The sequence below is a fragment of the Vulpes vulpes genome, chromosome 12 (genome assembly GCF_048418805.1).
Source record: "Vulpes vulpes isolate BD-2025 chromosome 12, VulVul3, whole genome shotgun sequence".
In the NCBI taxonomy this organism is placed as follows: Eukaryota; Metazoa; Chordata; class Mammalia; order Carnivora; family Canidae; genus Vulpes; species Vulpes vulpes.
The window spans coordinates 142,498,312-142,559,978 of NC_132791.1; the positions used below are offsets into that span (position 1 = coordinate 142,498,312).

General features: G+C 42.8%; 1 protein-coding gene and 1 long non-coding RNA gene across 5 annotated transcripts; one reads left to right on the forward strand and one right to left on the reverse strand.

Moving 5' to 3' along the window:
- Positions 1–540: 540 nt before the first annotated feature.
- PRPSAP2 (phosphoribosyl pyrophosphate synthetase associated protein 2) lies at positions 541–50,154 on the reverse strand. 4 transcript variants are annotated; one of them, XM_072730516.1, is made up of 12 exons: positions 49,940–50,154; positions 44,434–44,529; positions 44,034–44,184; positions 42,935–42,987; positions 39,330–39,396; positions 35,295–35,467; positions 32,752–32,867; positions 23,523–23,578; positions 15,945–16,093; positions 8,459–8,529; positions 4,712–4,858; positions 541–1,282 (listed from the first exon to the last, which is right to left on the reverse strand). In XM_072730516.1, the coding sequence occupies exons 3-12, from the start codon at positions 44,150–44,152 to the stop codon at positions 1,124–1,126; spliced, it is 1,110 nt and encodes a 369-aa protein (XP_072586617.1). In that variant the 5' UTR covers positions 44,153–44,184; positions 44,434–44,529; positions 49,940–50,154; the 3' UTR covers positions 541–1,123. The 4 variants fall into 4 exon arrangements, with proteins under 4 accessions (XP_072586617.1, XP_025861391.1, XP_025861392.1 ...); XM_026005606.2 differs by having other exon boundaries at positions 50,003–50,151; XM_026005607.2 differs by lacking the exon at positions 44,434–44,529 and having other exon boundaries at positions 50,003–50,145.
- A 138-nt stretch (positions 50,155–50,292) lies between these two features.
- LOC140594737 (uncharacterized) lies at positions 50,293–51,777 on the forward strand. Its single transcript, XR_011995953.1, has 2 exons — positions 50,293–50,903; positions 51,025–51,777. It is a non-coding gene; the product is annotated as an uncharacterized lncRNA (long non-coding RNA).
- Positions 51,778–61,667: the final 9,890 nt, after the last annotated feature.

Genomic DNA, 61,667 nt, shown 5'->3' on the forward strand with positions numbered 1-61,667 from the left:
AGGATGTCTTAATTTTTTCCTCCATGCATTTGATGGGATTGCCATTACATGACCTTAGCAGGAGAGCATGCTGGCTTAACTCATTGGGACCCCCGTGTTCCAGAGCCTGGTAAAACTCTAATGTACAAGTTTTGAGTTCTGCACTCTGACCTGCAGGGCAGACAGTACTTAGAAGCCTGTCATTAACAAGGTCGTATCACTTGCCCTCTGTGGCCACCCCCCAGCATCTCATCTTCCAGGCCATGCAGGGGTGCATTTTGTTCAGAGAATGGCTGTGCTGTTACACGGGGAGCAGAACAAAGCCATGCCAAGATGCAGGTGGCAGCTCACGCCAACTCGCTGACCTGCCCCCCGTGGCTCACGGCCTGGGACTCGAATTCCTCTCCTGCCACAGCCAAGTGATTGTGCATCAGAAATGTGCAGGTCCTGGACAAACAGAACAGGAAACGTTACGTTCCTGAGAGGCTACTGAGTCACCATGACAAGCTGCAGAGGAGAAGACTCAACAAGCAGACGAACATTTCAACATCCACAGCCACGTATATTCAGCTTTCATTTTATTTTAGTTATAAAACGATTGCCAAAACACAAAGTTTAAAAAAAACACACACAACGTAAGTTTTTATTCCTTCTTTTGTTGCAGAAAATAAATAATGGTTGTGTAATAATCATTCACATATGCTTGTCTATAAAAGCATTTCTAAAAACATCATTTGCTGGGATTCAACACTATAATCTTTTTTGGCTTTTCAATCATAGGTATTACACAGTATAGACCACTTGATTTCATTAACTTTTTAAGCACTTGGGCGCCATCAAGTTTGGAAAAAGGCAGGGTCTGTGAGCTTAAAAATGTTATTCCAGGTTATTGGTGAAATAAACTACAAACCAGGTTGTTAATTCATTTAGGAAGAGAATATAGTTTTTCTTTTATAAAAATCGCCCCCAAAACTCACAAACACTTAAACCGACATAAAAAGTTGGTCTATCTTTGTAGGAATTAACAAAAAGGAAGGAACAAAGCACAAACGGCCCCTGGGAAGTACATCACGTCAGGCGTGACCCCTCACAGTACTCTCTGCTTCCAGTTTGGCCCTCAGGAGTTTTAAGAAAAGAAAGCTGTTCAGTCATCTAAACCTATGTTTCTGAAGAGGTAGGACATGGACTCCCCATTGTGAATCCGACGGATGGCTTCTGAAAGGATCATGCTAATATCCACGGTTTTAATTTTGGGGCACTGGAGCTTCTGGATTTCATGTGGAATCGTATTGGTAACCACCACCTGCAAGTCAAGAAGAAAAAACACCAAGAGCATCAGGAAAGCAGGAAGCTCCCTGGCTGGATCTGAAAATCCCACATGTTCTCAAATCTCTGCAGTTCTACCTGGCAGGACAAGTCTACTATCATCCCTTCAACGATGTTTTCAATCAATGTGAACACTACCTGTGTTTCTTTTTTAAAGATTTACTTTATCTGAGAGAGAAAGAGAGAGTGTGCGCACAGAGGGAAGAGGCAGGGGGAGGGGGGAAAGAGTCTTAAGCAGACTCTGCTGACTGTGGAGCCCGATTTGGGCTCGACCTCAGGACCCAAGCTGAAAGCAAGAGCCAGATGCTTAACCGACTACACCACCCAGGTGTCCCCATACTTGTGTCTCTTAGGTCAAGTTCTGATATCCTGAGACCCACAAAGCCAACTACAGGCAAAAAAGACAGAGAGTCAGAACTACTGGTAAGGATGTGGGGAAACTGGAACCCTCATACGCTGCTGGTGGGGGTGTAACATGGTTTGGTTACTTTGGGGAGCAGTCTGGAAGTTCCTCAAAAGATTAGACAGAATTGCCATAGGACCCAAGAGAAACGAAAACACATCTCTGTTCCGAAACTTGTACGTAAATGTTTATGACACCATTATTTACAAGAGTCAAAACGTGGAAACCACTCAAATCTCCATAACCTTATGAATGAAAAGACAAAATGTGGTATCTCCACTGGATGAAATACTCAACAAACAGGAATGAAGTGTACTGATACCCTGCTCTGGCACGGATTAACTTGCAAACCACACACTAAGTGAAAGAAGCCAGACCCGAAAGGTCACAACATCATGTGATTTCATTTATATGAATTGCCCAGGGGCACCTGGGTGGCTCCATCAGAAAAGTGTCTGCCTTTGGCTCAGGTCATGATCTCAGGGTCCTAGGATTAAGCTTGACATTGGGCTCTGTGCTCAGCGGGGAGTCTGTTTCTGTCAATCCTGCTCTCTCTGCTCCTCCTCATGCTAATGTTCTCGCTCTCAAATAACTAAAAATCTTAAAAAAAAAATGCCCAGATTCGGTAAATCTATAGAGACAGGAAGAAGGTTAGTAGATGCCTAAAGCTGAGTAGATAGAGAAGAAATATGAGGGGTGGCTGCTAATGAGAATTGGGGCTTCTTTCTGGGCAGATGAGAATGGGGGCTGCACAATTTTGTGACTACACTAAAAACCAGCAAATATATTTTAAATAGGTGAACTGCATGATATGTAAATTGTATCTCAATAAAGTTGTTTTTCTTAAAATTAAGATTTGATAAAAATCAAAGACAAGCACTTTTTTCAACAGCTACAAATGGAAAAAAAAAATAACCCTCAGCCTTCTTTAAAAAAAACAGGAGATAGGATGATTTTTAAATTATATTTATAATCTATACTCCCTATTTCTGAAATAAGCCTCAAGACCGCTCATAATAAAGATGCACACACACAATGAGATTGTTGAAATAGAGACGGACAGTCAGGGATAATTCAGAACCAGCACCAAGGGCATGAAAAGCTACCTCATCTGATTCTTGCTGACTCCTCATTTTGAATCTGATATTCCTGGCAACTGAGGCAAAAAATGGAAACACAAGGAGTCATAAAAGTACCATCACTGGAACCAAACACAGACCAGTCTGCACCTCTCACACAGTAGTGCTGCTGTGCCTGCACACCCTGCATGGTGCTCCTTTGTGGGCCTCAGCCCCTCACCAGTTACCACCCTCACTGGGGAATAGATCCTCCAAATTTATTTGAACCACTTTTCGCCAGTACCAGTTTTACTGAGATAATTCATGTACCATCCCATCAGCCCTGTGAAGTGTACATTCACTGGTTTTCGCGACACTCACAGTTGGGTTTCTTATGTCTCCCAGAAACAAACCCTGCACGCCCTCGCTGTCAGTCCTCACCTCACCATTTCCCAAAGGCCTGGTGACCACTAATCTACTGTCTCTAGGGATGCCTACTCTGGACATTTCATTCAACTCTTTTAACTAAAACAAAGAAAACCACCTCAAATCTTGGTTTATCAACCCCAAGCAGGGTCTACTGGCTCCTGCTCCAAAAGATGAGGATGGCAGCCTCTCTCTCCAGCTCCTGACTTATGGATTCCGTCATCAATCTTGCACTGTTTATAATCTACTGTACGACCATGCTTTGTCTGGAAGTTTACACGAAAAACCTGAACTTCCCACCCCGTTCCTAACCTCGGAACCTGACTGAGCCACTAGCTACTGGCCTGACTCCCCCGTACCGGGCATGGGTGCCAAAGACCCCTCTCAGGACACAAGGGCGCCCATCAGCAGAGGCAGCCTCTCCCTCAAGACTCCTGCACCTGACTCAGGTGTACTTGTGTCCACTTCTGCTGCTTTTATGCCTCCTCTCCAAAGTCTGGTCTGCTCTAGGAGGCCTGGCCCCCACACTCCTCTGGCTTGCTCTTTCAAATGTGCCACATGCAGCACCCGTGGGAACCACGTGGTTGGACCGTGGCAGCTGAGGCCTGCCAGAGGCCTGAAGTCTTCTCAGTCTATGTAATATGTGAAGTCCGTGTTGGATTTGTCCTTTCATGTATTCTTGAGCCCTAGGGTGTCTGTCCAGCTGAGTAAGGAGGCTGGATCTGATCCAAGCCACACCAGCCTGGCCTCTAACTGTGCAGAGGCACCTAGAACCCATCAACACAGAGCCAGGCTCAGGAAGGTGTACTGCCAAAGAGTAAAAGTGTGGGATTCAGACAAGTAAAAGGAGTTTGACCAATGTAAGATTCATTTCCCAGGAATCTACAGGGCAAAACACCTCCATTTCTTAAAAGAATAAAAATGCAATTTATGCAGTGAAAGCAGACAAGGAGACAAGCCAGGGGACCTCGGGGGGGGGGGGGGGGTGGTGAACAAAGCAGGGGCAGTAAGCCATGACAGCCTCGCTTCAGCCTTATAGGAGCCACAGGTAGCCTGGGACAACAGCCCTGTTTGCCTTCCTCCCCCAATTTCATACCACAGGTGTCCATACCAGCAAGACAGCTGGGCTTTGGCAGCATGCAAGTTAAGGTCTGATCATAAATGCTCAGCCTACTAACTGTGTGACCTTAAGAAGTTACTTAACCTTTCCGATGCATGGCTTGTCTCTATAACAGGGATACCGACAGGGACCATGCAGGGCTGTGATGGGAGTTCAGGGGACGGAGTAGGGGGACTGTGCACAGCACCACACACTGCATGCTCCACTTATGAGTCAGTAAACTTATTAACTACTACTGTGGGCAGAAGAGCAAGGCTTTGGATCCATGAAATGCAAACACAACCCACATTGTGAATCCATTCTTAACCAGAGAATAACACCCTCGTCACCAACTCTCTATAACCAGGACCCGGAGGTACACAGGTGCCAGGGCATGCTGCCCAGAGTGCTGGCAGTTACCTCGTCGATGGCAGATTCTTCAATCAGCCGGGGAGCATCTGAGGACAACAAGCCGTGAGTGGCCATCACAAAGATCTTATACGCGCCCCTTTCCTTCAGGGTCTCAGCTGCAGCGAGGAAGCTGTCCACATCATCGATTATGTCATCCTGTCAAGTCACAGAGGGAGCATAGGGTATGTGAACATGGGCGCAAAGGTGGGTTTACACAATCAGGAAAAAGAAAGGGTGTGGACATGTCTGGGTGGCATGGTGAACTGGCCGCCGTGCCCCCACTGCATTCCCTGTACACTCCTGGGCCACACCCGAGGCTCCACATCATCCCTAGTGGGTCGGGAACTGCGCCCTCAGCTTGCAGGGGCTCTAGCAATGTTTGCTGAAGGGTTTTTGTTTTTTTGAAATGCAGAATAAAACTGGAGGTGCTTCACTCTAGCTAGCCCTTTCTTCCTTTCCTGTTGGTTTTTCTTATTTTCCATATTTTCTCCACTGGGCACAAGGGAAGTATGCTTTCTATGTATGTTTTTATAATGGGAAAGACAGTAATAGTGTTTTAACAAAATACGCAGTCCATGGTTTCCTACCTATGCACCACAGGCTCCCAGTGTGATGGGGTAGAAAATATATAGAGGGGTCTCTGCCCCCAGTTTCTGGCACAGAGTTCCAAAAACCCTTGGAAATTCCTAAGTGATGAGAGCACCAGAAGCATCTTCTATTCTAAAGAGGTGAACCTCAGCAGGCTCCTGAATGGGGGCTGGTCACCAGAGAAACCATGCCATGAGAAGCCTGGGATTCCCAGCCGTCCATTCTCCAGAGAGTGGAGAGGGGCTGGAAATGGAGTTAATCCATCGTGCCTACGTGATGAAACCTCCATAACAATCTCAAAAGTGTAGGGTTTGGAGAGCTTCCAGATTGGTGAGTACACCCACACACTAGGAGGGTGAAGTACTCCCAACTCCACAGGGCTCTGTGCTCTGGACCCTCCCAGGTCTTACCCTATGTATCCCTTCATCGGTATCCTTTATGACATCCTTTAATAAACTGGCCAATATTAATGTTTCCCTGAGTTCTGTGAGCCACTTTAGCAAATTAATCCAATTTGATAAGGGGTCACAGGAGCCTCTAATTTGTGGCCAGATTGTACAGAAGCTTGGGCAACCCAGGGCTGTACTTGCAATACTTGCAAACAGCATCTGAAGTAGGGTGGGGGCAGATTTGTGGGGCTGACCCTTCACCCATGGGGCTCTGACGCTAGCTCTGGTAGAAACCATCAGAACGGAGTTAAACTGGGGTGCCCAGGTGGCTCAGTCGGTTAAACACCTGCCTTCATCTCAGGTCATGATCTCGGGGGGTCCTGGGATCAAGCCCCATGTTGGGCTCCCTGCTCAGCAGGGAGCCTGCTTCTCCTTCTCCCTCTGCCTTTCCCCCTGCTCCAACTTGTGCACTCTCTCTCAAATTTTTTAAAAAATCAAATAAATGAATAAATAAATAAATCACAGCATTTCTGCCTTAAAAAAAAAAATCCTATATTTGCAATCACAATGCAACCCACCAATTGTACTTTCAAACATCTATCCCACAAGTAGAACTCAGTTCACACAAAAACTCATATACAAATGTTCATGGCAATTTTATTTCTAATAGCAGAAAAATGGCAACAATCCACATGTTAATGGGTAAGTGGTTCAATTGTGCTACTAACCGGCACGGAAAACTGCTCAGCCTGAAAGTATGCATTTAACATACCTCAGAACTTGAGTGGCTCTCCAAAGAAGCACGCTAAGTGAAAAATATCAATCTTAAAGGCTGCCTGACTGTTTACTTCACTTATATGACTTTCTTGAAGTAACTATTATACAGAGGACGGATGAGTCACTGCCACAAGTTAGGGGTCAGGGGCACAGGAGAGGGGTGTGACGATAAAGGAGTAGCATGAAGGAGCTCTGTGGTGATGGAGTAGCTGACCGCGGTGGTGGTTATAGAAAGCTCCATGTGTGATAAGACTGCACACGTCTATATGCACACAGGTCACACTGGTGCTATCGGAAGCAGCTGTGTGGGTTGTAGTGATCTGAATTTCCAGATTATGTTACTGCATCACAGTTCAGCAAGGAGGAAGCTTGGATAAAGAGAACAAGAGACTTCCCTATATAACTTGGGGGGGGAGGCTACTTCCCACCAATCAATAATTATTTCCAAATTAAAAGATTGTTTTTTTTAAAGATTTATTTATTTATGATAGACACACACAGAGAGATAGAGAGAGAGAGAGAGAGGCAGAGACACAGGCAGAGGGAGAAGCAGGCTCCATGCCGGGAGCCCAATGCGGGACTCGATCCCAGGACTCCAGGATCACGCCCTGAGCCAAAGGCAGGTGCCGAACCGCTGAGCCACCCAGGAATCCCCAGATTGTTGTTTTTTTTTTTTAATGCAGTTAGAAAGGGAGCAAAAGCATTACTGAATTCACAGCATCTTGTTACTACAGATTTTGTTAACTGAGGAATAAATTAATGAGTATTTATTAAAAGGGTGATATCAGAGATTCCATAATTCAGAAAAAACTTTATAATTCAGAAATTCATAAACAAAATTACAAGCATGGGGGAGCACGTGGGGCCCCCACTATGGAGTCTTGGTTAACTAGTGTGGCCACTTTGAGAACAGTTTGGCACCAGCCAGTAAAGCTAGAAATGTGTGTGCCTTCAGACGTAATGACCACACTCCCAGGCACCAAGAAAATCTTACATATATGCACCAGAAAATAGGCGCAAGATTGTTCAGAGCAGGGCACCTGGGTGGCTCAGTCAGTTAAACATCTGCCTTTGGCTTAGCTTATGATCTCAGGGTCCTGGAATGGAACCCCAGGTCAGGTGTCCTACTCAGCAGGGAGTCTACTTCCCCCTCTCTCTATTCATGTGCACATACATTTCTCTCTCACAAAAATAAATAAAATCTTTACAAAATAATAAAATAAAAGATTATTCAGAGCAGTATTATTTGGAAATAGAGAAACTATATGTTCAATGCCTGGAGAACAGTACGTTGTATCATGGCTGTTCCATGGAACAGAGCACAGCAATAAGGAAAAATAATGTACAACCATGTTACTACATGGAGAAATCTCAAAACAGCATTGAACAAAAGTCACAAAGTACACAAAGACATCATTATACAAACATCAAAAACATGCAAGACAGAACCACCTAGTGTTTGGGGTACATGTACTCATGGCAGACTGTCACAGCTAGTAAGGGCATGAACGATGACTTTCAGGCTGCTGACAACCTCTGAGTGGAGGAGAGAGAAGAGACACCAGGAAGAAGCCGAGGCTGCTTCAAGGAGACAGGACAACATTCTGTTTCCAAGCAGCAGGGTACCCACGTGTTCATTTTATCCTTCCTCTAACTATACAAGCATTAAACGTACTCCTACGGTACACTGGTTTTGTGAAGTGCAAGAGGATGTGCGTTTTAAACAGTTTTCATCAATTTTGTACCTTCTATCCATCATAAAACAATTTTCTATGTTATGACAAACAGCTGCATAATATTTAGTTAACTAAGCAGTTAGTTAACATTTCTTAATAAACTAATGGTAACAATTTTCAGTTTTGGGACCAAAATAAACATTTAGCACAAGGTATCAACTTAAATGAGATTTACCTGGCCACACTGCTATCCCCACACAATTCACAAATAACACAAGAGAATAACAATGGCAAATACAATGAATAATAATAAAAGGTCTACCTACCACAATGATGGCGATCCTTCCTCCCACGTCGCCTACAACTGTGATTGGAGGCTTCTCTTTGGGAATCAGCACTGGTCAGAATAAAAGACACACACACGTTTCTAGATTAGAGCCTTTAGAAAGGGAATGTCTCATGACAAAAAGTTCCAAAAAACTCGAAACAGATGGGAACCTCTGCAACCTGCAAGAGGGCAACCATGGAAAACTCACAGCTGACTTCATATTTAATGAAAGACTGAAAACTTTCCCCTAAGACTTGGATCAAGACAAGGATGCCTACTCTCACCATTGCTACTTGAGGTACTGGATGTGCTAGCCAGGGCAATTAGGCAAGAAAAAAAATAAAACATATCCAAATTGGACAGAAGGAAGTAAACTATCTTTATTAGCAAATGACATGATTCTACATATAAAAAATACCAAAGAATCCACATAGAACTACCAAAGCTAATACACTAATTCACCAAAGTTGCAAGGTAACACACAAAAATCAGCTGTTTCTATACACCAGCAACAAGCAATCTGAAGAACAAATGAAGAAAATTCCACTTGTAAAAGTACTGAAAAGGCTAAAATACCTAAAAATAAATGTAACCAATTAAGTGAAAGACGTGTACGCTCAAACTTACAAAACACAGCTGAAAGAAACTAAAAACACAAATGGAAAGACACCCCATGTTCATGGATCACAGCATTTATACTGTATAGATGGGAATGTGCTCCCAGAGTAAGCTAGAGATTCAATACAATCTTTATCAGAATTCCAACTGCTTTTCTGGAAGAAATGACCTGATCCTAAAATCCTAAAATATGGAAATATAAGGGACCCCGAATAGCCAGAACAATCCTAAAAAAGAAAGAATAAAGGTACAGAACTTGGGCAGCATGGGTGGCTCAGCGGTTTAGCACTGCCTTCAGCCCAGGGCTTGATCCTGGAGACCCAGGATCGAGTCCCACGTCGGGCTCCCTGCATGGAGCCTGCTTCACCCTCTGCCTGTGTCTCTACCTCTTTCTCTCTCTCTCTCTCTCTCTCTTTCTCTCTCACTCTGTCTCTCGTGAATAAATAAAATCTTAAAAAAGAAAAAAAAAGGTGCAGAACTCACATTTCCCTATTTGAGAACTTATTACAAAGCTGTATGACTCAAATGTGGTAGCAGCATACAGTGGAGATACACAGATCAATGGAACAGAAATGAGTGTCCACAAATAAACCCAAACATCCATAGTCAATTGATTTTCCGCCAGCTTTTTTTGAGTTGTCACTGACATACAACATTGTGTAAATTTAAGGTGTAAAACAATGATTTGAAACATGTACATACTGCAAAATGATTAGCATAGTATGATTAGTTAACATGACCATTACCTTTACATGATTACGATTTTTTTTTGTATGTGACAAGAATCTTTAATATCTACTCCCTTAGTAACTTTCAAGTACGTAATACAGCATTAATTATAGTCACCATACTAGTAGATCACCAGAAGTTGTTCATCTTACAACTGGAAGTTTGTTCCCTTTGACCAACATCTCATTTCCTCTGCCACCCCCAGGCCCTGGCAACTACCATTCTATTTTCTGTTTCTGAGTTCGACTTTTTCTTTAGATTCCACATATAAGTGCCATCACACAGTATTTGTCTTTCTCTGCCTGACTTATTTCACTAAGCACAATATCCTCAAAGTGCATCCATGTTGCCATAAATGGCAGTATTTCCTTTTTATGACTGAATAATAGTTTTTTTCATCCATTTTTTTTTATCCATTCAACCACTGAAGGACAACACTTAGAATTGATTTCTGACAAGGATGTCAAGGCCACTCATAAATAAAGAACAGACTTTTCAACAAGCGGTGCTGGGAAAACTCGATATCCACACATGAAAGAATGAAGCTGTACTCTTACCTCACACTATATCAAAAAATGAACTTGAAATGTATCAAAGATCTAAAAAATAAGAGCTAAAGGTATAAAACACTAGATAGAAAACATGAGAATAAATCTTCATGACCTTGGATTTGGCAAAGGATTCTAGCTATGACACCAAAAGATAAGCAATAAACTAAAAACTGGATGGATTTCATCAAAATTAAAACCTTCTGGGATCCCTGGGTGGCGCAGCGGTTTGGCGCCTGCCTTTGGCCCAGGGCGTGATCCTGGAGACCCGGGATCGAATCCCACATCGGGCTCCCGGTGCATGGAGCCTGCTTCTCCCTCTGCCTATGTCTCTGCCTCTCTCTCTCTCAATCTCTCTGTATGACTATCATAAATAAATAATAAAAAAATAAAATAAATAAAAAAATAAAACCTTCTGTGCATCAAAGGACACTATCAAGAAAGTGAAGATGACTTACACAATGAGAGAAAATATATGTATTTTCTATAGAGTCAAGTGTCTAGAATACACAAAGAACTCTTACAACTCAACAATAAAAGGACAAACAACCCAATTTAAAAATAAGCAAAAAATTTCAACAGACGTTCTCCAAAGAAGACACACAAATGGACAAGCCTATGAAAAAATACATCATTAGCCATTAGGGAAACTCAGGTCAAAACTACAATGATGCAGCACTTCAACCCAGTAGGAAGATGATACTCAAAAAATCAGAAAATAAATGCTGGTAAGGATATGGAGAAATCAAAACCTTTAACCTTTGCTGGCAGGAATGTAAAATGGTACACCTGCTGTGGGAAACAGTTCAGTAGCTCCTCAAAAAGTTAAACATAAATTGCCATATGATCCAGCAATTGTAATCCTAGGGGATAGACCCTGGAGAAATGAAATCCTATGTCTGGAAGAAACTTGCACATGAACATAACAGCCTTATAGCCAAAGGTAGAAGCATCTCCAGTGTCCATCAGTGCATGAAGGGATAAACACACCGTGGCATATCCATACACAATGGAGTATTATTCAGCCATCAAAAGGAATGGAGTCCTGGTCCATACAAAGACATGAATGAACAGCAAAGACATCATACTCAGTGAAAGAAACTAGACAGAAAAGGTCACAGATTGTAGGATTCCATTTATATGAAATGTCTAGAACAGGCAAATTCATAGGAACAGAAAGTAAATTAGTGGGGGGAGGGGCCGTGGGGAGTGATAATTTAATAGGTAAGGGTGTTTCTCTGGGGTGATGAAATGTTTGAAACTAGGAAGATACGGTGGTTGTACAGCACCGCACATGTACTCAATGCCTTTAAAACAGCTGATTCTGTGTTGTGTCCAATTTTTAAAGATAGATCAGTGTCACTAAAGAAAAAAAGTAGGAGTGCTTTAGATCAGGGATTCTCAACCTGGGCACCACTGACATTTTGGGTCAGATAATGCTTTGCGGTGGGAGCTGTCCTATGTGTTATGGGATGTTTATAGCATCATTGGCCTCTTCCCACTAGGTGACAGTAACAGGCCCCTCAATTTCAACCACCAAAAATGTATGCAGACACCTCCAACTGTGCTCAAGGGACAAACTCCATGCCACCCTCTCCCCGCAGCGGATAACCAATGCTGTGGATTAAAAGAGGCTAAAGACAGGACAAGAGAATGCAATGTGATCCTAGGTGGCAGGGGCGGGGGAGTGGGGACGGCAGAAATGTAAAACCAAACAAAGCAAGGTAAATCCCAAAACTGAAGTCGTTTTTTAAAATTTTCCACACTTGGCTTTCCCAGGCACCTGACCAACACTGGCAAAAGATACAACGTGGTGTATGTAGCCTTTAGGGAATCAACCTGACAAAAAGCCATATGAACAGGCTTACCTCTGGACTCCTAAGTCTCACTCTTAGAATCCTATCATGAATAAGCCCAGGTATAGACAAAGTGTTTACCCACATAGGTGCACTGCAACATTATATATAAAGACAAAGAACAGGCGAAAACATTGGGGTGCTTGGATGGCTCAGTTGAGTGAGCATGCAATTCTTGGTTTCAGCTCAGGTCATGATCTCAGGATTCTAAGATCAAGCCCTGTGTGGGGCTCTGTGCTCAACACAGAGTCTGCTGGAGATTCTCTCCCTCCTCTTCTGCTCCTCCCTCTTATCCCCACTCTCTCTAAAATAAAATCTTAAAAAAAGAAAAAAAACAGGCAAAAACAAATACCTGCTAGACCCTCGTTGGGCTTAGGTTTAAGTCACATCCATAGGGATCCCTGGATGGCTCAGCGGTTTAGCGCCTGCCTTCGGCCCAAGGCATGAACCTGGAGACCCAGGATCGAGTCCCACATTGGGCTCCCTGCATGGAGTCTGCTTCTCCCTCTGCCTGTGTCTCTGCCCCTTTCTCTGTCTTTCATGAATAAATAAAATCTTAAAAAAAAAAAAGTCACATCCCACGATGGGATATTCAACAGCCGTTAAAAATGCTCTTTCTACAAGTTTCCAATCACCTGGGAGAAGGTGTGCTATGGAGCAACATATGCATTCTGTACCATATGCACTACAGCCCCATAACCCAAGGAAGGAAAACATGAAAAGAGGCTGACCAAAAGATGAAAGTGCTGTGTCTCTGGATTTCACACTGATGGCTTCCTTTATGAACTATGATGTTTTAAAAATTTATATAATGTTTCATATTCTGGAAGAGTATTTTCTTTTTTTAGTTGGCATTTTTCGTGTCTAAAAAACACAAAAATACAAACTAATTTTTCTTTTTCTTTTTTTTATTTTTAATTTTTTAAATTTAATGCTAAATATCAAAATCTTTGGATGTCATCACAATCTCAAAACATAGGTGTGAGATGCCATAGGAATAATGCTTTCTTTTGCTTTCATGTATCTATTTGCTACTAACTTAAACAAGTATTATCCATAGAGCATCAGGCTATGGAATGTACAAAAATGTTCAACATATAGGATCTGTGAAATTAAAATTCTGGCCAAGCCCCCCAAAATCCTCTATAGTGTCCACTACCTGACACTAGTTAAGTAGAGTCAAAACGTAAACACAGAAATGTTATAATTAAAATCGTGAATGAAACTAACTGAAACAGGGTCACCTGGGTGGCTCAGTGGTTGAGCATCTGCCTTCGGCTCAGGTCGTGATCCCAGGGTCCTGAGATTGAGTCCTACACTGGGCTCCCTGCAGGGAGCTTGCTTCTTCCTCTGCCTATGTCTCTGCCTCTCTCTCTGTGTCTCTCATGAACAAATAAATAAAGTTTTTAAAAAATAAAATTAAATTAACTATCACAGTGGGAGAGGACCATCTCCTAAGATGGAATGGGAGAACACAGGTTTTCCCATCCAATGAGCCCACTGCAAGATTCCCAGGGCAGTGATGTACATTAAGCCACAAATGGAAGCCACAGATGTAATTTTAAATTTTCTAGGAGCCACATAACAAAAGTACAAAGAAATAGGTGAAGCTAATTTTAATAATACATTTTACTGAATCCAGTATCTCAAAAATACCATTTCAACATAGACTCAATAAAAAATTAATAAAGATCTTTCACATTATGGTTTTCACATTGAGAGTTCCTGAGAGTTTTACATTCCCGGCATGTCCCATCTCCCACTCACCCCATTCCAGGGGGTGGACGGCCACTGGGTTGGACAGTACTGCCAAGCCCAGCACAGCCCTACATCAAAGCCCTCCCATGGTGCATTTCTGTAATTTCAATAGCCTCCCAAATCTGTCCTTCACATCTCTTGCCTCTCTTCCCTATAATCCATCCTAACATTCGATGCAAGCCTAGACATCCACCCCTTACTACCTGCTCCCATCTTGAGAACTCTGCTTTTTGTAATGCAAGTATATTAACTGGCATTTCTCCAGCAGACTCCTGCTATCTAACCCCCATCTTTTCCCTGAAGGACCTTCTAGCAGTCAGCATGGTATCCTTCCTGGTCACACCACGGCCAGACACAGGCCTCCCAGCTGCCTCCCTGGCACCCTGATTTAACCAGCACCTCCCTACCTCCACCTGCCGAGATCCACAGGCTCAGCCCCAATCTCAGCTTCCTCATGGCCAATGCAATACAGCTTTCCTTCTCTCTTGTCAAATGAACAAACTCCTGGGCAAAGCAAGAACCCGAAGGGATCCAGAATATGCCACAATGGTGTAAAAATGATTCTGAGCTGAAGGCACTGGAACTCCTGAAATCCTGATTGTCTAGAAGCAGAGACCCCAACAGAACTCAAAAGAATTCAAATGTCATAAATCCCCTGCTAGGAACAACCAGGGAAGATTACTAACCTCCCAGATAAGAAGTCAGCACCACACCTAAACAGACACAGTCACAAAACTATCCTACTCCCCTCTGTGCTAGGGGCCCCTTCATCTCTCAAGTCACTTGTTTTCTGGTTTCCCCTGTTAAGATGTCATAGATGTGCCCAATCCTAAACTCTGTCTTTTCTTGCACAAATCTATCTTGTGTGAGTTTTATTTGCAGGACCCTGAACTTAAAGAGGGCAGAGGAAATTTTTGCCTCTCCAACAGACTAAAGGGTAGTATTTTTTTTTTTTTTTTAAGATGTTAGTAAAGCACAAAGGAAGTTCTTTAAAAACAAAAGAAGAAAAAAAGCAAATTCACACATAACCGCCCCACCCTGTCATCAGTATTGGGATCTTTTGTATTCCCTCAGGGGCCTCACACAAGCAGAGGTACTCCCATATATTCAGATTTTTCTCTAGTATGCAGACAGTCTTAATTACTTTCAATGGGCTGCATGATTAGTTGTGCTGATGCAAGATCATTTATCAAGGCCTACCCTCTGCTCAGCCATTCAGACTTTTCTAATATTCTGCATTCAAAATAACAATATTGGGATCCCCAGGTGGCTCAGCAGTTTAGTGCCTGCCTTTGGCCCAGGGTGTGATCCTGGAGTCCCCTGATCGAGTCCCACATCCGGCTCCCTGCATGGAGCCTGCTTCTCCCTCTGCCTGTGTCTCTGCCTCTCTCTCTGTGTCTCTCATGAATAATAAATAAAATCTTTAAAAAAAAAAATAACACTATTAGTGAATAACTTACACAGAGTGTTTGTGTCAAACTTTTGTGTCAAACTTTTCTCCAAAATATATTACTGAGTGAATGAATGGAATTCTCTCAAATGGAAGAACTGAGCCTTTTCATAGTTCCTGCTATGATCACACAGACTGCTTCTAGAAGGCTCTACTGGGCAGCCTGGGTGGCTCAGCGGTTTAGCGCCACTTTCAGCCCAGGGCATGATCCTGGAGACCCAGGATCAAGTCCCACGTCGGGCTCCCTGCATGGAGCCTGCTACTCCCTCTGCCTCTCTCTCTTTCTGGGTCTCTCATGAATAAATAAATAAATAAATAATCTTAAAAAAATAATAATAGAAGGCTCTACTATCTACAGCACTACCAGAAATGCACTTGTTATGACCGGGCCAGAGAAGGTATTAGTCAATTTTTGGCAACTTAAAAAATCAAAGAGAGAAGAGGCAATTCTCAGTTGAAAAACAATACACGGAGTTAGCCCTAGAAGCAAAGAGGGAAGTGACAAAGAGGGGCCAGCCCACTTACTGGGGATCTCCAGGCTAGGGTGGATGGCAGCTACACTCCTGACCATGGGCGGGGAATGCCGTCCATCCACCAGGTCCGACTCGGCATCCTGCGCTTCTCCGTGAATCACCGCGATTCCCAGTCGCAGGCGCTCCGCGAAAGACTGTGCCCTGAGGGAGAGCATGAGACACAGTTCAGAAAGTACAGAGCCCCTGTCTCCTGATGTTCACAGCAGAAACATTCCAGAACACAAATCCAGTGTGGTTTCCAAAAGGATTAATGAAAAGAGACAGGAAATAATCTTCGCGTCTTCGGGTCCAGGACAAAGCATGGAGACCCCAGGTGATAAGCATGTCCCTCTGGCAATGGGCACCAGTGGCCCGGTGGCAGCTGGCCCGGTATGCATTCAGCCGGCCAGCTGAGCCTGCACTAGTTAACTCCACTAAGCCTAAACCACGGCTTCCTTGCTCGTAATCACTAAACCACCTCGCCACCTACCCAATAGTGACAACCAACCATGGGAGACAAAGCGCACTAAATACTCATCAAAGTCATAAGCATCAATGTTAATGTTTTACCAAGATATAAGTGAGACACAATAAATTGTACATATTTAAACCGTACAATCTCATAAGCTCTGAGGGACGCATACATCCATGTCACCATTAGCACGATGAAGATGATCAAAATATTGATCACTGTCAGACGTGTCCTTGTAACCTCTCCTTCCAGCACCTGGCAACTCATAATCTGCTTTCTGTCACCAGAATTTGGCCTTTTCTAGAATTTCATTAGTGGCATCGGAGTATGTAGTCATTTCTTGTCTTACTTTGCTCACTAAGGATAACATTTTGGAGATTCATCCACATTATATGGCACATCAAGAGATTATCCCTCCACATTGCAACAGCCCACTATTTGGGGCCACCATAGTTTGTTCATTTATTCGATAAATTTTTGAGATGTTTCCAATATTGAACCATGACAAAACAGCTTTGAACACTTATGTGCAAATCTCCGCATGGACTCACACTTTCTTTTCTCTTGGGTAAACACTAAGGAGTAGAATGGCTGGATCACAGGGTAGGCATGTATCTAACTCTCTAAAAAAAAACCAAACTGTTTTTACAAAGTGGTTATACCTTTTACATCCCCCTGAGCCGCACACGGGATTCCACTATTTTCATGTTCTCATTGACATGTGGTGTGGCCCATCATTTCAAATGCTATCCATTCTCATGGGGTGTAGTGGCACCTCACTGTGGTTTCCATTTGAATTTTCCTCTTAAAAAATGGTGCTGAACATTTTTCATGTGCTTATTTGCCATTCGAATACATACTTTGGTCAAGGGTCTGCTTATTTTTTGCCAATTTTTTAGTTGGGTTGTTAGTTCTCTGAGTTTTGTGGGCTCCTGGGTGGCTTAGTTGGTTAAGCATCTGGCTTTGGCTCAAGTCATGATCTCACTCAGGATCCTGGGGTTGAGCCCCACGTTGGGCTCCCCACTGAGTGGGGAATCTGCTTATCTCTGTCTGTTCCTCCCATCCACTCATGTACACATGCTCCCCTCTCTAATAAATAAATAAAATCTTTTATTTTTTTTTTAAACCCTAGGTTTGGAAATTCTTTATATATTCTGAATAGAAGTTCTCTTTTTTAAAGTTTATTTATTTATTTAAGATTTTTATTTACTTATTCATGAGAGACACAGAGAGAGAGAGAGGCAGAGACACAGGCAGAGGGAGAAGCAGGCTCCCCAGGGGACTTGATCCCAGGACCCCTGGATCATGATCTGAGCCAAAGGCAGATGCTCAACCATAGTTTGGGGCCACCATAGGTGCCCCTAAGTTTATTTAATTTTTAAAGTGATCTCTCCATCCAATGTGGGGCTGGAACTCACGACCCCAAGATTGAGTTGCATGCTCCTACAGCTGAACCAGCCAGGAGCCCCTGAATATAAGTTCTTTATCAGATATGTGCTTTATAAATATTTTCTCCCCATCTATGCCTTCTCCTGTCATCCTCTTAGTAATGTCTTCTGAAGAGGAGTTTTACTTTTGATGATGTCTAATTTAATAATTTTTTTCCTTATAAAATGTATTTTTGGTGTCATATTTTAAAAATTTTTGTCCAACCAAAGTCACAAAGATTTTTCTCCCAAGTTTTCCTCTAGAAGTTTTAGTCTTAGGTTTTATATTTAGTTACAGGATTCATTTTTAGTTGATTTTTGTATATGATGTGAAATATGGCTCAAAAAATTATTTTGCACATGAACATCCAATCATTCCAAAATCATTCATGAAAAGGATTATTCTTTCTCACTGAATTGCTTTTGTACCTTTACTGGAAACCAGTATTCTAGATATGCATAGATCTGTTTTTGGAATCTATTCTGTTCCACTGATCTATTTTTTTCTATCTTTACTCCAATACTATGTAATCATGATTACTTTAGCTTTACAGCTAGTCCTGACTTCAGTGTTAGAGGTCCAACTTTGTTATTCTTTCTCAAAGTCTAAATAGCACTTACATATATACTCAGTGGATGGACAAGTCCACCTCAATCATATTTGGCCAACACTCAAATCCCATAATTACTGGTATGGAAAACATCCTAAGAAGTGACCAGTGGTTCTACTACCTTCCAGCAAACAACATACAGCTGAATCACCGTGGATCGCTTTCTTCAACCCTTTCATCTGTGAGAGATAATAAATGTTGACCCCCAACCACAGAAGATCAAATGAGGTAACATAGATGTCTTAGTTTCCAGCTGCTATAACAATACCACAGACTGGAGGTGCTTAAACAACAGAAATGTATTTCTCACAGTTCTGGAGGCTAGCAGCCCAGAAGAGGGCACAAGAGAGCTGGCGCCTGGTGAGGGCCTGCTTCCCGGTTTGCAGACAGCCCTTGCCTCTCATGGTACCCTCACATGGCAGAGAGCAGAGAGCAGAGAGCAGAGAGACAGAGCACTATAGCACCAGACTTTCCTCATAAGGGCACTAATCCCAGACATGAGGGTTCCCACCTTCATAACCTAATCACCCCCAAGGCTTCACCTCTTAATACCATTGTATTGGGGGTTAGGATTTCAAGATGAATTTTGGAGGGGACACAAATACAGTCCACCATAGTGACACTACACATAAGCTTCCTGAGGGAATCTTCTCAGGCCTCATCAGACCCGGCACAACAGCTTATCAATAAACATCTAAATGAAAAAAAAAATTTTTTTTTGAAAAAAAATTTTTTAATAAAATAAAAATAAATATCTAAATGGAGAAATGACAAATGCTGTCATACAACTGACTCTTAAACAACACAGGTTTGAACTGCATGGGTCCACTTATAGGTAGATTTTTTTTCTAATAGTAAGAATAAAGTATGTAATACATATGCCATACAAAATATGTGTTAATCAGCTGTTTATGCTCTCAGTAAGGTTCCAGTCAACAGTAGCCCATTAGAAATAAGTTCTGGGGGATCAAAAGTTATGTGTGGATTTTTGAAGGATGGGAGATTGGCATCCCTAAGACCCATGTTGCTCAAGAGTCACAAATGCCAAAAAAACTGAGCCAAAGACTACCACAATGATAAAATCTCATCAGCAAATGACATTAAATACAAACTGAGTATTACAGAGTTACTAGAAGACTATCCATCTGGGAGAGTAAAAAGAAAATTCATCATATTCTTTTGGTATTTGGTGGGGAAAAAATTTATCAAAATGCACTGCTGTTACTTCTGCTTCTGCTAAGATGGTGTACTCTTCCCACAAAGTAAAACTAAAACCGTGGATATTCTTTATGAAACAAACGTAAAAAGACTACAGGTGGAAAGGAGAAAACAGACTGACTGGGGATCTTGGGACTGCTGGAACAACAAAGTAGTTAGGTCCTCTGGTCTTTTTGTCTCATTATCACAGACTTGCAGCTGGAGAAGCAGGCAACCCAAAAATGCCAATAGGCACATACCCCCCCCCCCAAAAAAAGCCTGCTTTTTCTAACCAAAGGATTAAGAAAGCGGCAGCGTCTGAAGTCAGAAAACTTTAACATGGTAACTGCCCTACTCCAACCAACTGCCACAGAAAAAACTGCAGCTACCCACTCCCCAACATGAGCAAAGGTCAAGTACGGAGTCCACACCTCCTCCCTTGCTAAGCTATAATGACAAGCCCCAAGCCCTCCAATGGGGTAGTCTAAGAGAAAGCCAAGTAGGGAGCTGGGACTTTCATCCCTACCAAATGGTAATGATCTCCCAGTGCAGAGTGAACCCTGGACTTCCAACCCAACTCAACAGTAAAGAAGTGCCTTTCCCTCTCCCCTACGAGGTGGTGTCAGGGGAGGCCTAGTGGAATCAGGACTTTCACCAACAGTGGTAACAAGGCCACTCCCCACTTGGTGTCAGTAGAGGATTCACAGGGAGTGTTATTCCCACTTCTGTGTACTTGTGAGCATTTTGATCTGATTCTTACTACAAAGCTACAGTCATCAAAAGTGTACAAGTGACATACTGATGTATGTCAGTACCCTGACATACAGACGACAGAAGATCGGAGAGTCCAGAAATAAACACAAATATCTATGGCCAAATGACTTTTGACAAGAATGCCAAAGCCATTCAAGGAGGAAAGAACAGTCTTTTCAACAAATGGTGCTGGATGACCAGATAATTATAGGGAAAAGAAGCTGGACCCTGACACCTCCCTCCATATACAAAAATGAACTCAACATGAATCAACAACCCAAACATAAAAGCTAAAACTAAACCACTGGGCAAAAAACACAGGGGTAAAACTTAATGACCTTGGATTTAGCAATGGCTTCCTACATATGATGCCAGAAGCAAAAGCAGTAACAATATAGCTAAACCAGACTTCATAAAAATTAAAAACTTCTGTGTATAGAAGGACATTATTAAGACAGGTAAAAGATAACCTACAGGATGGGGTAAAATATTTGCAAATCCCGTATCTGATAAGGATCTAGTATTCAGAATCCTGCAACTCAACCACAAAAAGATAACTCAATTAAAAAATGTGCAAAAGACCTGAACAGACATTTCTCTGAAGATATAACAATAGCCAATAAGCACGTGAAAAGATGCTCAACATCCTTCATCATTAGAGAAGTGCAAATCAAAACCACATTTAAAGACCACTTCACACTCACTAGGATGGCCATAATAACAATAAAACATAAAATAAGCACTGATAAGGATGCAGAGAGCCTGGAATCCTTATACATTCCTGGTGAGAATGTGAAATGATATAGCTGCTACAGTTTAGTGGTCCCTCAAAAATGTAAACAATAGAATTATCACATAGCCAGCACTTTCAAACCTTGGTATACACTGACACAGCAACTTGTACACCAATGTTCACAGCAGTACTACTCATAACAGCCAACAATTGGTGGCAACAATTCAAATGTTCTTCAATATACTAATGGATAAACAGTGCGGTATATCCACACAGTAGATAATATTCTGCTGTAAAAAAGGAATGAATGACTGACACATGTTACAGTGTGGATGAACCTTGAAAACACAATGTTAAGTGAAAAAAAACAGACCCAAAAGGCCACATATTGTATGATTCCATTTATACACAATGTCTAGAATAGGCAGAGATAGAAAGCCGGCTAGCAGTTGCCAGGGCCTGGGGAGAGAAGGGAATGAAGGGTGATTTCTTAATGGGTACAGGGTGTTCTTCTAGAGCGATGACAAAGCTTTGAAACTAGAGAGAGGTGGTGGTTGCACGACAATGTGAAGACACTAAATGCCAATGAACTGTATACTTTAAAGTGATTAATTAGGGGATCCCTGGGTGGCTCAGCGGTTTAGTGCCTGCCTTTGGCCCAGGGCACGATCCTGGAGTCCCGGGATCGAGTCCTGCACCGGGCTCCCTCTGCCTGTGTCTCTGCCTCTCTCTCTCTCTATCATGAATGAATTAAAAAAAAAAAATCCTTAAAGCGATTGTGTTAATCACATAATGTTACGTGATTTTTGCCTTAACAACAACTAAAAGCATGTGTACAAGAGAAAAACAAATTACTACATTAAAACTGATCCAGCACCAAAAGCGTTTGACATGTTTATACTCCAAAACCAATCACAGTTTACTATGGCTTAACCAAATGGACAATACAGGACCCCGATGATAGAGGATGTTAGAGCTTCTCGAAGGAAGGGTCGTGTGGGTGTAGCCCTGGCTGCACTGGACATGGCAACTTTGTGTTTTTACCACAAGTGCCAGCCTCATTTATTTAATATATTAAATGTCCTTCTTAACTTATAATGGAAAACTACTTACTGTAATACCTTTTAAATCACCAGCTTAATGTCTGCAAGCTCTCCCTCACCCTTCAATATCAACAGCCTTCAGGGTCCAGGACGGAGGCACTGATGCTTTCTTATATTCTGCAAGAGCTTCACAGGGATCCAGGGAGCAAAGGCATTCAATAGTAGGACATAATTTTAAAAGAGCTTTTTTTTTTTTTTTTTAAGATTCTATTTGTTTATTCATGATAGACAGAGAGGGAGAATGGCAGAGACACAGGCAGAGAGAGAAGCAGGCTCCATACAAAGAGCCCGATGTGGGACTCGATCCCAGGACTCCGGAATCACGCCCTGAGCTGAAAGCAGACATTCAACCACTGAGCCACCCAGGTGTCCCTTAAAAGAGCTTTTCTAGAGGCCCCTGGGTGGTTCATTTGGTTAAGCGTCTGACTCCTTTTTAATTTTTTTTATTTTTAAGCGACTTGATTTTTGGTTCAGGTCATGATCACAGGGTCATGAGATGAAGCCCCACACCAGGCCCTGTGTTGGGTGTGGAACCTGCTTAAGATTCTCTCTCTCCCTCTGCCTCTGCCCCTTGCTTCCAATCCTCTTTCTTTCTCAAAAAAAAAAAAAAAAAAAAAAAAAGCTTTTTCAGGAAAAAGCCTTTCTTCCTACATTTGCTTTTGTTCTCTCCCTTCCCAACAAAGTGGCTTCTCCACAAAACACTGGTATATGAAATCCTCTCAACCCCAAACCACTTTAAGTAACTGATTCATCAGTTACTCTAGGTTACATGGAACTCTCAGCAACCCTATCTGTGTGCCTCAGGGTGTTTTTGTTCTAAAAAATGTCACTTTTTTAAAAAATAAAAAATAAAAATAAAATGTCACTTTTTAACACATACTAGTAAGTGGTCTCTCAGCTGGATACAATTCTATTAATAAATTACTCAGTTCTTGTAATAAAAATAAACAACTACAAAGCATATCCACTGGTTATTTTAAACACCATGGATTTTAAACACCTTGGATTTGAAGATCCAGGAGAGGCTGCCAATCTAGAAGTGAGAAAAACACTAGGTCAGGTTTCTCTACACCTAAATGTCTTTAACTGGTGGTTACATACTGGGACTGAAAAAAAGAGGAAAATAAATCATCATTTTTTAAAATGGAGTCAGCAGACAATCTCTTAAACTATCGCCCATAGAATAAAAATAAGGGACACCAATGAGAAGCACTGAGAATCCAGAAAGTCCAGGATCCGATTGGGGATGTGATTCTCCACGTGGACCCAAGGGGTAGTCAGGAGCTCCCACCTACCTCTTGGCTGAGGCTGGAGATTTGGCCACAATCACTGCATTCCTGTAATCTGGAATCTGTGACAGACAAGAGGTCAGGGATTACTCCTCTGTCTCCACAAGGCTACCAACACCCAACACTCACACCAACACCCAACAGTCAATAAAAAGGTTAACTGTCAAATTCCAAATCAGTGCAGTCCATAGAAATGACTACCCATGTCTCAGTCACAGCATATTGAAGACACCAATTTGTTAAAGGATGACCAGGATGGTGGGGTTAAATAAAGATATGAAGAACCCTTAAGAAAATAACAACAGTATCAGTCTCTACTTTGGAGTCTTCTACTGGTGGACATTTGAAGTGATCTGTGCTGGTGATGATCATTAATTGAAGATATACCCCTTAATAACTTCTAAGAGTTTAGAAGACTCTTAGAAGACAGAACTCTTTTTAAGCCATGCAGTAATTTGTTTCTGACTTCATCCTGGCCATATTTCCAAATTATGTTCCAGACACATAAACACTAAATTACCTGATTTTATTCAATATATCCTTATTGCTTTTCTCACAATTACTCTAGATCACTGAATTTCTATGTAAGCATTAATAACCTTTAGCACCTCATACAATGTCTAGTATGTATTAAATGATACTTAGTGAGTGAACAAAAGATTAATTTGAAGACAGCTCTAATACAGATATATCCAGCATAACCGCATGGATTGGATGTCTCTACAGGACAGCCTAATAATTCATCCAATACTATTAGGGAGTAAACTGGCAAAAAATATTCTAATTTAGGTGCTTTCCATATTTTTGCTGGAAGTCTGTCTAAACGGTTTTATGTACTTGTCTTACCAATATCATCAAACAGCACCAAACCCAGCCAAGAGAAGAAGTAACAACAAAGGAAACAGTTAATAAAGCAAATTAAAAGGAGGCTTTAAAAGGGACTCTGAGGTGCCTGGGTGGCACAGGTGGTGCATCTGACTCTTGGTTTCGGCTCAGGTCATGATCTCAGGGTCATGAGATCAAGTCCCACACTGCCTCCATACTGAGCATGAGGTCAGCTTGAGTGTCTTTCTCCCTCCCTCTCTGCCCCCTCCCTGACATGCTCCCTGCCTCTAAATAAATAAATATTTTTAAAGGACTTTTTAATAAAAACAAGTCCATTTGGGGGGCACCTGGCTGGTTCAGTTGGTAGAGTATATGACTCTTGATCTCAGGCTCTTGGGTTTGAGCCCCATATCGGGTATAAACTTAAAAAAAAAGAAAAAAAAAGAAAGGAAAAGAAAAGAAAACACATCTATTTTCTCATCAGGAGCTAAAAAGGGAAATCGTACCCATAAAGAATGAACTACTTGTTAAGAAAAAGAACCAAAAAGAAATATAGGAGGTTGGAATAATTATAGTCCAAATAAGAAAGTTAGCTGGCTGTCGGGGCCGGTAGAATGGACACAGGTGAACAAACTGAGATCAGGCCAAGAGATTTTCCCACAATGCTGTATAGAAGAATGCAAAACTTGAAAAAAAAAGTTAAACAACAGAAACTAGATCCAAAAATTTCAACATCTAATAGTTCCCAAAGGAAAGAATGAGAAAACAGAAGGGATAAGACACTCAAATCATAGAGGGAAAAAATGCCCAGCGAATGAAAGGGACCCAGTGAGTATCTACTGGAATGAATGGAAACATTCACCCCAGACACATCATGCTGAAATTTCAAAAACATAGCAGAATAATGAAACTCCACTAGATGGGGGAAATTCCTGCCCACCCCCAAAAACATACACAAGATGCCTGATCATACTAGAAATCGAGAAAGGAAAAAATTCAAATAACACAATATTGTTTTGGTCATTCAGTTTGCAAAATGAAGAGCCCAGGGCAAGATACTAGTATATGTACTGTTAGTGGGAGTATAAATTAATACAGCCCCTTAGGACAACTGAAATTTCCTATAACAGTAAATTTTCAGGGAACTGTCATTTTTGCAATGTCCATTAAAATATTAAAGATAATAAATAAATAAATAAAGTATTAAAGATAGTTTTCAATCAAGCAATTCCACTTCCTAGTATTTTTTCAGAAAAACACCCACATAAGTAATCAGAAAGGTAAGTACAAGAATTTTCAATGCAGTATTATGATACTTAAGTGTTCTCTACACCCATTGTGGGGATCGAACTCACAACCCCAAGATCAAGAGTTGCATGATCCTCTGACTGAGCTAGCCATGCATGCCTTATGATAATTTTCTTTAAATATTTCACTTAAAAGAGTAAAAAATTAGAACAATCAAGAGGAAAATAGTTGGAAAAAAAAAAAACCTGTGGCTCATTTAAACTTGCACACTAAGCAGTTAAACATGTAGCTATTTAAACTTAAATAAACTTAGAGAAGATGATTCGGCTCTCTGGTCACACTAGCCACATGCGACGAGCAGCTACCATACTGGACAATAGCTGGAACGTTTTCATGATCACAGAAAGCTCTACTGGACATTGCTGATCTAAACTGAGTACTACTATGTAGCAATTATCATCAAAGCAATAAACCTACATATCTTAGCATGGAAAGACCTCTACATACCAGCAGAGCAAATGAAAGAATAAGCTGCAGAACAAGGCTATAGATCAATTGTTTTTTTAAAAAAAGCATGCACAAATCGGAGGTGGGGGGTGGCTGACTCAGTGGGTAGAGCATGCGACTCTTGATCTTGGGGTCATGACTTAGAGGGAAAAAAAAGCACCCCCAACTCAACATCTATAACTATGTGTGTAGATGAGGAGGCAAAAATAAAGAGAAAGGTCAGAGAGTACAGAGGACACAAAGCAAGCTGGTAACAAGGGTTATCCCTGCAGAGAAGCCCAGAATCAGGCTGGGGGGCTAGGGAAGCCAGGGCTTTACCAACATTGTCAGAATTACTATAGATACACATGCACGTCCCTACACTGCGACTGTCAATGTAAAGTGTCATTTTTCATTTTTTAGAAGAGAACCCCTACTAACAAGTGGAGTGGGGAAAAAACGCCATGTAAGCCAGCTTCCAAACTCTAAAATTTTCCCCTGCGCCATTAAGGGAAAACATCACCAGGACCACTATGGAATCATAAAGAATCAAATGGCGCTACATACGCCCCACGCTCCTTTGCTATACAGGCCTATCCTTGTCCCCTGGTTTCTCATTCCCTCCCGTATCTTGTTTCTGTGATGATAGTGGCTTGATACAAAGACATCCAGAAGAACATGGAGAAAAAAACAACAGCAACTCAAGAATCAGAAACAAGATACTCTAGAAGCTCCTACTTAAAAATTAATGGGATGGGCTCTCTACACACACCATAGAAATATACTTGTAGCCCTCCTCTTCATCATTTTCTTAAAAATGCCTGGTGCAGATAGAGGCGCCTGGGTGGCTCAGCTGGTTAAAGAGCAACTCAGTTTTGGCTCAGGTCAAGATCTCATGGGTCGTGGGATCAAACCCTATGTCAGGCTCCATGCTTAGCAGAGTCTGCTTGCAGATTCTCTCCCTCTGCCCTATATCTCTGCATCCATGCACAAGTGAAGTGCTCTCTAAAATAAATAAATAAATCTTAACAAAATATATACTTGTGGTCTTCCTCTTCATCATTTCCTTAAAAACTCCTGGTGCAGACCAATGATTTCTAGGACTATCACTGTCATACTTAATCATTTCTTAAAAACATGCACTGTATTTAATCAATACCTGGAACAATTTTGGTCATTTTAGTATCTCTATGATTTGTATTTAAAAAAAAAAAAAGATTTGTTTATTTGACAAAGAGAGAGCGTGCACAATTAGGCAGAGTGGCAGGCAAACGGAAAGGGAGAAGGAGACTCTGCTGAGCAGGATCCCGGGATCATGACCAGAGCTGAAAGCAGATGGTTAACCGACTGAGCCACCTAGGTGCCCCGATTTAGATGTCTTGAACTCAGTAGTGTCTTATAGCTGCTGTCAGCCCCACAGCAGCTGTGATGTGCCTTTTTTATCTGGTATGGGTGAAGAAGGCCATGGCATTCTTATGGTTCTCATTTCAAATGAGCCACAGGCACTGCTGGTTCTATATGGGCTGGCTTTACCTGCCACTTAAAATGTCTCCAGCAAGAGTTCCCTATAATACAGCATTAAAATCAACAGTTACCACGCATGTCCACAGACCTGGCATATGGGCAGCAGGGTGTACATTTCACACTCATGAATCAGTCATCGCTGGAGGAAATGGCCTCAAGTCCATATCTTCCTGCAAGGTTTGTGGGACCTACCAATGAGGATCCACACCAGCAGGTGGAGGTTGGAAAGGACTGAACCTCAGATGATGCCTAGCACACGCACTGCAGCGTAACTGAGGGCAGGAGAAATTACCAAGCTCTCAGGAGAGAGCAGCAAAGCTACAAGGCAGTGAGCATCCAATTATCTGAACACTCCTTCCATGTGGCAGAAAGCACATAAATTCCAAGGATGACCTGAGAGAAACAGCGTGTGAGCTATCAAGTAGGAAGATGTCAGCATCAATCTTGCAGAACAGGATCACTAAATGACATGAAGGCACTGTGTTACACTATCATCCATAGTGTTTTCTTCTTTCCTGACAATCTAAATAATGTAAGCCTTAACTGGTGGCATCTTCAATTCTGTAAGACATGGTCTACTAAGACAAGTATGCAATAAAAGGCAAAACAAACAAAAATCCTTTCAAACAGTGAGCTCCCATATTGTATTTCATTTTCGACAGCCTGTATTGATTTATATTTAATTTATATTTATAAAATTTATAATATATGAATGAAGGACAGAGAATTTTAAAACCACATTTGGTGTTATCACTGATAGCTTGCCATCAAAAACAAAGAGCCATTTCCTTTGCTGAATCGTGAAAGGTATTAGAGAGAGTTCAACCCTGAGAGTTCAATTCTTTTCAATAATGAAGCCTAAAAAGGGATTTTCCTAGGGGAAGGCAGTCTTATACAGAGGTAGAGGCCTACACTTAGGGGCCACAACCAGGGCAGCTCAAGGAGACTGAAGCCTGGCCTCTGGACCAGCATCAATGCCGCAGTGCAGACTCAGTAGGCCAACCGGGCACCTCCCAAGAGGTATTACTGCCATTTGTGCCTCAAGACGTGAGCACACAACATGCCTGTACCTTGAGTGGACACATCCTAATAATTCGGAAGATGTAAACATTAGTCTATAAAAGTCTACACCAACTGCTCTATTTCTCCCAAAGCTGTAGGATCCTTCACATGGACAGTTCTTAACTGGACCATGTTCTCCCACATACCTAAGTCTGTCTCATCCTCTGGGGCTTCTCTCTGGATGGACCCACTTCCCTGCCCTATCAACACACTTGCTGTTGCTCTCCTATCCTTTCTTTTTTTTTTTTTTTAGATTTTATTTATTTATTCATGAGAGACAGAGAGAGAGAGGCACAGAGCCACAGGGAGAGGGAGAAGCAGGCTCCATACAGGGAGCCCAATGTGGGACTCGATCTCAGGACTCCAGGATCACACCCTGGGCCAAAGGCAGGCGCTAAACCGCTGTGCTACCCAGGGATCCCTCGCCTATCCTTTCTATCTCAACTGGGAATCATATTCAGGTAAATTCCATTCTGTATTGTTTCCTGGATTTTTTATAGTCTGTATGCTTCTTGTGTATAACTTTAAAGAAAATAGGCAAACTCTTTTATATTTCTCTTTCAAAAATACTTAAATTTATTTTCATTACTGAGAGCCAGGGTTAATTGTGGGAGGACAGATGCATAGACCAATGGAATGGAACTGAAGGACTAGAAATAAACACAAACGTATATGGACAATTTTTTTTTTTTTGACAAAGCCATTCAGTTGGGAAATAGCCTTTTCAACAAATGGTGTTAGAACCACTAGATACTATATCCAAAAAAACAAAGTTAGACCCCTACTTCACACCATATACTGAAATTAACTCCAAATGGATCAACCTAAATATAAGATCTAAAAATTATAAGACTCTCAGAAGAAAACACAGAGGTAAATCTTAATGGCTCTGGATTTGATGTTTTCTTAGGGCAAAACCATGAATAACGAAAAAAAAGAGATAAACTGGACTTCATCAAAGTTAAAACATTTGGGCATCAAAAGACAGTATCAAGATAGTGAAGAGACAAACTACAGAATGGTGGGAAATATCTGTAAATCATATACCTGGTAAGAGTCTAGTGTCCAATATATAATAAGAACTAAATAAATACAATGGAATATTACTCAGCAATTAGAAACGACAAATACCCACCATTTGCTTCAACGTGGATGGAACTGGAGGGTATTACGCTGAGTGAAATAAGTCAATCGGAGAAGGACAAACAGTGTATGTTCTCATTCATTTGGGGAATATAAATAATAGTGAAAGGGAATATAAAGGAAGGGAAAAGAAATGTTGGGAAATATCAGGAAGGGAGACAGAACATAAAGACTCCTAACTCTGGGAAACGAACTAGGGGTGGTGGAAGGGGAGGAGGGCGGGGGGTGGAGGGGAATGGGTGACGGGCACTGAGGCGGACACTTGACGGGATGAGCACTGGGTGTTTTTCTGTATGTTGGTAAATTGAACACCAATAAAAATTAATTAAAAAATAAATAAATAAAATAAAAAAATAAAAATTAAAAAAAAAAAAGAACTAAATAAAATGGTAAACAGCCCAATTAAAAAATGGGCTCCTCAGTCCTTACAGCACGCAGCTCTTGATCTCAGGGTTGTGAGTTCAAGCCCCATGTTGGATGCAGAGGTTACTTAAATAAATAAACATTTTAAAAAAGCATAAAGAAGATATGCAAATGGTCAATAAACACATGAAAAGATGCTCAACATCATTAGGGGAATACAAATCAAACTATAATGAGATGCCACTTTATAACCACAATAACCACTAGAATACCTATAATCAAAATGTAAGTCAGTATGGATGTGAAGAAATTGCAAATCTTATATACTCCTGATTAGAATGTAAACTGCTGCAGGCACCATTGAAAACAGTTTGGCAGTTCCTCAAAAAGTTAAATGCAGAATTATCATATGACCATGTAATTCCAATCCTAAGTATGTATCTGAGAAATGAAATATATGGCCACGATAAATGCCTATGTCCACTTAAAAACTTATACAAGAGGGGCGCCTGGGTGGTTCAGTCGGTTAAGCATCTGACTCTTGATTTCAGCTCAGATCATAATCTTAAAGTCGTGAGATCGAGTCCTGTGACTCCCAGAGTGGAGCCTCCTTGAGATTCTCCCTATTTTTCTGCCTCTTCCCCCCTTCCCCCCTGCTCACACATGCACATACTTGCTTGCTCAAGAAAGAAAGAAAGAAAAGAAAAGAAAAGAAAAGAAAAGAAAAGAAAAGAAAAGAAAAGAAAAGAAAAGAAAAGAAAAAAGAAAAGAAAGAAAGAAAAGAAAGAAAGAAAGAAAGAAAGAAAGAAAGAAAGAAAGAAAGAAAGAAAGAAAGAAAGAAAAAAGCTTATACAAGAATGTTCACAGCAGCACTATTCACAATAGTCAAAAGGTGGCAACAACCCAAATGTTCATCAACACATGAATGGATAAACAAATAGTGGTATGTACATACGGTGGAATATTATTCAGTCATCAAAAGGAATGAGGTCCTAATACACATTACTGCATTGATGAACCTCAAAAGCATTAAGCTAAGTGAATAAAGCCAAACACAAAAAGGTTGCATGCTGCATGATCCCAGGTACATGAAATGTCCAGTACAGGCAAGTCCAGAGCCAAAGAGCACATGAGTAGCTGCCAGGATATAGGGGGAGGGAGAAATGGTAAGTAGTTACTTAATGAGTACAGGGTGTTCTTCTGGAGTATGACAAAGTTTTGGAACTAGACAAAGGATACAGACAGTTATACAACACTGCCTGTACTAAATCCCACCAAATTGTCTTAAACTGGTTAATTTTATGTTACATGGATTTCACCTCAATGAAAAAAAACCTGAATACACACATAAAACCAGTGAAGAACAAAGCACATTAGCGCCTTTTCATAAAAAAGGAAATTATACAAAGAGATGTTCAACTTCTTACATCATAAGAGATCTATCCATCAAAGTGATGCCAAGACACCACAGTGCATTTAACTAGCAAATACTGTAAATTCTGGTAACCTAAGTGTTGAAACAAGACGGATCCACAGAGCATCTGATTTACTGCTGGGGGGGATGAAAGTTGGAGTAACTGCTTTGGGAAAAATCAAATACTCACATGCCATCTCACCTTGCAAAACTACAATAGGTATGTGACCGTGATATACTTCTGCTTGTGTGCCACAGGAGACACAGACAAGAGTGCTCACAGGAGCACAATCACAGTGGCAACACCCTTACAAGTAAACTGTGGTAAAGCTGCACAGTGAGTAGTTCTCAGTAGTCCAAATGAATGCACTGTGACCCTCAACCTGAAAGAAGCTTACTAATGCAACATAAAGTGAAATATTCCCCCAAAATCGCACAATTTGATTATTTTTCTAATAAAATTAAAAAATATCTATCTTACATGTTTTTGCCTTGGAATAGTACCTCTATGTGTACAAACATATAAGATAAGACAATATATATAAAGGAAATTAAAAGAGGAAACAAGATTCAAGATGGTAGCTCCCTCAGTGGGAGGAGGTAGGGGGGATGTGACACAAAAGAACCATCTAGTGGATATCAGTTATGATGCATCAAGTTTTCTTGCTGAGTGGTAAGATCCTGGATGCTGACCACTACAGACAGATGGACAGAGAGCAAGGAAGAGCAATAGATATGAAATGAGGGCCAGGTCTATACATGGACCAATGATGAGAGTTATGTGCCCTGATCACAACTAGTCTGGTCCTAGGCACCTGAGGCCCCAAAGAAAACACAGCAATTTTAAGAGCTTAGCAAAACAAAGAAACTATAGATTAGGAATTTTAAAATACACTGAATTATTTATTAAAGTAAATAGTACTTTATTATTTTATTACTATATTTTAAACAGGCTCCATGCGAGGCTCAGTGGAGCCCAACACGGGGCTTGAATTCATGATCCTGAGATCAAGAGTCAGATGTTAACCAACTGAGCCACTCAGGCATCCCAGGAAATATTCAAGCAAAATACACTAAGTTTTAATCCTTTACAGACTTCCCAGGGAAATGGAAATGTATCTTTTCAACCTTAAACAGAATGTTAAAATGCAGAAGTTTGAGCCAGCTCACCTCTTCTTGAATATACTGTAGTAAGAAGGGAGAAGCTCTTAAATTATCAACAGGAATATTGAAGAAGCCTTGAATTTCCTTCTGGTGTAAATCCATAGTAATGAGATGAGTTAGACCTTTGGAAACAAAGCAGACAAAAACACGAGTGGTCAAATAACCAGTCGATATGTACGAACTAAGCATATATAAAATACAATACTATATATAATAGCTATTTAAAAATTGCTTTCTCATCAAAAAGACTTAGTGTCTTTATTTCTCAGATGTTTTAGTTCAATAAGACGATGAGAATAGAAAACCTATATAGTGGTCTCTACCTGTGTCCCTAATACAGGGCTCTTAGCTAAAACCCTTGTAAATTCCTAAGTGATAAGGGCACCAAGAGAACCTTTTGTTCTAATGAGGGGACTCTGGGTGGGCTCTTGGATGGGGAGACCAACAAAGACCACGCTGTGATTAAAGGTTTAGCATCAAAAAAAAAAAAAAAAGGTTTAGCATCTTCAGCCCCCACCTCCCATTCTCCAGAGACTGAAGAGGGGCTGGGAATGGAGTCAATGATTGATTGCGCCTAAGTGATGAGGCAGAGCCTTGGGAGGGGGGGTGGCGCCAGGTTGGTGAACAGGTGGAGGCTCTAGGCAAGTGGTGCATGCTGAGAGTTCAAGGGCTCTGCAGCCCTCCCCACATCCTGTGCCCTCGCATCTCTTCCATCACTATTCTTTATCATATGCTTTTACAATAAAGTGGCAAACAGTGAGTGAGTAGTTCCCTGGAGTTCTGTGAGCTGCTCGAGCAAATTAATTGAATCCGACATGTGGGTCTTGGGAATCTGTGATTTAGAGCAGATTGGCCAGATGCAGATGTGACAATCTGGCCTTGCAGCTAGCATGGGTGAGTGGGGCAGGGGCAGTTGTGGGACTGAGCCCTTAACCTGTAGGATTTGACACTATCTCCAGAATTTAGTTGAATTGTAGGATACTCAGCCAGTGTCATGGAGAATTGCTAGGTGTAAGGAAAACCCCTACACCTTTGGTGACCGGAAGTGTCAGAAGCAATCCCCTTTGTGTGTGAGTAGAAGAGACACACAGGAGGTGAACTGGGTTTTTCCTTACTCAGAAGGGAAAGAGAGGGTGGTTTTTCCACACACAGATATATGATTTTCACATCAATTTATAGTCTGAAAATAACAAAGATAATAGTAATGAAGAAATGTCTCTGATAATTCTATTAAAGTAAGTTATATTTCCATGAAGTTTCCTTAATAGGCATAGCAAAGCCCTATTAAGATAGATACTTAAGACAAATATTGATCTTAAGACAAACTGCATGGGCCTGTCTCTGGACAAAATGAAAAACCTTCAAAAAAAAAAAAAAAAAAAAAGAACCTTCATCCTCACTGGCTCCTTACAGGATACTTGAAATGATCTCCAGAATAAGGAAAGTCTAACTGGAAAAGTTTTTTAAAAAGCAAAACTTGGGCAGCCCTGGTGGCTCAGTGGTTTAGCGCCGCCTTCAGCCCAGGGCCTGATCCTGGAGACCCAGGATCTGGAGACCCACATCGGGCTCCCTGCATGGAGCCTGGTTCTCCATCTGCCTGTGTCTCTGCCCCTCTCTCTCTCTGTGTGTCTCTCATGAATGAATAAATAAAACATTAAAAAAAAAAAAAAAAAAAAAAGCAAAACTTGCCCAGAAGAGAAAGAGAGTCAACCTAGCAGTCCAGCCAGGATCAAGGCCAAAAGAAAAGATGAGCAGAATCTTTCTGGAAGATCCAGTGAGCTAGCCTGCTCCCTTCAGCCAGCTTTTAAAACTCTGAAGACTGTTTAATACATTATACATTAAGGCAGCTGGGCTTCCGGTGTCATCAAATGATGACAAATTTGGGTGTGTGGGTTTTTGAGTGGGTAGGGTTTTTTTTTTTTTTTTTTTTGCCTTCTTTGGAATGCAAAAAAAATAGACACAAACTCTATTTCACAGTAAGTATCTGTGTTCAATGCAGTGATATGGGGCTGTTTTGTCCTTTCCCCTCTGTACCAGTGCTCTCGGATATGTGGCTTCTAGAGTTGCATACAAACACACACACACATGTAATAACTCTGAAGGTTATGAGAAGGTTATTTAGAAACAAGAGGGGATGCCTAGGATGTGACCTGAAAACGCACCACACAAAATAATGCACATGGTTTGCAAAATATGCCAATCCATCCTAGGAAGAGACTAAAATAAAAGTTGCCATGTTAAGAGTGCTCGGTTCTAAAATGCCCTTTTCCCCTTCAAAAACAACTTAAATGTGATTGTAACTTGTTGTTTTAATATAATTCTTTAAACAAAGAACTTAGGGAAAAATAAGTCACTCTCCTTAACTTTGTTTTAGGTTGTGGGGAACAGAAGAGAATTCTCTGTGTTTTCTCATTGTAACTTAGCAGTCTTTAAAAATGGTCTTTTTTCTGTTCCACATTCTAATTTAGTTAAGAAAATGGTTTACACTTTCCAAGGTAAACATAAAATGCCCTGGCCCCCAATAAATGTCATGTATCTGCCATTCTCACCAGCTTTACACATCATCGAAGCCAGCAATTTAGAAACAATGGAGCCTCTTTTTCTCATCTTGCACTGTTTGCTGTAAGGAAAGTAGGGAATCACGCCGATAATGCTTTTGGCACAAGAGGTCTTACACGCGTACACCATAATCAGGAGCTCCATGATGGTGGTGTTCACATCCCTGCATTTCAAGAAAGAAAATCCCAGCAAGGAACGTAAGACATGTGTTTAACATCTCCCTGTTCCCACAAAGTGGCAGCAATGTGCTATGTGTGCCTCTACAGACTTAAGGCTCGAGACACAGAAAAGGCACAAATTCCACATTCCCCTCACAGCTACTGACCTACTTCCTTTTTCCCTATAAAAACTACTCAGTCAGAAGAGAGCCTTCCATGAGCTCCCACCCTCCAAGTTGGCCAGCCCTTCACTATCAGGCAGAGAAAACTTTCTACACCAGTTACTCTGCAATTAGGCCTCACAATGACACCCTAAGCACCCCTTGCCCTCCTCTCCACTCCTGCCTACTGGAAGATAGGCTCCAGTAATTCTCCCTCTTGCCTCTGCCATCAATTCTGTACACTCCCTGGGCTTGTACCCATCGGACTATAAACTCTGTTGTTGCATTAGAAACGACTGGTGACCACTCTTCCCACTGGCCTATTTCTTCCCTCCCCTGTGTATACATCTCAAGAGAGTTGTCTACACTCAGATATCTCCGGTTCACCTCATCTTGCCTCTTTCAAACGCATTCCAATCTGGGTCCTCAATGACCTCCATGCACCTAGATCCAAGGACAGTTCTCCTCTCACCTGAGTGTCCACAGCTGCTTGCCCGGCTTCACCCACTGGGCTTCTAGGACTTCCTTGCTGTTCACCTGGCTTCTTCTGCAGCTTCCCCTCCTCCCCACCTTCCTAACACTCATTCATTTGCACCTCTCTTCGACCTCCCCTCATCCCTTGGGCTTCTCATCTAATTTCACAGCTTCTAGAAGTTGGAAACTCAAGGTTACAGTCTCAGTCCAAGCTTCTCAACTCCAGTCTAGCAAATCCAACCACTACCTGACAATGGTGCCACTCAAGTGTCTGTTGAGACCCCTCAAAACTGAACTGCTCTTTGCCCCCCAAAGCCTGCTTCATCATAAAACCTTTTCCATAGCGGTAGATGGCGACACTCCTCCTTCAGTTTACTCAGGACAAAAACAGAGGTGCCCCCTTCACTGTTCTTGTCTCCAGAAGGTCACAGCATCTCCCCACTGTACTGCTGCACAGGGGCCAGGCCAGGTGTGCTCTGCATCAAGCAAGTGACAGGCGCAGTCTGCCACCACAGGCCTCCCTGTTCTTTAGCGGTCCCTCTGCTGCTTGTTCTCCTCAGGGTGGCTGGCTGGATCTTCAAGTGCAAGTCACATCACACACTCCTCTGCTCAAGATCCAGAAATGCTTTCCCATTTAGCCCACAGCCCCATGATGGCTCCCAAAGCCCCTCTATGATTTGCCTGACACCCCACCTCTCTGCTCCGCCCCTCTCATGTCCTCCGCCCCCCAGTCTGGTCATACTAGACATCATGTCAGTCCTCACTCACACTAAGACCCTTCACCCTTGGGGCTCTCCCCAACTGGAAAGTGCTCCTCCCTGGCTGGCCACCTGGCTTCTGCCCCTACCTTCTCCTGTCACCTCCTTGCTGAGCCCTGCCTGGCCTGCCCTCTCTCTACTCCCTCCCTACATCACTCCCAATCCCCTGCCACACTGTTGAGGTCTTTGTCAGCTTCTGACAAACTGGATGATCAGTAGATACTCAGTTACTAAGTCAGTAAGTATACAGTTAACTAATTGCATGTCTCAGAAAATAGACTCCATGAAGCCAAGGGTCTTTATCTGTTTTGTTTTTTTAAGATTTTTATTTATTTATTCATGAGAGACACAGAGAAAGAGGCAAAGACAGGCAGAGAGAGAAGCAGGCTCCCTGTGGGGAAGCCCGATGCAGGACTCAATCCTAGGACGCCTGGATCATGACATGAGCCAAAGGCTGATGCCCAACCACTGAGCCACCCAGGTGCATCGGTCTTTATCTGTTTTAATCATTCACGCATCTTGAACACCTGAAATAGTGACTGGCATGCAGCTGACCTTCAATCAGTGTTTGTTAATGAATGAATGAGTGAAAGGAAACCCAGAACATGTGGGTGACTGGGTTATATGTTAATATCTGACCTGGTCTCACAAGAGTGAAAAGCAGACTTTCAGGAAAGCACTGTCTGTGAAAGTGTAGAAGGAGAGGACCCAACAGTGGGCACAGAATTACACCAAGGGCCCCACGCCATACCTACAAGGGCACCATTTTTCTGGAGCTGCTGACAGGCTTACCGGCACTAACCTCAAGTCATGAACTTGTCTGAATGACTGGATAAATGGAGCCAAGAGACAGCATTCTCTTCATTTAAAACTTTTCTGATACTTTTAGTGCCCACTGTTAATCTGTCCTAAAATGAAAGATAACACATATCTGACAACATCAAATCTCAACATTAACTATTTCATAAACACCCGATGTCCAGGCTCTCTGGCAAGATGAAGTGAGTTCACACAAGATCATGGTTCGGAGCAATGAAAAATGAGACATGCAGACAGTTTTAGCTAAGGGAATAAGAAACCAACAAAAGGCAAGGGCAGAATAGTAAGTGTTGAAATAAACCAAATAGGAATAAAAGGACAGGAATGGATGGACCTGGAAACAGGAAAGACTATATGAGTCATGCTGCTGAAGCCCTGAATTCTAAGTCCAATTTGGCCTATAAGGCTCACTTATCCCCTTGTGTAACATAAGTGACTTCTCTGCGTTCATCCAAATGGATTCACACGTGTCTGTGAGGAGATAAAAGCACTGCAGACAGCCAGGAGCAACCTAAGTCATTTTGTGCTCTGCGCTATCCCCACCCCAATGTCAGAAGAGGTAGGGTAGCTGTGGGCACAGGGAGTCCTCCACTAGCACCCCAGCCCTTCAGCCATCTGGGTAAAGAAGGTGGTGGTAGGGGTTCTGAGAACTGGGAGCTTCCTAGCCCAGGTCTGCCGAGAATGCTAAGTAGCACAGAAGAAATGAAAACAAGGGAACTTCGGCAAAGGCAAGCCACCCCCTCCCTTCAAGGCACACACACTCCTGGGAGGGCATGGGATGCAATGACAGGTCCCCTTCAACTCCTCTTCCTGGAAGAACCAGGTGGCTACAAGATCTCATCCCCATGAACCAAAGACCTGGACAGATGTTCAAAATGTAGATGAAAGTATGTGTGTCCCAAATCTAAATTCTCCTGAAACTTGGCTCTTGTTCCCCTTCTTTGGTATTTATTATACATATAAACACGCAGCAAAATTAGAATCTCTAAGCTAAAAAATTATGCCCTATACAAACTGATCTCCAGACATTATTAAGAATCACTCTGAGTGAAGAACTTTCAAATACAGAGGCATTTGGGGATTTGTATGGACAGAGTGGTCTTTTAAAAAATGATGCAGACCAACCTCATTGCACTGACTCCTCTGCACTCAGATTATACACTTGCAGCCTCAACAATTTCCAGGACACATGTACCTCAAACACCACACCAAAGAGGAATACATATTCCTTCAATACATTCTTTTACCTTCTCAGCTCATTTATCTAAACATAAGAAATGGTGATCATTTTTAAATTACCTGCAGCCAGAGCTTTAAGAACCTCAAGTAAATACACAGCTCTCCTCCTACCTTTTTGGGGGGGAACTAGAAGAGATTCCCTGGGAGTTTTACAAAATTCTGGTTGAGAGGCAATATAATGGGTTCTGTTCTCATTAAGAACCTCTACTCCAATACTTGGTTACTTCCACCATTCAAAAACATGGAACAAACACGTAAAAGTCAGCAGTTAGGTCAGAAAAATTAGCAAAATACGACACACCAATTTCCAAATGATCATAATTCTTCCTGTCTAGTCAGCTGCTATTATTTTAAACGCTCATGCTTAGAAAGAAAAACCCAGAGAACAACATCGTATCTATTGGATAAGGACTCACTTTGAGACAGTCTGGATGATGAAAACATCTTTTCCCCTCACGGATTCTTGAATCTGCACTCTTGTTTCTGGCAGGAAAAGGAAAGAAGTGAGGGGGGTAAAAAAAAGACACAATTTACATTTTTGAAAATATGTACATCAAAAAATCTGCTTCATTCCTAATGTTATAAAATATGAAACTGGAACTGTTAAACTCATGAGGCTTTAGATGCTATAAAGGATAATGAACACACTGGAGTTAATCACACTTTTTTTTTTTTAACTTTTTTTAGAGAAAGGGAGAAAGGGAGGGGAGAGGGAGACAGAGAATCTCAAGCAGGTTCCACGCCCAGTGCAGTCTAACCCTGGGCTCGATCTCACAACCCTGAGATCACAACCTGAGACAAAATCAAGAGTCAGATGCTTAACCAACTGAGTCACCCAGGCGCCCCAACCACACTTTTAAAACATGTCGGGTTACATTATGTGCTTCAGAAAGAATTCAATTTCTTACTTGGAACAAGTAAAGCTACTCTTCTTACTTCTCTTATCCAGGCAGTAAGTGCTGTGCCACACTGAGCACAGTATCTCTATGGGAAATCACATATTCAGTCATAAAACCAGCAACAATTAAGAATTTATTAGACAATAAATGTTATAATAATGCTGTGACAGTAAAGACAAATAAGTTCCAATAACCCTACTCTCAAAAAACTTGCGATCAGCCACAATTAGACAAATACAGAATGAGACATTCTTCAAAGTCAATGTCCTGGGAAGGAAAGAACTGTTCTAGATTAGAATAAAAACCATTATTACTTGAGCCAAGAATCCTGGTTTGGAAAAAAAAAAAAAAAAAGACAAAACAGCTATAAAAGGCTCTTCAGGACAACAAGGGAAATTTTAATACAGATTACTAGATATTAGATAATTAGAGAATGGTTGTTAATTTCTTTGAGTATGAGAACAACACCGTATTCATGCAGGAGAAAATGCTTATTCTTGAGAAGCATGGTCAAGCATTTGGGGCTTAAGTGACCTGACACCTGCAACTCACTTTCAAAAGGTTCCACACAGGGGTGCCTGGGTGGCTCAGCGGTCTGGTGCCTGCCTTCGGCCCAGGGCATGATCCTGGAGTCCTGGGATAGAGTCCCATATCGGGCTCCCTGCATGGAACTTGCTTCTCCCTCTGCCTGTGTCTCTGCCTCTTTCTCTGGGTCTCTCATGAATAAATAAATAAAATCTTAAAAAAAAAAAAAAAAGGTTCCACACATATTCATATTGCAAAATGTTACCTGTTGAATCCAAGCAGCAGACATGCATATGGATATTCACTGCACTATTCTTTCAACTTTTTTATAGGTCTGAATATTTTCATTAAAAATGTTGGAAAAAACAGGGCAGCCCAGGTGGCTCAGCAGTTTAGCGCCGCCTTCCGCCCAGGGCGTGATCCTGGAGTCCTGGGATACAGTCCCGCATCGGGCTCCCTGCATGGAGCCTGCTTCTCCCTCTGCCCCTCTCTCTCTCTGTGTCTCTCATGAATAAATAAAATCTTTTTTTAAAAAGTTGGAAAAAACAAAATACATGTTTACAAAGGAATATGGTACCAAGGAAAGAAAATGAGCTTTAGAATCAGGGAGACCTAAAAAAAAAAAAAAAAGAATCAGGGAGACCTGGGCTTAAACCCTGACTCTCCTACTTTGGGACCTCATATGTAACATCATCCCTCAATGCAGCAGTTCCTTAGTATCTGGTAACAGTGAGGAATGCACAAATGTCAGTTCCTGCCTTCCTTCGCAATAAACACCAACTACTTTCTCTGCCCTCATTCATGAACCTGGAGGGTGGGCCAACCTCCTCCTGGGCCTTCCACCACCAGCTCTCCCTTACTCCCCCTTCCCAGACTACACAAAGGACATCACGCAATCCTCTTCGGCAGTAGACCCTTCTCCAAACTCTCCCTGCAGGTTTTCTTTAATTACACATTTTTCCTATGGAAGCCACATGGGAGATCTTGGGAGACAGGAAAGAGAAGGCAGTAATGGAGAAATAAATACTGGAAAAAGAGTTTTGTGTCTTTTCATCAAAGTGTCTTTTAAATTCTCTATTTAAGTAATTGACAAAATCCTAGAGGCACCAGGCTGGTTCAGTTGGTGGAGTGTGCCACTCATGATTTGGGGACTGTGAGTTTGAGCCTCATGTTGGGTGTAGAGATTGTTTAAAAATAAAATCTAAAAAAAAAAATAGTAATAAATAAATAAATAAATAAATAAATAAAATCTAAAGGGATACCGAGGTGGCTCAGCTGGTTAAGAGCCTGACTTCAGCTCAGGTCATGATTTCAGGGTCTTGGGATCAAGCCCGTCAGACTCCATGCTCAGCAAAGAGTCTGCTTGTCCCTCTCCCTCTGCCCCTCCCCTTGCTTGTGCTCTCTCTTTCTCTCTCAAATAAATATTTTAAAAATTAAAAAATAAAAATAAAATCGAAAAAAAAAAATTAACCCGGAATCCCAGGATCGAGTCCCACATCAGGCTCCCTGCATGGAACCTGCTTCTCTCTCTGCCTATGTCTCTGCCTCTCTCTCTGTGTGTGTCTCCCACAAATAAATAAAATCTTTAAATAAATAAATAAATAAATAAATAAATAAATAAATAAATAAATATCGACAAAATCCTACAGTAGAGAACGAGAGGGAACCAGCATTTACTGAGCACCTACTATGTGCCAAGGACTTTGTATTAGGCACACAAATTATCACATTTAATCTTCAAAATAGCACTAATCATTTGTAGTTTAGAAAAGTTAAATAACTTGCCAAGAATAAGTGGTCTGACCCTCAAGTCCATGTAAGCTTTCCATCGCTTTTCCTAGGGTAATTTCAAATATCCACCATTTCTAGAGAAATCACAAAGATTAAGTAACATATGCTTTCACAACTTGAGATGCTTATGTAGTAATATAAATCAATTAAGAAAAGCATTTCCTAACAAGCATTTCATGAAGTCTTGTCCATGACAGCTTGAGGGAAATAAGAATCCAGCCAACTGAGGCACCTGGATGCTCAGTCAGGTTAGTGTTCAACTCTTGGTTTTGGCTCAGGTCATGATCTCAGGGTAGTGAGACTGAGACCTGCATCAGGCTCCATGCTTAGCACAAGGTCTGCTTGAGATTCTCTCTCCCTCTCCCCCTTCCCCTTCCACTTGTACTCTCTCTTCCAAATAAGTAAATAAATCTTAAAAAAAAAAAGAGAGAGAGAGAGAGAAGAATTAACAACCAATTAATACTGTGGCCACACAGGGTTTTCTCAGCCTGCGCAAAGTGACATAAACTCATATGACTTCTGAGCAGTGTTTCCATTTAGGGTACAGGTTTCATGCATCTCTGCAGTTTTTATTAGAGGAAGTCTGAGAGCTGGAGTCCAAGCTCCCACGTACTCTATATACAGCTGGTATCAGTAGGAGCTAGATAGAGCACTACTCTCACCACCTTGCCCACCCAACTTCCTGCAGGCAGGACTAACCAGCCACTCGATCCAACTGTTTCAAGAGTGGAGGATGAAAGACAGAGCCAGCATGGCACATTCCACAAAAAAAAAAATCAATGCAGTGCATGTCTAAGATAGCTCACCTCTGTTAGGTTCCTGGTAAACCTGCACTTTGCCCATCTCCACCCCCAGCCGCCTAGAGAAGAGAAAGGGGGAGAAAAGTTGGAAAGGTAACAGAGATAGTATCTATCCAACACCTTAACTATTTAAGGATGCTTCATAAATTCATTAAAAAAAAGATAAGGCAAAATGAAATAGAGGCACTCTTTTTATAAAATTAAAGCAGATATGCTACTACTAAGTAAGTCACTCTGTTATCTAATCCCCCACCTGCCATCCCAGGCCTAACCCAAGAAGGCCTCTGGAGTCCTGCTCAGCCTGCCTCACCGACCATTCCTTGCGCCCTCTGCCCTCCTGCCATGCCCCTAGGCTATACCATCATGTAAGAGGTGCACACACCAGGGCCTTTGAACATTCTGTCCCCTTGACCCACAGGACTTCTCAATTCATATACCATACCCTGAGTTTAAAAGGTACCCGAGCAACCTGCCCAAATCATTCCTTTCACAGTGTTTTCTTCACACTACCTACCACTGCCTGAAATTTTGTTTTGTTGACTTCCTTCTTGTCTGGTTGTCTACTAAACATAAGAAGGAAGAATCTTGACTGGTTTGTTCACCATGAGTCCCCAATATCTAGATCAAGACTTAGTACACAGAAGGATGTTCAATATTCATCTTTTATTTTTTAATTTAAATTTTGTTAGTTAAAAAATAAATAAATAAATAAATAAATAAATAAATAAATTTTGTTAGTTAACATACAGTGCAATGTTGGTTTCTGGAGAATATTAAATAAATAACTAAAACTATACGGAACTATAACCTAGATAAACTAATTTCATACAGAATACACTCCGTTGTTCTCTATACTCAAGTAATTCTGTATATGTGTGGCACCTAACACAATCCCTGGCACTCCTCAAGACTCCCTAAGTGTCTGCTGAATGAACATGTAGGGAGTTACAACAGCTTACAAAAAGTTAGTCCTTAATATATAGATAATACGCAGGCTAACCACAAAATATCTGCTCTCAAGTTTAACAATCAGTGCTATTCCGATCATCAAATTTAAAACATCACATAATAAATATGGATTTTAATAGAAATAATTATAACTCACTCAGCAATCTTCTTTGAGAGCTCCATACATGATGAATTAGAATTTGCTGAAAACAACACCAGACCTCCTTTGGTTATGTTCATCTTGGTTTCTAATTCAGGTGGCGCCACACAAAACATCAAAACCTTCTTGGTTTTCCAATTCTCAGAGCCTAGGAGGATTTAAAAGTATATTAAGAACTGCCACAGAATATTAAATTCACCTGAATGAACTTTTTTTTTTTAAATAGCAAATGACTTAAACTGAAGGAGATAAGTGTTCACCATCATGGAGTCTTTTATATTACATATATGTATGGATAAAGAAAAAGTTCGTTTGGGCTTTATGGCTCCAAATTTATGGAAATACGTTGTTATATGATTTAGTTTTCATGACCACTGGGAATAAATGATAAACTTACAAGAAAGGCGGAGCTGAAGAGCTCAGTGTTTTACTGTTTGCTGCTTAAAGTCAATTATGGACAACCTCCTTTTATTCTCTGACAACAAAATTCCTCCTGGATTAACACACAGAAAAATGGCAGAGCCATTAGCAAGGACATGGACTGATTGACCCTCAAAAATCATGAAGAAATAACCCACCTATGCCCAGCTTTTACTGTAGTCACTATTTATCCCAACACCTCCCCGGGGCCTGCCAGCTGACTCTCTGGGGCCCTGAGCCGGGTCTAAAAGAGACCTTGCCATCTGCATTTTCCTGAACTGAACATAAGGCAGACCAAACAATAACCCTGAGTGGAAGGGAAGTAAGCAGACCACCAATTGATGGGCAGGAGGGCACAAAGAGAAAAGCCCCTGGCCTCAAAATTGTCAGGGCTGAGGCCTTTCACGTGTCCTTCCACCTTCCGATCTCTGAGCTGTGTCCTTATCACCCAAGGACGGTGCAGGACTAGGTGTACCAGCAATAGTCTCGAGGACCATGAGGAACGGGGGCACCTTCCCAGCTAGCCCACTGCACTTCCTCGGTTGTAGCTTTACTTCGATGGCCCCCGCAAGGCCGGTGGAGACTAAGAATGAAGCTATGCGGATCTTTTCTGCTGTTCAATTTTAATTACACAAGTAATACACAAACACATTCTCCTTGGGGGAAAAAAAAACCGAAACATGATAGATTAGGTTAAAGTCACTAGCCCCAATCCCGGGCTCCTTCCCACCCACCCTCCCGGAATGGACATTTTTATTAGTTTGATATGGGCACCATCAGACCTTTACACATTCATACATGATCCATCCCTCATAAGAAAATATGATAAGAATACACTTCTAACATAGAAAAAGAATCATCATACAAATTTATCATCTTTTTTGTTAAATGATATATTTTGACAACCCAGGGTTACAAAATATAGGTCCATCGTGTCTTTTCTTAACTGATGCCAGTACTCCATGATGCAGAGATGCCACATTTAGCTGGTCAACATCCTAAACAAGCTTCCTAGTGCACATGTAGGTCTCTCTCTGCAGTAATTGTAAAAAGAGAACCACTGGGTCTTGGGGGTGGTGCAATTTACAGGTATGGACGCACCAGCAGGCTAGGAAAGCATGTTCCCCCACTGATTGCCTCTTATGGGGCATGTCACAAAGGGAAATATGGACTTCAATGAAATTTACCTACAGCCTAATAATTACAAATAAAAACACATACACACATGACCAAAGCCCTAAGGAGACCAAGGAGGACCAGAGATGCCTACCATGAAAAGCAGCTCAGAAGCAAGGATCGATCAGCCAACTACAGCCCATGGGCCAAACCAGATCCCTCCAAATGCTATTTCTGTACATAAAATTGTATTGGAACACAGCCACGTTCACTGTCTACAGTCTACAGATACAATGATAAGAGCTGAGCGTCGGCCATAAAGCCAAAAACACTGATTATCTGGCGCTCCACAGAAAGTCTGCTGACCCCTGCTTTATGGCATACTGTGGGGGCAGAGTGGCAGGTTACATGAAAAAAAAAAATCCTCAATCCTCAAAGTTGGAAGAGATCTTAAGTATCTTCCAACACCGTCTCTCAACCAATGTAGGTCTGTGTTTAAGAACACAGGGTACAAGTCTGGAAGAAGAAATTCATTCTCCTGTAATTTTAAGTACAACCTTTACAGTCAAAATCGTGTCTGCATCTTGGCTGCTACTTCCCCTTAGCTCACTGAGAGGCCCTGCAAAAATTAATCTCTCGGCCACTGTTCCCTCATCCATACAATATATAAACACAGCCCTTACAGGGTCACTGAAAAATTAATTCTGTACAGCACTTAAAGTGTTCCAAACAGAGGATCTGCTTGGTAAATGGAAGCTATTTAGGCATCAACTTTTAATATTTCAGTTTTCTACTGACCAAGCACAGTAATACACTTGGGGTAGACATCTTTTTACATCCTCCAAACTTCAAGTAAGAAGCTTCTTAAAGTACCATAGTGTCCTTGAGAAGGCTTGGAACACTCAGAATGAAAGCATCTGAGGGTAGAAAGAGCTCTTGCAGGTAAACCCGCCCATCTACAGGACTCCCGCCAAGAAGTCACAGCAGGCAGGTGCTTGAACAGCTCCAGAGCTAGATGCCCGTACCCGAAGGGCCCCTCCATTCCAAACACTTCCGTAGAACATGCTAAACTTTCTCTCCCTGCAGTCACCACCCCCAGATCCTTGTCTTTTCCTTGGTAATCTACAGAAAATGTCAAATTCCCTTGCCACATATCTCTAGATGGCTCTCTTACTCCTGGGTACTCTCTGCTCCAGGATACTTCCTGGAGCCTTTCCTTACTGGTCAGTTAATTATTTCTTTTTATTTTTTTTTTTCCTGGTCAGTTTAAATGCCCTTCACCACTGACTGTGGTCTCTTTTGAGTCCGTCTTCAGATACCAGGTTTCTATAATTGAAACCTAACTTGAGACCACCCTCAGAATGGCATCAGAAGGGGAGTCCATTTGGAAATGGCTATCGATACAGTCAAGTCCTGTTCAAACCTAAGGGCTGTTGCTAGTTTGGGTTCTCCTTTTCCCTACTGGAAATGCAAGTTGTGCTCTTTACCAAGCTTCAAGAAAAGTGAGCTTTAAAGACCATCCTCAGGGGATCCCTGGGTGGTGCAGCGGTTTGGCGCCTGCCTTTGGCCCAGGGCACAATCCTGGAGACCCGGGATGGAATCCCATGTCGGGCTCCCGGTGCATGGAGCCTGCCTGTGTCTCTGCCTCTCTCTGTGACTATCATAAATAAATAATTTTAAAAAATAAATAAATAAAGATCATCCTCAGGGATCCCTGGGTGGCACAGCGGTTTGACGCCTGCCTTTGGCCCAGGGCGCGATCCTGGAGACCCGGGATCGAATCCCACATCAGGCTCCCGGTGCATGGAGCCTGCTTCTCCCTCCGCCTGTGTCTCTGCCCCTCTCTCTCTCTGTGACTATCATAAATTAAAAAAAAAAAGATCATCCTCAGAAACATAATCACCAAGATGGAGCTAACAGAAGGCTCATTAGCATAAAGCTACAGGGTGAAGTGGAGCCTCTAAACTAGTTGTTTTTACGTTTATCCTAAATTTGCTCTAGAATGTGTGAGGATTATTTATAACGAGTATGAAAACACACCCTTTCCAGAGAATCTCGGCACCTTTCTAAAAGCAAATCCTACGCCTCTCTGAATGAGATCTGACAACCTGTTAAGTCTCATGAATGATTCCACACTGAAAGACCATTTGGTTTGGATGTGGCCAGCAGTCTTTTCAAAACCACTTCCCCAGGGGCACCTGGGTGGCTCAGTGGTTGAGCATCTGCCTTTGGCTCAGCTCATGATCCAGGATCCTGGGTCCCTGGATAAAGTCCTGCATGGGGCTCCCCGCAGGGAGCCTGCCTCTCCCCCTGCCTGTGTCTCTGCCTCTCTCTCTGTGTCTCTCATGAATAAATAAGATCTTTACACAAATAAAATAAAATAAAATAAACCCACTTCCCTGGATTTTGGACAAGGAAGGCTTGCATTAAAGTGTGATGCTTTCCCTCCAAAGGGTCCACTGTACAAACACCTTTTTATCTAAAGATGGTGGAGTAGGAGTGTGAAGTCTTGGGTCTGCCTTCCACGTTACTAGCTACTGGTCCTCGGATAGGTCACTTGGCTCATAGGGCCTGCGCGTCTTCCTTCCTGACAACAGAGATAGATGCTTGGTAAAATCAGCTTCCTCCAGCAGAATTTGGGGTCTGGGACAGCAGAGATTTTTTTTTTTTTTTTTCATTATGTCCTCCACTGTATAAACCAGTGCCTAGTACCTGGCACATGGAAGAAGCTCAGTATTTGTCAAACAACAAACATTTTTGAATAAAAGCCTGACCAGGTTGCAATGATTAATAAATGGAACTAAAAGGCATCATAAAGTACAAAGAATTACTATTTTTATTAGTGATGTACCTCACTTCAAAAAAAAATTGCTTTATATCTCACTGCTGAAGAGAATTAGTAGGGCAAAACCTAAAGCTGAATTAATCCTCCATGCCTCTGATCCCAGGCTCGTCTCTCTCCATCAGCATGTTTTCTTATGGGCTAACATCATTTTCTGAGTGCTCTGAATTTGGATGACAACTCAACAGAGCAGGGACCAGACAAGGATCCATTTTACACTCGGGGAAATGAGGCTCTGACACGGAAGAAACATGCTCAAGGCTGCATGGCCTCTAAGCTGCAGACATGAGCTCAGTTCCAGTCTGACTTGCAGCACAGACAGTTGTGGGGACAGCTCATCTCCCAACAGCACAAAAAAATGCCTGGACTCCCCTGCTGATTCTGCATCACAGTGAGCAGGATCCAACATCCACATTTTGAAAAACATCTACCATAAACAGGCCTTGTTTGGAAAACAACTTATATCTGAGTGTTGAAGAAACAACACAACACAGAACTTTCAGTATTTCCCCTTTTGGGAATTTACACCAAGAGGAAGAAAGAAAAAGCCACGTTTGTTCAATGATGGTCAGTCACTGCAAGATTTTTTTTTTTTTTTTTAAGAGCAACACTGGGCGTGAAGAAAGGATCGATAATGGGGTAATTAAGTGAAATTCAGAATATATTCAAGACAATAGGAACGGTAAACGTCTGGGACAATGCAAAAGTGCTTATGTTAAGTGAATAAGAGCAGAATTTCGTCTCCTCCGATCAAAACTGGGTGACAATGGTTTAGACTGGGTCAGGATAGGAACACGGGCAGGAAGAAGGGTATGATTTAGTGGAGTTCAATAATGTGGCTGAATTATTTTTATTTGAGCATTGAAATCTTTTAAACATTAGAAATCACACTTCCTCGTGCCCCAAATCCCCATTCTGCATTTCCTTATTCTTTGCAAAAGCTACACAACCCAAACTGCGCCAGTATCAAAATAAGGGGGGGGGGGGGGGGGGAATCCTCATCATCAATGTTAAGATACTAGGGGAAAACATTTTCTAGTAAAAGAATATCTAAAAATCAACATCACGGTCCTCACTCAACCTCCTCTAGGTGAGTTCTGGGTGGAATTAAAAAAAAAAAAAAAAAAAAAGACACCAGGTTACGGGTAAGAGAAGCGCCTGCGAGCAGCGAGGCCAGTCGACTTAAAATCAGGGGCCGCAGATGGCGGGGTTGGAGGCTGGTTTTCTGAGCCGCCCCGGCCGCAGGTCCCGGAATTAGGGCTCGACTCCCCACGGCGCCTGGAGCGGGGGAACCCCGGGACCGCGCGCCGGCCCGAGCCCCGCGGAGCCCGCGCGGGAGAGGAGGGACGAACGGAGGAGGAGGGAGGAGGGAGGAGGGAGGAGGGAGGAGGGAGGAGGGGGGAGGGGGGAGGGGGCGGCGGCGGGCGCGAGGCCGGGGTCGCCCTGCTGTCCCCCCCCAGCTGCAGCCCCGGGACCGCGCGACCCGTCCGCCAGCCGGCGCCGGGGGGCTCCCCGCCCCTTGCACCTGCGCCCGCACAGCCGGAGCCCGCCGGTCCGCACCGCCGCTCGTCGCTGGCTCCCGCCCTACCTGGCCCCGACCCCAGCCCCGGCCCCGACGCAGCCTCGGCTGCCGAAGGAAGAAAGCGCCGTCTCTCCAGGCGGCTTCTCTAGGAGCAAAATGGCGACTCCATGCGCAAGAACGGCGTCCGCGGCGACTGCGAGGCCGTGGGCGGGGCCGAGGGCGGGGCCGGGAGCTGGGATTGCGGAGGCACCTGGCTCGGGGTCGTGGGCGTGGCCCGCCCGAGGGGAGGGGCGGGGAGGTGGGCGGGGCTGAGCCGCCTCGGGGTGGGGCGGGCCTTGCTCCGGGCTAGCCTTCAGGTGGCTGTGAAATTACAGATGTCTGGGCTCCAGTCCTTACCCGCCTGTAACCTTAGGCAAAGTCACTTCACCTCTGAGCCTCGATTTCCTCATCTGAAAAATGGAAATGATAGTAGCATCCACCTCACAGGGCTGTGAGGATTAAAGGACATAGCACCTGCAGGGCTTTTTGAGCTCAGTTCCCGGCATATAGTTAAATGCTCAGTTGTTCCTGTAATTATTTCCTTTCTTCTTTCATTATAAAGCAATCGGTGTTTTTGGTATCTATTGCCCGAATTCTTTAAGTATGTTTACCCTTTATTTTATATATATAACATAATAATAGTGACCACGTATGCAGGTAGCATTTACCATGTGTCAGGCTGAGTCCTCTTAAGTGCTTACCATGTATTAACTGTAATTTATTTAATGCTCACAAGAGTATGAAGTAGGCATTTTAATAGCCGTGGTATCTGAAACACCGACGCTGAATGGCTTGACATATGACTAAGCGGACGAGAATTGCAATCCAGGAAGCCTGGCACCAAACCCTGCACTACGCTGAACCGACACCACACTGCATCTCCAACTCTGCTTTGGATTTTTCACAAGCGTGAAATCATTCACTGGAGGTTGGGCACCTCTTATTTTACAATTGAGGAATACAAGCATACAATTTATGAGTTATAAATTGTGTGATAGTTCATGAAATGGAGTCATTTAAGACATCTCCTTTGCCTGACAACTTTACAGGGATATACTTCTGCAAAGAGCGAGGCCTTTGAGCCCACTGTTATGTTTTGGAACAAAACGGAATCTTCTCCAAACAGACCTTTGCTAGATTTTCTTCACTTCTGCACTGTGATCGACCACCTGCCTGCTTGGGCCAGAAGCATGGGATCCACCCTTCACGCCACTTGTTACCCAAGAATGGATCTGACCAATCAGGACAGCTCATCTCTCTCAGCTCGCTGATTGGCTCCAAGGATAGGCCGCTGAGCCAATGGGAGCCCAGGAGACACAATCTGCAGCCGCGTGGGGAACTGTGGCTGGATGCCTTGCATCTTGCCGCCTGTCAGGATACCTGCAGGGGAACCGCCAGAAGAGATGCTGAGAGAGGAAGAGAGGGGAGGGAATATAGAAGGGCCCCAACTATATGGGTTTAGTCTGCATCTGAAGTCAGTAGTTCCCTGGACATGTCAATACAGGAGCCAATAAATTTCTCCCCTCTACCCTCTTAAGCCAGTGTGGATTGGGTTTCTATCATTCACAGGGGGCGTGTTCTCCTCTACTTGCTTATTGTTCTTTCTCACCAGCCTGCTTCTCCATCTCTGAACTACAGGGCCTTTGCACATGTTGTTCCTGCCTCCTTGAATGTACTTCCTTCTGCAGTCATCTCCCCCATCAACTCCTACTGAAACTGTATCTCAGCTCAGTTGTCACTTTCAAGCCTTCCCTAAACCCTCCCCCCAATCTGCTTCATGTTCTTTTCTTTCATTAAACTTATCATGATTGATAATTATGTATTTACTTGGGTGATTATTTCATAAACATCCCCATCCCAGGCCCCATAGATTGTAAGCCTGTGAAATCAAGCCCTTTGTCTCTTTTGCTGACTTCTATTTTCCAGTACCGAAAACAGTGTCTGGCACAAGTACAGTACTCAAGAAGTGTCTGTAAAATGGGTGACCTCAGATACAGCCCCCCCCCCTTGGTGGAAAGGTGTGAAATAGCACAGAATTATATAATATTTGCACCACACAGAGAAAACGTTCTGGAAATTTTACAGATTGCCTCTCCTGAGCCAGTATGGCTTGGTCCCATATAGCTCTGCTTCCAGGATTCCAGTGAAATAACTAGTTTCTAATCAGTTTCCCCTCACTGCAGGCACATGGCTTCTAGTTTCCTTTGCTATGTTGGATCAAATACCACTTGTCCGTTTGCCTTCCATTCTCCAAATACTCTTTCGAAATTCCTAGATCTAGTGTCTCATCTCCCATTCTCATTATCCTCAGGGCTTAGGCCATGAGGATAAGCTGTGGTGGGCATCCAGCCCAGGTGACCCACCAGTGACCGCAGCCCCAGTGACCACCAACTGCAACTGGATGAGAGACCCCCAAGTGAGAATTGCACAGCTGAGCCCGTCAAACCACAGACCATTGAGAGATAATAAGTTTTTGGCTTAGATCACTGAGTTTGGAGATGTCTTGTTACACAGCTATGGGTAATGAGCAAGACAGGAACAGAACGAGGATTTAAAGGCTGTGGTCAGTTCCACTTTAATGCAATTTTGGATTAGTCTATTGCCAAGCCTGAGAATCCCTTGCATACTTGGAGGTTTACAGAGTCCTTATATATTCTGGAAATGATCAGTCTGCCTGCATCACATCACAGATCATATTCAAGAGCCAAACTGCTGTAAATAAAATATGAATCAAGACACCCAAGCCTAAGACATTCCCCTTCCACCTTTTTTTTTTTTTTTTAAGGAAGAGCATCTTTGCTATAATTTTATAGAAGTTTTTCAGCAGGGCAGTATAGCAGAGACCACAGACTTCTCCTTCAAATAAACATTGAAATGAAAACTCAGGGACTTGACTGTCAATCACTAGGACCAGAGTCAGCATCTCACCTCCTCATTGCAGAAATGACCTTAGACAGAGAGGTGAGGGCACCTCCCTGAGCTCCAGTCTCCTCACCTGAAAAATGGGTACTAAGATTAGCAGCTGTACGGGAATTCAGGGTAGGGAATGACCTTTTGTTGGAGTCCAGGAGGAAGCTGCTTTGCAGCTGCCTCTCCACCCTCACGTCTCTGGACATCAGGAATCAATGGCTTTAGGGATCCCTGGGTGGCTCAGCAGTTTGGTGCCTGCCTTTGGCCTGGGGTGTGATCCTGGAGACCCGGAATTGAGTCCCACATCGGGCTCCCTGCATGGAGCCTGCTTCTCCCTCTGCCTGTGTCTCTGTCTCTGTCTCTGTGTCTCTCATGAATAAATAAATAAAATCTTTTTAAAAAAAAGGAATCAATGGCTTTGTTTGTTTTCCAAGGGGAGGAGGATGGTAGCTGGTCTGGCCCTGGGAGGCAACCAGAGACCAGTGACCTGCTCACCAGTCAAGGAGGGGACCTTGGAAGTTTCCACCATCCAGCCCTTTCCCTTATCCTCTGATTTTCTCCCTTTTCTATCCCCTCCCCCCACCAAAAAAAAGCTGCTTAATAGTCTTCCATGATTATTAATATTTACATGTAAAAAAGTGCAAACACGCAAGGAGAAAAAATTAAAAAGGTACTTGCCATTATCTCACCATGATAATATGCTTTTTTAAGATTTATTTATTTGAGACAGAGAGAGAGCGAGCAGGGGAAGGAGCAGAGGGAGAGAATTTTTGAGCAGACTCCCTCCTAAGAACAGAGCCCAGCATGGGGCTTGATCCCATGACCCATGAGGTCACTACCTGAGCCAAAATCAAGAGTCAGATGCTTGGGTGGCCTGAACCACCCAGGCACCCCACTCCTGATATTTTTTAACCTGCCAGGTGCCCTACTCCTAATATCTTTTTAACCTCCCTTCTCCACATCATAATTGATTACAGAGTTCACATTAATGAATTTAAGTCAAGGTCATCATCATGTGTATGGTGGACTAAACAGCACAGACCTTGGGAATCAGATGGCCTATGTCCAAATTCCTTCTGCCCTACTCACCGGCTGTATGACCTTTACGTTTCTGCAACTGCTTCCTCAGCCAAAGGAGGGGAATGACCACAGTGTCTATGTCGGAGGGTCTCATGATGACTAAGTGAATTATTACCTAGCACACACTTGCCAATCATTTTCTATTAGCCACACTTCCTATGAACTATGGTAATATGGATGGACTGTGATTTCTTTTTAAGATTTTATTTATTCATGAAAGACACACAGAGAGAGGCAGAGTCTCTCATGAATAAATAAATAAAAATTTTTTAAAAAAACTCTCTAGGTAAACTGAAGAGTTTCAATTTTCCTTACCCCCACCCATCAAGCATAATCCTTTTTTTTTTTTTTTTTTAATTTAGCCCACCAGATTGTCACTGTTTCCTGGGCTTGTTTTTTTTGTTGTTGCTGTTGGTTTCTTCTTTAATATTTTATGTATTTATTTATTCATGAGAGACACAGAGAGAGGCAGAGACACAGGCAGAGGGAGAAGCAGGCTCCATGCAAGGAGCCCGACATGGGACTTGATCCCAGGTCTCCAGGATCACGCCCTGGGCTGAAGGCGGCACTAAACCGCTGAGCCACTGCAGCGGCCCTCTGGGCTTGTTAAAATTACTCGTTTGCATCGAGCTGCCTCTAGCTCCCCATGCCACCCTGCTAGCTGACCTTCAGATCTATTCATTCACTCAACAAATATTGATTGTCTTTCATGTGCCAGGCCCAGTTAGAGAGCTGGGCAGAGAATGACAAAGCATCTACCTCATGAGATGACCAACAAGTGGGTGAGCCGCTACATGCTAAGTGGTTGGCAAGCACCAGCTTTAGCACCCAGGAAACAATACTATATAACTGAGACCTTCATAAATAAATATACATTTTGTATATGTAAATGATATTATAGCACTACATATAACATTTATTATCATTACATAATAAATTACATTACATACATAAAATGATAATATCAGGGAAGCCTGGGTGGCTCAGCAGTTGAGCGTCTGCCTTTGGCTCAGGACCTGATTCTGGGTTCCCAGGCTGGAGTCCCACATCAGGCTCCTTGCAGGGAGCCTGCTTCTCCCTCCCTCTGCCTGTGTCTCTGCCTCTCTTTCTGTGTCCCTCATGAATAAATAAAGTATTTTTTTAATGATAATATCAAATATTATCATCATTTTTGGCCATAAGACCTTATAAGTCACTTTTCTCAGGACACCTGGCTGGCTCAGTGGTTGAGTGTCTGCCTTCAGCTCAGGGTGTGATTCTGGAGTTCCAGGGTCGAGTCCTGCATCGGGCTCTTTTGTGTGGAGCCTGCTTCTCCCTCTCCCTGTGTCTCTGCCTCTTTCTGTGTCTCTCATGGATAAATAAATAAAATCTTAAAAAAAAAAAAAAAAGAGGTCACTTCTCTCTGTCCCTCAATTTACTTATCTGTAAATGGGCTAATGCCCCCTACCACAGGGGACTGTCTGAGGAGGGGGGAACTATGTATTCACTGTGCTTGGCAGTAGTGGAAGCTACAGTGAGGTTGAGACTGCCTCCTCCTGCTGACAGCATCCAGCCAAGGGAATGTGAAATGGTGCAGCCACTCTGAAAAAACAGCTCGGCAGTTCCTCAAAAAGCTAGACACAGACTTCCTATATGACTCATCAGTTTTCCTCCCAGGTGTCTGCCCAACAGAATTGAAAACAGGCTTTCAAACAAATACTTGCATACATATGTGCATAGCAGTGGTTCTTAAACTTGAGTGCATAACTTAATCAGCTGGAGGGATTGTTAAAACAGAATGCTGGACCCAACCCCAGAGTTTCTGATTCAGAGAATCTGAGAATCTGAGAACCTGCATTTCTAACAAGTTCCCACGGATGCCACTGCTGCTGTCCAGTGGCCATGCTTTGAAAGCCACTCCCTGGGAGCTCTGAGGATGAAGGAGAAGAGTGGATGTTGATGAGCTACTAGCCATCTCCATCACAGACAAGGAGGGGTCCCAAGCCATGTCCCACAAAAGACCACTAACAGAATTAAGACCTTCTACCAAGAGCTTTGCCTTTGCATGCTCACCCCACATCCTCTATCAAATACATAAAAATGCACCCACCTAACAAAATATGAGACTCTTTGCCATAAAATAAAACTTGAAAGGATTTTTTATGATTCCATTTCTGAAATCATTTGGCCACAAGTGATTCACTCAACTTCTGACTGGCTGTGTTTTCTAAGTAATTAGTGTTCATCTTACTTTATGGGAAATTCTTACAAAGTGAGAAAACCTAAGCCACATGTTTTCTGCTGTCCTGAAAAAAGTGTATGAACATTAGATTCAGTGGTGAAGAAATTGAGTATAATGTTACATTTTGTGGGTCTTTAATTAAATGCTTATTAATATTGGCTTTGCAGGGTTTTAAAAACTTGGGGATGTAATTTTTTAAAATTAGGTCTCAAAAATAAATGAAGGCCCTGAAATAGTCCTAAGTCCTGGGTTTGGTGCCATAAAAGCTCGAAAAATAAAGTGGAAGCTCTTCCTGAAAACTCTGGACCCCTGAAGAGGTTTCTCCACCTAAAATCACTGCAGGGCTGTCCCATGGGAGGGAGTGACTGGGCACTGTTCCTCACTGAGGCCCGAACTGGGGCCAGGGTAGAGGCTGCCAGGAAATAGCTTTCATCTTAGCTTCAGGAAGTTGGTCAGAGCTGCCAGCAGGAGGCCTGTCCTGTCCAGTGAATGGCAATAAAGATGCCCCTGTAAGTCAGGATGGGCTGGGTTCTGCTACAGTAACAAATGAGCCCCAGATTGCTGTTGGTTTTACCAGTAAACAATTCTTTCTTTCTTTTTTTAAAAAAATATTTTATTATTTATTTGAGAGAGAACACCAGAAAGAGTAGGGGGATGAGCAGAGGGAGAGGGGGAAACCAACTCCCAGCTGAACAGGAAGCCCAACACTGGACTCTATCCCAGGACCCGGAGATAGTGACCTGGCTGAAGACAGATGCTTCACCGACTGAGCCACCCAGGTGCCCCCAAAGAGTTCTTTCTAACACTATGTGTCCACTGTGGGTCATCTGGTCACTCTAATCCATATCATCCACACACTCGATGCCCCAGCATAGGAACAAGTCCTATGCGGGCCACTGTTTATCTCCCAAGAGACAGAAAAAAGACATCCATTGCTAATTATGCATCAATTGGAACAGCTTCTGCTGGGAAATGACATGTGTCACTTTTGCTCATATGAGACAAAGGAATCTCTCCTTGGCCAAACTCTACCCAGGTTCCTCTGAATTCTTTTTCAACTATGCCTTGACTTTTGAACTTCTGTGCTCATTTTTGCGTTATGTAGTTGAAGCAAGAACCTCATTAAGTCAGTTTAGCCAGAATCCCCCATCCTCCATAGAGGATCACCCTCCATACATAACAGATCACTCTCCATACCTTCCCCTCTGCTATCTTATCACCGTAGCCTATCTTCAGCAAAAATCTCATTTGGCCACAACCCACCCTGACATTTTCTTTCAATCCTTTTCCATCCACTGGCCCCCATCCTACACCTTGGTTACAAATTCCCACTGTTCTGTTCCAAGTTGAGCCCAATTTCTCTCCCCGACTGCAAAACCCCGCTGCAGTGGTCCCTGATTGACTCCCTCGAATAAAGCTTGCTTTACAATTCTTTAACAGGTGTCACGATGAGTAATTGTCACTTTAACACACCCACAGGCCAGAGGAAGTCATGGGGCCAAGCCTGGTGTGAGGAGCAAGGGAGTAGAGTTCTCCAGCAAGTGGCACTGCAAGCTTGTGAATAATAATGCCATCCTCCACCATTTTCCTTTGAGAAACCTGAGGCAACTATCTGTAAAGCAGACCTCACCCAGAATGGTGGTCTTGTCCATCAGGTGTCATGCAACCTTGTATTGGAGAGAGGGAGGGATCATTCACTTGCCTGGAGGTCATAGAGCCAGGAAGTGGCAAAGCATGAGAAGTTCCCTTCTCCCTAATCTCTTCCTCCACAGTCCTAGCGGATGCAGGTGTGGTCATTTCTGATTTACATCCGTGTTCCTCTAGCCAACTTGGAAGGTCACCTGACTCTGACTCTGACTCAGCTGGGCTTGGGGGTAGGGGAGTCACAAAACCTCTGTTGGGACAGCCTATTTGTAGGGGATGAAGGTACTCAATCTCAGATTCAAAAGGTATTTTATGCAAGAATCTTGATTAACTCCTTTTTTTAAAAAAAAAGATTTTATTCATCTATTCATGAGAGACATAGAGAGAGGCAGAGAGAGAGGCAGAGACAGGAGAAGCAGGCTCTATGCAAGGAGCCTGAGGCGGGACTCGATCCTAGGACCCTGGGATCATGCCCTGGGCGGAAGGCAGACGCTCAACCACTGAGCCACCCAGGCATCCCGATTAGCTCCTTTAGCTCCCTTTTAAAAAAAGATTGTATTTATTCATTTGAGGGAGAGAGAGAGAGAGAGAGAGAGAGAAAGAGAGAGAGAGAGAGAACGTGCACGGGAGCCAGGGAAGGGGCAGAGGGAGAGGGAGAAGCAAATCCCCCTTGGAGCAGGGAGCCTGATGTGGGGGCTCAATCCCAGGACCTTGGGATCATCACTTGAGTCAAAGGCAGTCGCTTAACTGACTTGAGTCACCCAGGCACCCAATTAACTCCTTTTTAAAAAATCATTTTACCACGTCATTTATCTGTGAAGGAAATTTCAATTGATGGGGAACAAAGCTAGCTGAGGACTCAACTGCCTCAATGTTAATACTTTGCTAAGGGGAAAAGACAATCTTAGCCTGACCCCCAGGATTCTGTAAGTCTGCTTTAACATATAAAAATTCCTTTAGAAATTTCCTTTATCTCTACCCCCCAATATACATATGTTGCAATCATCCCCCAAGCACATGGCCCACTGATAAATATCTGAAGGGTCTCATGACTCGGGTTTTATTAGACGGTAATAAGTGACCTTTTCCCAACAATAGTTAGCTCCCTCAAGGTCCTGGAAACCTTGCTTCCAAAATTCCTTAGAGAGTATGCTATCCTCAAACCCTTCCCAATTCCCAGGTATATAATCAGCCACCCCTCAGAGGCCCCAGGGCAGCCGCTCTTCCTGCCCACGAGTCCTGTCCCCATGCTTTAATAAAACTACCATTTTGCACCATAGATATCTCAAGAATTCTTTCTTGGTTGTCAGCTCCAGACCTCACTTCACCGAACCTCACCTATATTCCAAAACTTCATCACAGTGGCTTCTAACTTCCAAGGTAGGAGATCTGATCTGAACTCACTGCCTCCTCTCCTAGCTGTACTGAAAGACTGCATCAATTTCCTTTTGGGGCATAAAAAATTGAGATCATATTAGGAAGGGAACAATGGGTACCAGGGAAGTGACCAGCAATAGCCATTAACATTTACCACTGTGACATGTTCTTTGTACAGTAAAAAATAAAGCCTGGTTTTTAATAATACAAGTGCCCTCCTGGGCACTTGTAAATTACATTTCCCAGTTTCCTCGCAGCGAGTCTGTGTAACTGTGTTCTGGACACGAAATGTGAGCAGACGTGATTTACACTGCTTTGAGGCTTGGCCCATAAAAACTTCCCAATCTCAAAATGTCAGAGAAAACCAGAGCCTGCCAGTAGTTAAAGTAGAAAAACACATTCTACTTGGGAACTATTGCAATAGGGTGTTAGAAATATAACTTGGCTAAGTACATTTGAAAATGTAATGGGTTTGTTACAGGATTCATAAAATTGGGCAGCATCCCATCTAGCAAGTAGAGGGGAGCTCCAAGGAATATCACAGAATCAAAGGTTTTTATAGGAAGGAGGGTGGGGCAAGAAAGTTATTAGCAAAAGAAAGGGCTGTTCCAGGCAAGATGGAGTGGGGGTCAGGGGGTCTTAGGTGGGAAATGGAAAGAGCCCTTGTGACAGCTGACCTCTTTGGTGCTTATCAGAAAATTCCTGATTGACAGGTTAACACACATCCTTACATTTCTGGAGAAGGTTGAAACTGCAATTAGGTTAGGTACTAAGCCAGTTTGGTGAGTTGGCTTGGCCCAAGTGTTGCCACCTGGGGCCTGAGATTTTAATAAGACGAGAAGAGACATCCCCCCCCTCCTCCCCCCCCCCCCCCCCCCCCCCCCCCGCCCATTGGACTGGGCTCGACTCTGAATATGAAAAGGAAAAATCATAATTCACAGCCAAGGAGCAGGGTGTGTGTGGGGGGGGGGTGTCAATGGATGGAAAATTATTAAAAGGAAATATCAGGGCTAAGAGAGAATTCTGGCTAAATAAAATGCTTGCTAAAAGCAGGCCAGGGTGATCAGCCATTACTTGAGGGATGGCAGGGGATTAAGAATTCCATCAGATATCCAGGGTGGGGGATCCCTGCGTAGCTCAGCTGTTTAGTGTCACCTTCAGCCCAGGGCCTGATCCTGGAGTCCCAGGATTGAGACCCACATCAGGCTCCCTGCATGGAGCCTGCTTCTCCCTCTGCCTGTGTCTCTGCCCCCCCCGCCCCCCACCGTGTCTCTCATGAATAAATAAATAAATAAATAAATAAATAAATAAATAAATAAAATCTTAAAAAAAAAATCCAGGGTGGGAGATTCTGGCTAAAATGACTTAGCAGTATTCTTGCTAAAATTCTTAGAGGGCAGCCCCGGTGGTGCAGCGGTTTAGCGCCGCCTGAAGCCGGGGGTGTGATCCTGGAGACCTGGGATCAAATCCCACATGGGCTTCTTGCATGGAACCTGCTTCTCCCTCTGCCTGTGTCCTACCGTGTCTCTGCCTTTCTCTCTCTCTCTCTCTCTCTCTGTGTGTCTCTCATGAATAAATAAATTTTTAAAAAAAACTCTAAAAAAAATAAAAATAAAATAAAATAAAATAAAATAAAATAAAATAAAATAAAATTCTTAGAGGACATGCCCAAGGACAGGACCAAGTTAGGCTCAGAGGAGTTTGGTTAAGGAGAGAATCTTTGCCAATGATCTGCCAATGGATCCTTATGTTTAAACATCAGCTATAAAGAATATTTGGGGGACAGTTGAGAAAACTTGAAAAGGGACTGGATGTGAAATGGTATTCTAGAACTTTCAATGTTCTCATGCTTGCTTTGGCAGCACATATACTAAAATTAAACTTTCTTGCATGTGATAGTATCCCTGGGTTATGTAGGATATTCTTGGTTTTCTTTCTTTAAGATTTTATTTATTTATTCATGAAAGAGAGAGAGAGAGAGAGAGGCAGAGACACAGGCAGAGGGAGAAGCAGGCTTCCCACCAGGAGCGCAATATGGGACTTGATCCTGGATCCCAGGATCACGCCCTGAGCCGAAGGCAGGCGTGAGCCATCCAGGCGTCCCAGGTATTGTTTTAAGAGGTTCATCCTTGGGGATCCCTGGATGACACAGCGGTTTAGCGCCTTTGGCCCAGGGCGCGATCCTGGAGTCTCGGGATCGAGTCCCATGTCAGGCTCCGGGCATGGAGCCTGCTTCTCCTTCCTCCTGTGTCTCTGCCTCTCTCTCTCTCTCATAAATAAATAAATAAATAAATAAATAAATAAATAAATAAATCTTAAAAAAAAAAAAAAAAAGAGGCACATCCTTAAGTATCTAGGGGTGAAAAGTTAGCACAAGACCGCAGTAGTGGGTCTCAGGTTAAGAGTGACAATCAAATCCACAACCATGGCTCACTCAGCACCTCATGTTCTTAGAAAGGA

Excerpts from the sequence above, each read along its gene's own strand:
- PRPSAP2 (XM_072730515.1), bottom strand. The coding sequence starts at position 40,463 with ATGGGACTCTATCCCAGGACTCCAGGATCATGCCCTGGGCCGAAGGCA. Across the intron at positions 39,898-40,364 it reads CTGTGTGGAACCTTTTGAAA|AGATACTGTGCTCAGTGTGG; the intron begins GTGAGTTGCAGG and ends GATTTCCCATAG. Across the intron at positions 23,579-32,751 it reads TACAGTATATTCAAGAAGAG|ATTCCAGATTACAGGAATGC; the intron begins GTGAGCTGGCTC and ends TGTCTGTCACAG.